Here is a 72,089-nt window from a genome sequence, read left to right as displayed (position 1 = left end):
TCTCATGGAAGAGCAACAAAGATTATTTTCCCTTTTACCTCAGACCTCACCCTTACAAACTCCTCCTCTCTCTTTCTCCCTTTTAGAAACTACAGCTTTTACAACAGTCAGTAGTTCCACTGCTCCACAAAAGGAGACAGGTGAGAATTGGAGTGTGGGAGTGGGTGTGTGAGAGAGAGAGAGAGAGAGACAGGTAGACAGACAGACAGACAGAGAGACAGCGAGACACAGAGAGACACAGATAGATAGACAGACAGACAGACAGACAGACAGACAGGCAGGCAGGCAGACAGACAGAGACAGAGACAGACAAAGGAGCACCACATGTGAACATAACATATTCAGGTGTATGTATCTTTACATATCTCTCTCTATCTATCCATCTATATCTATCTATCTATCTATCTTTCCTCCAAAATTTAAATTTTGAGTACATTTCAGCATTTTATCTGATCTTCCACTGCCTAACTCTCAGCAGAGATACTGGAACAACAGGAAAGCTAACAGTTGAGCATTGGGAAAAAGTTCTCAACAAATTCCAGCAGAAGTATCTCAACTTGTGAACATTGTCATTTTACGCTGGTTATGAGATGTTGAAAGCAGGAAGCATGCATCTAATTCACCACATGGTCTGGCCATGAGATTTTAGTTACTGTGAATAAACAAATGTAGGAATGCAAGTCTGCATTTTAGATTCAGGTCCTCCTCTGGCTTCCTGAGTTGCTATGACAGCCTAGCTTCTTTGTGCTGCAGGTCCCACTGAGGTCAGCAGTGGCACAACAGTTGGCCCTGCAAGTGTGAGCACAGGTGAGTTCACAGCTGGCCACACACTGTGCTGAGCCCATCCTGCAGTGCACTTCCCTTGTGCTGCTTCCAAGCAGACTCACCACAGTTGGGCTCTGAGCTCTGTGATTCATTTTCTGTGATCTCTCCCTTCTCAGCAGCCACAACTTCCTCTGGAGTCAGTGGGACCAGTGGAGCTGGAAGCCCTGCAGGTAAACACTGACAGCCCCTCCTACCTCTACACACACAGCTGTGCAGTGAGAGCTCCTATTGGTCCTCTGGGGGAACACATTCTCAACAGAAATACCTGATACCCAGGATTTGATCTATCAACTTAGGGTCAGGCACTGAAACCCTCTTCCTTCCCTGTCTTTTGCTTTAAGAAGATTTCACCTTGGAACTAGAACTGAGCATGTGTTACATTGTTGGAAATATTTTTTGAATATTGTCACTATAAGGGAGGTTATTATACTCTTAAACTCATGGGTCTTGGATATTTTACAGTGTAGAAATGGTGTATTAAATCTTGGTTCTAGAAACCACTGAAAGAGCTTGTTGGTAAATTGAAAAAACTCATCTATGAGAAGCAGTTTCTGTAAATTATGGTGAAAATGTTGATATATTTGTTCTTTTTACTCTCTAATTTCAAGTTCCAGTATCATCTGGACTGTAAAACTCTTTACACTTAAATCAAGAAATAAGGATGCTAATAATCCATATCTCTATTACTTATTATTTCCATACCATACATGTGTATGTAGTAGTAGTAGGAGGAGGAGGAGGAGGAGGAAGAGGAGGAGGAGGAGGAGGAATAGGAATCCTGGAGATTGAACACAGGCCCAGGAGCAGTCCCTACGTTTTTCCTTCAAAACTAGTGTTCCACTATTTGAGCTCTATTTCTAGCTTTTTTGGGGTGTGGTTAATTGGAGATAAGAATCTTACTGATTTTTTTTTCCTGCTTAGGCTGGCTTCAAACTGAGATCATCAGAGTTCAGCCTCCTGAGTAGCTAGGATTATAAGCATGAACCACCAGTAGCCTGCTCTATATGCTTTCTTATTGAGGTGCTTACCACTTTTATTCCAAGCAAAGATTTCCCAAGGCTCAGCTGAGAAACATATGAGTTGTATGGAATATAGTAAAGAAAAGTCTCACAGATTTTGCTGCCAAGGCTGGCTTTGAACCTCAATGCTCAGATCTTTACATCCTGAGTAGCTTAAGATTACACACTTGAGCCACAAGTGCCAGGCATAAAATGTCCTATTTTTCACGTAAATCATCTACATATAATTTTCACTTCTCATTTTTCATTAGGAACCACCACTAAAGCGGCAGAGAGACCAACAGGTAAACGTGGGAAATGCTTTGAGATGGTTCAAACACTGAATAAACAAATTATGCAGACAGCAATGTTTGTTCCTACATTGTGCTTGCAAAAAGCACATGTGTCATTTATACTAACAGGAAATGCACAGTAACCAAACCAGAAGTATCATTGGCTCCTTGGAAGTTGCTGATAAGGATGCTCTTGGCTACTTTCTCTTCTAGTCTGCAAAAATGATGCTGTTGGCTACTTTCTTCTCTAGTCTGCCTCTGTGCCTGAAAGATTGTAGTAAAAGTTTGGCATTTTTGTCAGCTTACTGTTCTCTTTTTTCCTGCCAGGCACGGCTAGAGCCTACCCAACTCCAACAGCTGCACGTACGAGCTCCAGCTCTGGTAAAACACTAACACTGGGGAAGAACTACTTCTCAGAAGGGTTCTGGAATAATTAGATCCCCTCTTCTCAGAACATTCACATTTTGCCCTTTCTTTTCATTTCCCCCCTTTCAGAAGCCAGAACTTTCTCTGAAGTCACGGAAGCAGTAACAGTAACAGGTAATAAATAGTAGGGGTAATGAGCGACTTCTAGCACTTTGATTCACTTGAAATAAATTCACAATGGATTTGATCAATGATACTTCGGAGTTACCAAGTTTTAGAATACCTTTACTTTCCCCCCGCAATTTTTCCATTGATATACAAAAGAATGTTCTCTATTATTTTTAGGGGCCAAGACTACTGCTCCAGGAAGCCAAGTCTCTGACAGGCAAACAGGTAATTATGAGAGAGCATCAACCTATTCCTGATATGTTCCATCATTCAGAGGAAGGAGATGTCTGACAGTTCAGTCTTTCTGGTTTTCCCCCATTGGAGAAAAGAAAGAACCTCAAAAAACATGCAAATGAGCCCTAGAATAGACCTCGATTGACTTGTGTTGGATGCTCTCCTTCATTTAAAGTGACGACTTATAGATCTCTCCTGCCCCTAATTGCAGGTACCAGTGGAGGCATCTCCCGCATCACTTCTGAATCTGGAAGGTCCATTCCAAGTAAGTGAATTCTCTTAGAGGCACTCACCCCTGTTGAATTGCAAGGAAAAATGCTTTCACAAACCTGCCCTCACTTTCCCAAAGTTCTCCAATACTTGCATGGAAACCAATAGGACTATGTGGAGGAAATCTGAAAATGAGAGGCTGCAGCTGTTAGCACTGCCGCTGAGGACCATCTAGAGCCAAACTCTATGCCTGAATGACTGTAGTATAAGAATGACATTGGGAGGGGGGCGGGGCCTGGGAAGGTGGCTCAGTGGTAGAGCGCTTGCCTTGCATGCATGAGGCCCTGGGTTCAATTCCTTTGCACCACATAAGCAGAAAAAGCTGGAAGTGGCGCTGTGGCTCAAGTGGTAGAGTGCTAGCCTTGAGCTGAAGAGCTGAGAGACAGCACCCAGGCCCAGAGTTCAGGCCCCACGACCGACAAAAAAGAAAAAGAAAGAAAAAAGAATGACATTTGGTTCTGTCTGCATACCTGAACAGCCAGGCTGCTGACACTTACTCTAGGATGGTTTCCTGGCCTTGTGTAGGTGTCTGTGGTGGATAGGAACAGGAATTCCCTAGACAATAAGCCCATTAGAAATTGTTGCCAGTAAAAGCAGGAGTCAACACTGACCAAGAAGGTTTAGTCTCAGGTGAAAACAGGAATCGAATGAAGCCAGAATTTTTTTTTAACTCATTGACTTTTTTTACTTGGCTGCACATATGAAGCTACCCAGGGGTTGCCTCAGTGATGACTTAAAGATCAAAGTAGACTTGAATGGTTTTCTTGCTTGCAATAGTAAAGAACCACCTCGGAGGCTTTGGATAGATAGGACACTGAATATAAAAAAAATTATGTTCACCTCCATTGGGAAATTTTTATTCTGTTTGCAAAGCATGCCTACTACAGATAGCACAGGCTTCCTGTGAAAGTATACTTTTATTATGTTCATTGACTCATAGTGTACAACAGAGTTAAGTATTTATTGGATGAAATAGATAGTTGATACATAGAATACATGATTGACTCAATCGAGGAGCAAAGACCAATAAAAACATGTAGAAACACCAACCACATACTGTTTACCTAGACAATAAACAGTATCTCACCGAGCTCCCCGGGGCACACTCTCTGAATGGTGTAGCCCAGGAGACATTCTTTGGTTTATACCTGGAATGCTTCAATTGCTGATGACTTTTCTCATTTCAGGCACTACTGGTGTGGCCAGAAGGACAACTGTTGCCCCTGGAAGTTCCAGCACAGGTGAGCTACAAGCTTGGAAGAAAATGCCTATTCTGGAAATAAGGTGCTAGAGATTATTCTTCTCATGGAAGAATGTTATTCTTCTCATGGAATAACCACAGAGTATTTTCCTTTTTTCCTAAGACCTCACCCTGACAAACTCTCTCTCTCTTTCTCCCTTTCAGAAACTACAGCTTTTACACCAATCAATAGTACCACTGCAGCAAGGAGGGAAGCAGGTGAGACTTGTGGGGGCGGGGGGGGGTTGGTGGATGGGGGAAAGAGAGACAGAGACACACAGACACAGAGAGACAGACACAGAGAGAGAAAGAATCACCTCCTTGGACCATAGCATAGTCAGATATATGTTTCTTTGCATGCATGTACATGCGTACATACATACATATATATGTGTGTGTTTCCTCCAAAATTTAATTTTTGAGCACATTTAAGCACTGTGTCCATGTCTTACACCTGCTATCTCTAAGCAGAGATTACTGGAACAACATGAAACTTAACAGAGCTGAGCATTGGGGAAAAATTCTCATCAAATTCCAGCAGAAGTCTCTACTTGTGAACATTGTCATTTTAATTGGATTATGATATGTTAAAGGCAGGAAAATGCATCTAATTCATCCTGTGCTGTGGCCATGAGAATTTTGTTACTTTGAAAACACAAATGAAGGAATGCATGGATGCATTTTAGATTCGGGTCCTCCTCTGGTTTCCTGAGTTGCTATGACAGCCTAGCTTCTTTGTGCTGCAGGTCCCACTGAGGTCAGCACTGGCACAACAGTTGCCCCTGCAAGTGTGAGCACAGGTGAGTTCACAGCTGGCCACACACTGTGCTGAGCCCATCCTGCAGTGCACTTCCCTTGTGCTGCTTCTAAGCAGACTCACCACAGTTGGGCTCTGAGCTCTGTAATTCATTTTCTGTGATCTCTCCCCTCTCAGCAGCCACAACTTCCTCTGGAGTCAGTGGGACCAGTGGAGCTGGAAGCCCTGCAGGTAAACACTGACAGCCCCTCCTACCTCCACACACACAGCTGTGCAATGAGAGTTCCTATTGGTCCTCTGGGAAGAACACATTCTCAACAGAAATACCTGAAACCCAGGATTTGATCTATCACCTGAGGGTCAGGCACTGAAACCTTCTTCTTTCCCTTTCTTCTGCTTCAAGAAGGCTGCACCTTGGAACAAGAACTGAGCATGTGTTATGTTATTGGAAGAGAAACTTAAGTTTTTGCCTCTAACTAAACAAAGTCATTGTGCCCTTGAACCATTGGTCATTGGACATTTTACAGGGTCGAAATGGTGTATGAAATCTAGTGCTATACACCACTGAAAGTGCTGTTGGGATACTGAAAAACAATATATGAGAAAGCATTTGCTTTCATACAATATTTAACTATGGTTAAATATCGGACCTCTTTGTTCTCTAATGTTAAGTTCACTTACCATGTGGAGTGCAAAACTCTAAAGTTTAAATCAACACATAAGAATACTAATAATATCTCTATTATATTTGAGTTCATATGCCTTTGTATGTGTGTGGAGGGGATATATGCCAGTCCTGGGGCTTGAGTTTAGGGCCTGGTAGCTGTCTCAAGAGGTTTTTTGTTCAAAGGTTGTGATCTACCCCTTGACCCATTGCTCTAGTTCCAGCTTTTTTTGTGTAGTTAACTGGAGATAAAATCTCAGGCATTACCTGCCTGGGCTGTCTTCAAACAGAGATCATCAGATCTGAACTTTCTGAGTAGCTATGATTGCAAGCGTGAGCCACCAGCAGCCTACTCCATATGTTCTTTTATTGAGATGCTTATCAATCTTATTCCAAGCAAGAATTCCATAAGGCCCACCTGAGAAACACCTGAGTTGTAGGGAATAGAGTAAAATCTGATAGACTTTGCTGCCAAGGGTGGCTTTGAACTTCACTCCTCAGTTAAGATCACAAACTTACCCTCCGGGTACCAGGCATAAATGTCCAATTTTTCACACAAATCATGCACACATAATTTTCATTTCTCTTTCTTTTTCCCTTAGGAACTACCATCAAAGCAGCAGAGAGACCAACAGGTAATTCAGAAGAAGCCGATGTCTGAGAGTTCTATATTTCTGTTTTATTCTCCCATTGGGGAAAAGAAAGAATCTCAAAAAAACATGCGAATGAACCCTATGACAGACCTCCCATGACTTGTGTTCTATGTTTTCCTTCCTTTAAAATGATGGCATATAATAGATCTCTCCTCCCTGTGATTGCAGGTACCAGTGGAGGCACTTCCAGCCTTAATAGAAGCTCCATTCCAAGTAAGTATATTCTCTCAGAGGTACCCATCCTTGTTCAGTTTCACAGGGGAAGATGCTTTCCCAAACTAGCCCTCCACTTTTCCAAAATTCCCAATACTTGCTTAGAAACCATCAAAACCATGTGGAGGAAATCGGTGGAAATGAGAGGTTGCAGCTGTTAGGACTGCCGCCGAGGACCAACTCAAGCCAAACTCTATGTCTGCAAAAGTGTAGTTTAAGAATGGCCTTTGGTCCTGTCTACACACCAGAACAGCAAGGCTGCTCACTCTTACACTTGAATGGTTTCTCTTCTGAATATTGGCCTTTTGGTGTGGATTTCTGGTGAACCAGATAGAAATTGGAATTTCCCAGACAGTTAACCCATGGGAGATTGTTGCTATCATAAGCAAGTGTCAACACTGACCAAGAAGGTTTGATCTCAGGTAAAAACAGTGCTAGAATGAACTCAGAATCTTTGAAAATCTCACTGACTTTTTGTCTTGGCTGAAAATATTAAGTTACCCAGGGGTTGCCTCAGAGATGGTTTAAAGATCAAAGCAGACTTAAATAATTTTCCTACTTGCAATAGTCACGAACTACCTCTGGAGTCTTGGATAAATAAGTCACTGGATATTAAAAAAAAAACTTATGCTTGCTTCCATTGGGAAATTTTATATTCTATTTGCTACGTATGACTATTGTATATAGCACAGGTGCCCTGTGAATAGTATTCTTTTATTAAATTCACTGATCACTAGTGTTGAATAAGATTAAATATTTGTTGTATGATCTAGATAGCTGACAATAGAAAAAAATAATTGATTCAAATTAGGAAGAGAAAGACCAATAAAAACAGTTCAAACACCACCCACATACATGATGAAGTATCTTCCTGAGCTGCCCAGGGCACACTCTCTGAGTGATGTAGCCCAGGTGACATTCTTTGTTTTATACATGGAATGCTTCAATTGCTGATGACTTTCCTTGTTTCAGGCACCACTGGTGTGGCCAGAAGCACAACCGTTGCCCCTGGAAGTTCCAGCTCAGGTGAGTTATGGGCTTGGAAGAAAATGCCCATGCTGGAAATAAGGTGCTAGAGATGACCCTCATGTTGTTTTCATGGAAGAATGGCACAGAGTGTTTTCCCTTTTACCTAAGAACTCACCTCCAACCACTTCTTTCTCCTCTCTTTCTCCCTCTCAGAAACCATAGCTTTTACAACAGTCAGTACCACTGCTGGAAGAAGGGATACAGGTGAGAATTATTGTGTGTGTGTGTGTGTGATAGAGAGAGAGAGACAGACAGACAGACAGACAGACCAAGACAGACACAGATATTGACAGATGAACAGATAGACAGACAGACAGAGAGACAGAGACAGAGAAACAAGCACTTCATAGGACTATAAAATATATATGTATATGTATTGTTACATATATACATACATATATACATATACATATATATCTCTTTTCCTCCAAAATTTAAATTTTGAGTACTTTTAAGCCTATTATCCACTCCCCCACCCATGGCTATTTCTCAGCAGAGATACTGTAAAAACAGGAAACCAAGCAGTTTTGCACTGAGGAAAAGCATTCATAAGATCACAGCAGAAGTATCAAACTAGTGAACACTGTCATTGTACTTTGGTTATAATATCTGGAAAGTAGGAGAATGTCTATACTTTATCATGTGCCGGGGCCATGATACTTTTGTTACTGCAACTAAACAAATGTACAAAGGCATGCAGGTTACATGTGTAGGTACTCTTCCTGTCAGATTCAGGTCCTCCTCTGGCTTCCTGAGTTGCTATGACAGCCTAGCTTCTTTGTGCTGCAGGTCGCACTGAGGTCAGCACTGGCACAACAGTTGGCCCTGCAGGTGTGAGCACAGGTGAGTTCACAGCTGGCCACACACTGTGCTGAGCCCACCCTGCAGTGCTCTTCCCTTGTGCTGCTTCCAAGCAGACTCATCGCAGTTGGGCTCTGAGCTCTGTGATTCATTTTCTGTGATCTCTCCCCTCTCAGCAGCCACAACTTCCTCTGGAGTCAGTGGGACCAGTGGAGCTGGAAGCCCTGCAGGTAAACACTGACAGCCCCTCCTACCTCCACACACACAGCTGTGCAATGAGAGCTCCTATTGGTCCTCTGGGAAGAACACATTCTCAAGAGAAATAGCAAATCCTGGATGTGATCTATCACTTGAGGGTCAGGCACTGAAACCTTCTTCTTTCCTTTTCTTCTGCTCCAAGAAGACTTCACCTTGGAACAAGAACTGAGCATGTGTTATGTTATTGGAAGAGAAACTTAAGTTTTTGCCTCTAACTAAACAAAGTCATTGTGCCCTTGAACCATTGGTCATTGGACATTTTACAGGGTGGAAATGGTGTATGAATTCTAGAGCTACATACCACTGAAACACTGTTGGGATACTGAAAAACAACATATGAGAAAGCATTTGCTTGTAACTATGGTTAAATATTGGGCCTCTTCGCTCTCTAATGTTAAGTTCACTTACCATGTGGAGTGCAAATCTCTAAAGTTTAAATCAACACATAAGAATACTAATAATATCTCTATTATTTTTGAGTTCTTAAGCCTTTGTATGTGTGTGGAGGGGATATATACCAGTCCTGAGGCTTGAGTTTAGGGCCTAGTAGCTTTCTCAAGAGTTTTTTTTTGTACAAAGGTTGTGATCTACCCCTTGACCCATTGCTCTAGTTCCAGCTTTTTTTGTGTAGTTAACTGGAGATAAAATCTCAGGCATTACCTGCCTGGGCTGTCTTCAAACAGGGATCATCAGATCTGAACTTTCTGAGTAGCTATGGTTGCAAGCGTGAGCCACCAGCAGCCTACTCCATATGTGCTTTTAATGAGATGCTTATCAATCTTATTCCAAGCAAGAATTCCATAAGGCCCACCTGAGAAACACCTGAGTTGTAAGGAATAGAGTAAAATCTGATAGACTTTGCTGCCAAGGGTGGCTTTGAACTTCACTCCTCAGTTAAAATTACACACTGACGCCCCAGGTACCAGGCATAAATGTCCAATTTTTCACACAAATCATGCACACATAATTTTCATTTCTCTTTCTTTTTCCCTTAGGAACTACAATCAAAGCAGCAGAGAGACCAACAGGTAATTCAGAAGAAGCCGATGTCTGAGAGTTCTATATTTCTGTTTTATTCTCCCATTGGGGAAAAGAAAGAATCTCAAAAAAACATGCGAATGAACCCTATGACAGACCTCCCATGACTTGTGTTCTATGTTTTCCTTCCTTTAAAATGATGGCATATAATAGATCTCTGCTCCCTGTGATTGCAGGTACCAGTGGAGGCACTTCCAGCCTTACTAGAAGCTCCATTCCAAGTAAGTGTACTCTCTCAGAGATACCCATCCTTGTTCAGTTTCACAGGGGAAGATGCTTTCCAAAACTAGCCCTCCACTTTTCCAAAATTCCCAATACTTGCTTAGAGACCATCAAAACCACGTGGAGGAAATCGGTGGAAATGAGAGGTTGCAGCTGTTAGGACTGCCGCCGAGGACCAACTCAAACCAAACTCTGTGTCTGCAAAAGTGTAGTTTAAGAATGGCCTTTGGTCCTGTCTACACACCAGAAAAGCAAGGCTGCTCACTCTTACCCTTGAATGGTTTCTCTTCTGAATACTGGCCTTTTGGTGTGGATTTCTGGTGAACCGGATACAAATTGGAATTTCCCAGACAGTTAACCCATGGGAGATTGTTGCCATCATAAGCAAGTGTCAACACTGACCAAGAAGGATTGATCTCAGGTAAAAACAGTGCTAGAATGAACTCAGAATCTTTGAAACTCTCACTGACTTTTTGTCTTGGCTGAAAATATTAAGTTACCCAGGGGTTGCTTCAGAGATGGCTTAAAGATCAAAGCAGACTTGAATAATTTTCCTACTTGCAATAGTCACGAACTACCTCTGGAGTCTTGGATAAATAAGTCACTGGATATTAAAAAAAAACTTATGCTTGCTTCCATTGGGAAATTTTATATTCTATATGCTCCGTATGCCTATTGTATATAGTACAGGTGTCCTGTGAATAATATTCTTTTATTATATTCACTGATCACTAGTGTTGAATAAGATTAAATATTTGTTGTATGATCTAGATAGCTGACATATGGAAAAAAATAATTGACTCAAATTAGGAAGAGAAAGACCAATAAAAACAGTTCAAACACCAACCACATACATGATGAAGTATCTTCCTGAGCTGCCAAGGGCACACTCTCTGAGTGATGTAGCCCAGGTGACATTCTTTTTTTATACATGGAATGCTTCAATTGCTGATGACTTTCCTTGTTTCAGGCACCACTGGTGTGGCCAGAAGCACAACCGTTGCCCCTGGAAGTTCCAGCTCAGGTGAGCTATGGGCTTGGAAGCAAATGCCCATTCTGGAAATAAGGTGCTAGAGATGACCCTCATGTTGTTTTCATGGAAGAATGGCACAGAGTGTTTTCCCTTTTACCTAAGAACTCACCTCCAACCACTTCTTTCTCCTCTCTTTCTCCCTCTCAGAAACCATAGCTTTTACAACAGTCAGTACCACTGCTGGAAGAAGGGATACAGGTGAGAATTTTTGTGTGTGTGTGTGTGTGTGTGATAGAGAGAGAGAGACAGACAGACAGACCAAGACAGACACAGATATTGACAGATGAACAGATAGACAGACAGAGAGACAGAGACAGAGAAACAAGCACTTCATAGGACTATAAAATATTTAGGTATATGTATTGTTCCATATATACATACATATATACATATACATATATATCTCTTTTCCTCCAAAATTTTAATTTTGAGCACTTTTAAGCCTATTTTCCACTCCCCCACCCAAGGCTATTTCTCAGCAGAGATACTGGAACAACAGGAAACCAAGCAGTTTTGCACTGAGGAAAAGCACTCATCAGATCACAGCAGAAGTATCTCACTAGTGAACACTGTCATTGTACTTTGATTATAATATCTGGAAAGTAGGAGAATGTCTATAATTTATCATGTGCCGGGGCCATGATACTTTTGTTACTGCAAGTAAACAAATGTACAAAGGCATGCAGGTTACATGCGTAGGTACTCTTCCTGTTAGATTCAGGTCCTCCTCTGGCTTCCTGAGTTGCTATGACAGCCTAGCTTCTTTGTGCTGCAGGTCCCACTGAGGTCAGCATTGGCACAACAGTTGCCCCTGCAGGTGTGAGCACAGGTGAGTTCACAGCTGGCCACACACTGTGCTGAGCCCATCCTGCAGTGCACTTCCCTTGTGCTGCTTCCAAGCAGACTCACCACAGTTGGGCTCTGAGTTCTGTGATTCATTTTCTGTGATCTCTCCCCTCTCAGCAGCCACAACTTCCTCTGGAGTCAGTGGGACCAGTGGAGCTGGAAGCCCTGCAGGTAAACACTGACAGCCCCTCCTACCTCCACACACACAGCTGTGCAATGAGAGCTCCTATTGGTCCTCTGGGAAGAACACATTCTCAAGAGAAATACCTGAAACCCAGGATGTGATCTATCAACTTAGGGTCAGGCACTGAAACGTTCTTCTTTCCCTTTCTTCTGCTTCAAGAAGGCTTCACCTTGGAACAAGAACTGAGCATGTGTTATGTTATTGGAAGAGAAACTTAAGTTTTTGCCTCTAATGAATCAAAGTCATTGTGCCCTTGAACCATTGGTCATTGGACATTTTAGAGGGTCGAAATGGTGTATTAATTCTAGTGCTATACACCACTGAAAGTATTGCTGGGATGCTGAAAAACAACATGAAAAAGCATTTGCTTTAAACTATGGTTAAATATTGGACCTCTTCGCTCTCTAACTTTAAGTTCACTTGCCATGTGGAATGCAAAACTCTAAAGTTTAAATCAACACATAAGACTGCTATTAATCCATATCTCTATTATTTTTGAGTTCTTAAGCCTTTGTATGTGTGTGGAGGGGATATATGCCAGTCCTGGGGCTTGAGTTTAGGGCCTGGTAGCTGTCTCAAGAGCTTTTTTGTTCAAAGGTTGTGATCTACCCCTTGACCCATTGCTCTAGTTCCAGCATTTTTTGTGTAGTCAACTGGAGATAACATCTCAGGCATTACCTGCCTGGGCTGTCTTCAAACAGAGATCATCAGATCTGAGCTTTCTGAGTAGCTATGATTGCAAGCGTGAGCCACCAGCAGCCTACTCCATATGTTCTTTTATTGAGATGCTTATCAATCTTATTCCAAGCAAGAATTCCATAAGGCCCACCTGAGAAACGCCTGAGTTGTAGGGAATAGAGTAAAATCTGATAGACTTTGCTGCCCAGGGTGGCTTTGAACTTCACTCCTCAGTTAAGATTACACACTTACGCCCCAGGTACCAGGCATAAATGTCCTATTTTTCACACAAATCATGCACACATAATTTTCATTTCTCTTTCTTTTTCCCTTAGGAACTACCATCAAAGCAGCAGAGAGACCAACAGGTAATTCAGAAGAAGGCGATGTCTGAGAGTTCTATATTTCTGTTTTATTCTCCCATTGGGGAAAAGAAAGAATCTCAAAAAAACATGCGAATGAACCCTATGACAGACCTCCCATGACTTGTGTTCTATGTTTTCTTTACTTTAAATTGATGGCATATAATAGATCTCTGCTCCCTGTGATTGCAGGTACCAGTGGAGGCACTTCCAGGCTTACTAGAAGCTCCATTCCAAGTAAGTGTATTCTCTCAGAGGTACCCATCCTTGTTCAGTTTCACAGGGGAAGATGCTTTCCCAAACTAGCCCTCCACTTTTCCAAAATTCCCAATACTTGCTTAGAGACCATCAAAACCACGTGGAGGAAATCGGTGGAAATGAGAGGTTGCAGCTGTTAGGACTGCCACCGAGGACCAACTCAAACCAAACTCTGTGTCTGCAAAAGTGTAGTTTAAGAATGGCCTTTGGTCCTGTCTACACACCAGAACAGCAAGGCTGCTCACTCTTACCCTTGAATGGTTTCTCTTCTGAATACTGGCCTTTTGGTGTGGATTTCTGGTGAACCGGATACAAATTGGAATTTCCCAGACAGTTAACCCATGGGAGATTGTTGCCATCATAAGCAAGTGTCAACACTGACCAAGAAGGTTTGATCTCAGGTAAAAACAGTGCTAGAATGAACTCAGAATCTTTGAAACTCTCACTGACTTTTTGTCTTGGCTGAAAATATTAAGTTACCCAGGGGTTGCTTCAGAGATGGCTTAAAGATCAAAGCAGACTTGAATAATTTTCCTACTTGCAATAGTCACGAACTACCTCTGGAGTCTTGGATAAATAAGTCACTGGATATTAAAAAAAAACTTATGCTTGCTTCCATTGGGAAATTTTATATTCTATTTGCTACGTATGCCTATTGTATATAACACAGGTGTCCTGTGAATAGTATTCTTTTATTAAATTCACTGATCACTAGTGTTGAATAAGATTAAATATTTGTTGTATGATCTAGATAGCTGACATCTAGAAAAAAAATAATTGACTCAAATTAGGAAGAGAAAGACCAATAAAAACAGTTCAAACACCAACCCCATACATGATGAAGTATCTTCCTGAGCTGCCCAGGGCACACTCTCTGAGTGATGTAGCCCAGGTGACATTCTTTTTTTATACATGGAATGCAATTGCTGATGACTTTCCTTGTTTTAGGCACCACTGGTGTGGCCAGAAGCACAACCGTTGCCCCTGGAAGTTCCAGCACAGGTGAGCTATGGGCTTGGAAGAAAATGCCCATTCTGGAAATAAGGTGCTAGAGATGACCCTCATGTTGTTTTCATGGAAGAATAGCACAGAGTGTTTTCCCTTTTACCTAAGAACTCACCTCCAACCACTTCTTTCTCCTCTCTTTCTCCCTCTCAGAAACCATAGCTTTTACAACAGTCAGTACCACTGCTGGAAGAAGGGATACAGGTGAGAATTTGTGTGTGTGTGTGTGTGTGTGTGTGTGTGTGTGTGTGTGTGTATGTGTGTGTGTGTATGAGAGAAAGGGAGAGAGAGAGAGACAGAGAGACAGACAGACAGACAGACAGTCAGATAGACAGACAGACAGACAGAGACCGAGACATGGACAAATACTGACAGATTGATAGAGACAAAGACAGAGAAACAAGCACTTCATAGGACTATAAAATATTCAGGTATATGTATTGTTACATATATACATACATATATACATATACATATATCTCTTTTCCTCCAAAATTTAAATTTTGAGCACTTTTAAGCCTATTATCCACTCCCCCACCCATGGCTATTTCTCAGCAGAGATACTGGAACAACAGGAAACCAAGCACATTTGCACTGAGGAAAAGCACTCATCAGATCACAGCAGAAGTATCTAACTAGGGAACACTGTCATTGTACTTTGGTTATAATATCTGGAAAGTAGGAGAATGTCTATAATTTATCATGTGCCCGGGCCATGATACTTTTGTTACTGCAACTAAACAAATGTACAAAGGCATGCAGGTTACATGTGTAGGTACTCTTCCTGTCAGATTCAGGTCCTCCTCTGGCTTCCTGAGTTGCTATGACAGCCTAGCTTCTTTGTGCTGCAGGTCCCACTGAGGTCAGCACTGGCACAACAGTTGGCCCTGCAGGTGTGAGCACAGGTGAGTTCACAGCTGGCCACACACTGTGCTGAGCCCATCCTGCAGTGCTCTTCCCTTGTGCTGCTTCCAAGCAGACTCATCGCAGTTGGGCTCTGAGCTCTGTGATTCATTTTCTGTGATCTCTCCCCTCTCAGCAGCCACAACTTCCTCTGGAGTCAGTGGGACCAGTGGAGCTGGAAGCCCTGCAGGTAAACACTGACAGCCCCTCCAACCTCCACACACACAGCTGTGCAATGAGAGCTCCTATTGGTCCTCTGGGAAGAACACATTCTCAAGAGAAATAGCAAATCCTGGATGTGATCTATCACTTGAGGGTCAGGCACTGAAACCTTCTTCTTTCCTTTTCTTCTGCTCCAAGAAGACTTCACCTTGGAACAAGAACTGAGCATGTGTTATGTTATTGGAAGAGAAACTTAAGTTTTTGCCTCTAACTAAACAAAGTCATTGTGCCCTTGAACCATTGGTCATTGGACATTTTACAGGGTGGAAATGGTGTATGAATTCTAGTGCTACATACCACTGAAACACTGTTGGGATACTGATAAACAACATATGAGAAAGCATATGCTTGTAACTATGGTTAAATATTGGACCTCTTTGTTCTCTAATGTTAAGTTCACTTACCATGTGGAGTGCAAATCTCTAAAGTTTAAATCAACACATAAGAATACTAATAATATCTCTATTATATTTGAGTTCATATGCCTTTGTATGTGTGTGGAGGGGATATATGCCAGTCCTGGGGCTTGAGTTTAGGGCCTGGTAGCTGTCTCAAGAGCTTTTTTGTTCAAAGGTTGTGATCTACCCCTTGACCCATTGCTCTAGTTCCAGCTTTTTTTGTGTAGTCAACTGGAGATAAAATCTCAGGCATTACCTGCCTGGGCTGTCTTCAAACAGAGATCATCAGATCTGAACTTTCTGAGTAGCTATGGTTGCAAGCATGAGCCACCAGCAGCCTACTCCATATGTTCTTTTATTGAGATGCTTATCAATCTTATTCCAAGCTAGAATTCCATAAGGCCCACCTGAGAAACACCTGAGTTGTATGGAATAGAGTAAAATCTGATAGACTTTGCTGCCCAGGGTGGCTTTGAACTTCACTCCTCAGTTAAAATTACACACTTACGCCCCAGGTACCAGGCATAAATGTCCTATTTTTCACACAAATCATGCACACATAATTTTCATTTCTCTTTCATTTTCCCTTAGGAACTACCATCAAAGCAGCAGAGAGACCAACAGGTAATTCAGAAGAAGGCGATGTCTGAGAGTTCTATATTTCTGTGTCATTCTCCCATTGGGGAACAGAAAGAATCTCAAAAAAACATGAGAATGAACCCTATGACTGACCTCCCATGACTTGTGTTCTATGTTTTCCTTCCTTTAAAATGATGGCATATAATGGATCTCTCCTCCCTGTGATTGCAGGTACCAGTGGAGGCACTTCCAGCCTTAGTAGAAGCTCCATTCCAAGTAAGTGTATTCTCTCAGAGATACCCATCCTTGTTCAGTTTCACAGGGGAAGATGCTTTCCCAAACTTGCCCTCCACTTTTCCAAAGTTCCCAATACTTGCTCAGAAACCATCAAAACCACTTGGAGGAAATCGGTGGAAATGAGAGGTTGCAGCTGTTAGGACTGCCGCCGAGGACCAACTCAAGCCAAACTCTATGTCTGCAAAAGTGTAGTTTAAGAATGGCCTTTGGTCCTGTCTACACACGAGAACAGCAAGGCTGCTCACTCTTACCCTTGAATGGTTTTTCTTGTGAATACTGGCCTTTTGGCGTGGATTTCTGGTGAACCAGATAGAAATTGGAATTTCCCAGACAGTTAACCCATGGGAGATTGTTGCCATCATAAGCAAGTATCAACACTGACCAAGAAGGTTTGATCTCAGGTAAAAACAGTGCTAGAATGAACTCAGAATCTTTGAAACTCTCACTGACTTTTTGTCTTGGCTTAAAATATTAAGTTACCCAGGGGTTGCCTCAGAGATGGCTTAAAGATCAAAGCAGACTTGAACAATTTTCCTACTTGCAATAGTCACGAACTACCTCTGGAGTCTTGGATAAATAAGTCACTGGATATTAAAAAAAAACTTATGCTTGCTTCCATTGGGAAATTTTATATTCTATTTGCTATGTATGCCTATTGTATATAACACAGGTGTCCTGTGAATAGTATTCTTTTATTAAATTCACTGATCACTAGTGTTGAATAAGATTAAATATTTGTTGTATGATCTAGATAGCTGACATCTAGAAAAAAAATAATTGACTCAAATTAGGAAGAGAAAGACCAATAAAAACAGTTCAAACACCAACCCCATACATGATGAAGTATCTTCCTGACCTGCCCAGGGCACACTCTCTGAGTGATGTAGCCCAGGTGACATTCTTTTTTTATACATGGAATGCTTCAATTGCTGATGACTTTCCTTGTTTTAGGCACCACTGGTGTGGCCAGAAGCACAACCATTGTCCCTGGAAGTTCCAGCTCAGGTAAGCTATGGGCTTGGAAGAAAATGCCCATTCTGGAAATAAGGTGCTAGAGATGACCCTCATGTTGTTTTCATGGAAGAATGGCACAGAGTGTTTTCCCTTTTACCTAAGAACTCACCTCCAACCACTTCTTTCTCCTCTCTTTCTCCCTCTCAGAAACCATAGCTTTTACAACAGTCAGTACCACTGCTGGAAGAAGGGATACAGGTGAGAATTTGTGTGTATGTGATAGAGAGAGAGAGAGAGACAGACAGACAGACAGACCAAGACAGACACAGATATTGACAGATGAACAGATAGACAGACACAGAGACAGAGACAGAGAAACAAGCACTTCATAGGACTATAAAATATTTAGGTATATGTATTGTTCCATATATACATACATATATACATATACATATATATCTCTTTTCCTCCAAAATTTTAATTTTGAGATCTTTTAAGCCTATTTTCCACTCCCCCACCCAAGGCTATTTCTCAGCAGAGATACTGGAACAACAGGAAACCAAGCAGTTTTGCACTGAGGAAAAGCACTCATCAGATCACAGCAGAAGTATGTCACTAGTGAACACTGTCATTGTACTTTGGTTATAATATCTGGAAAGTAGGAGAATGTCTATAATTTATCATGTGCCGTGACCATGATACTTTTGTTACTGCAACTAAACAAATGTACAAAGGCATGCAGGTTACATGTGTAGGTACTCTTCCTGTCAGATTCAGGTCCTCCTCTGGCTTCCTGAGTTGCTATGACAGCCTAGCTTCTTTGTGCTGCAGGTCCCACTGAGGTCAGCACTGGCACAACAGTTGGCCCTGCAGGTGTGAGCACAGGTGAGTTCACAGCTGGCCACACACTGTGCTGAGCCCATCCTGCAGTGCACTTACCTTGTGCTGCTTCCAAGCAGACTCACCACAGTTGGGCTCTGAGCTCTGTGATTCATTTTCTGTGATCTCTCCCCTCTCAGCAGCCACAACTTCCTCTGGAGTCAGTGGGACCAGTGGAGCTGGAAGCCCTGCAGGTAAACACTGACAGCCCCTCCTACCTCCACACACACAGCTGTGCAATGAGAGTTCCTATTGGTCCTCTGGGAAGAACACATTCTCAACAGAAATACCTGAAACCCAGGATTTGATCTATCACCTGAGGGTCAGGCACTGAAACCTTCTTCTTTCCCTTTCTTCTGCTTCAAGAAGGCTTCACCTTGGAACAAGAACTGAGCATGTGTTATGTTATTGGAAGAGAAACTTAAGTTTTTGCCTCTAACTAAACAAAGTCATTGAGCCCTTGAACCATTGGTCATTGGACATTTTAGAGGGTCGAAATGGTGTATGAAATCTAGTGCTATACACCACTGAAAGTGCTGTTGGGATACTGAAAAACAATATATGAGAAAGCATTTGCTTGAAACTATGGTTAAATATTGGACCTCTTTGTTCTCTAATGTTAAGTTCACTTACCATGTGGAGTGCAAAACTCTAAAGTTTAAATCAACACATAAGAATACTAATAATATCTCTATTATATTTGAGTTCTTATGCCTTTGTATGTGTGTGGAGGGGATATATGCCAGTCCTGGGGCTTGAGTTTAGGGCCTGGTAGCTGTCTCAAGAGCTTTTTTGTTCAAAGGTTGTGATCTACCCCTTGACCCATTGCTCTAGTTCCAGCTTTTTTTGTGTAGTTAACTGGAGATAAAATCTCAGGCATTACCTGCCTGGGCTGTCTTCAAACAGAGATCATCAGATCTGAACTTTCTGAGTAGCTATGATTGCAAGCGTGAGCCACCAGCAGCCTACTCCATATGTTCTTTTATTGAGATGCTTATCAATCTTATTCCAAGCAAGAATTCCATAAGGCCCACCTGAGAAACACCTGAGTTGTATGGAATAGAGTAAAATCTGATAGACTTTGCTGCCAAGGGTGGCTTTGAACTTCACTCCTCAGTTAAAATTACACACTTACGCCCCAGGTACCAGGCATAAATGTCCTATTTTTCACACAAATCATGCACACATAATTTTCATTTCTCTTTCTTTTTCCCTTAGGAACTACCATCAAAGCAGCAGAGAGACCAACAGGTAATTCAGAAGAAGGCGATGTCTGAGAGTTCTACATTTCTGTTTTATTCTCCCATTGGGGAACAGAAAGAATCTCAAAAACACATGAGAATGAACCCTATGACTGACCTCCCATGACTTGTGTTCTATGTTTTCCTTCCTTTAAAATGATGGCATATAATAGATCTCTCCTCTCTGTGATTGCAGGTACCAGTGGAGGCACTTCCAGGCTTACTAGAAGCTCCATTCCAAGTAAGTGTATTCTCTCAGAGGTACCCATCCTTGTTCAGTTTCACAGGAGAAGATGCTTTCCCAAACTAGCCCTCCACTTTTCCAAAATTCCCAATACTTGCTTAGAAACCATCAAAACCAAGTGGAGGAAATCGGTGGAAATGAGAGGTTGCAGCTGTTAGGACTACCGCCGAGGACCAACTCAAGCCAAACTCTGTGTCTGCAAAAGTGTAGTTTAAGAATGGCCTTTGTCCTGTCTACACACCAGAACAGCAAGGCTGCTCACTCTTACCCTTGAATGGTTTCTCTTCTGAATACTGGCCTTTTGGTGTGGATTTCTGGTGAACCAGATAGAAATTGGAGTTTCCCAGACAGTTAACCCATGGGAGATTGTTGCCATTATAAGCAAGTGTCAACACTGACCAAGAAGGTTTGGTCTCAGGTAAAAACAGTGCTAGAATGAACTCAGAATCTTTTAGACTCTCACTGACTTTTTGTCTTGGCTGAAAATATTAAGTTACCCATGGGTTGCCTCAGAGATGGCTTAAAGATCAAAGCAGACTTGAATAATTTTCCTACTTGCAATAGTCACGAACTACCTCTGGAGTCTTGGATAAATAAGTCACTGGGTATTAAAAAAAACTTATGCTCGCTTCCATTGAGAAATTTTGTATTCTATTTGCTAATTATGCCTATTGTATATAACACAGGTGTCCTGTGAATAGTATTCTTTTATTAAATTCACTGATCACTAGTGTTGAATAAGATTAAATATTTGTTGTATGATCTAGATAGCTGACATATAGAAAAAAATAATTGACTCAAATTAGGAAGAGAAAGACCAATAAAAACAGTTCAAACACCACCCACATACATGATGAAGTATCTTCCTGAGCTGCCCAGGGCACACTCTCTGAGTGATGTAGCCCAGGTGACATTCTTTTTTTATACATGGAATGCTTCAATTGCTGATGACTTTCCTTGTTTTAGGCACCACTGGTGTGGCCAGAAGCACAACCGTTGCGCCTGGAAGTTCCAGCTCAGGTGAGCTATGGGCTTGGAAGGAAATGCCCATTCTGGAAATAAGGTGCTAGTGATGACCCTCATGTTGTTTTCATGGAAGAATGGCACAGAGTGTTTTCCCTTTTACCTAAGAACTCACCTCCAACCACTTCTTTCTCCTCTCTTTTCTCCCTCTCAGAAACCATAGCTTTTACAACAGTCAGTACCACTGCTGGAAGAAGGGATACAGGTGAGAATTTGTGTGTGTGTGTGTGTGTGTGTGTGTGTGTGAGAGAGAGAGAGAGAGAGAGAGAGACAGACAGACAGACAGACAGACAGACAGACAGACAGAGACAGATATTGACAGATGAACAGATAGACAGACAGACAGAGACAGAGACAGATACTGACAGATGGACAGATAGACAGACAGACAGAGATAGAGAAACAAGCACTTCAGAGGACTATAAAATATTCAGGTATATGTATTGTTACATATAGACATACATATATATACATATACATATATCTTGTTTCCTCCAAAATTTAAATTTTGAGCACTTTTAAGCCTATTATCCACTCCCCGCACCCCAGGCTATTTCTCAGCAGAGATACTGGAACAACAGGAAACAAGCCGCTTTGCACTGAGGAAAAGCACTCATCAGATCACAGCAGAAGTATCTCACTAGTGAACACTGTCATTGTACTTTGGTTATAATATCTGGAAAGTAAGAGAATGTCTATAATTTATTATGTGCCATGGCCATGATACTTTTGTTACTGCAAGTAAACAAATGTACAAAGGCATGCAAGTTACATGCGTAGGTACTCTTCCTGTTAGATTCAGGTCCTCCTCTGGCTTCCTGAGTTGCTATGACAGCCTAGCTTCTTTGTGCTGCAGGTCCCACTGAGGTCAGCATTGGCACAACAGTTGCCCCTGCAAGTGTGAGCACAGGTGAGTTCACAGCTGGCCACACACTGTGCTGAGCCCACCCTGCAGTGCACTTCCCTTGTGCTGCTTCTAAGCAGACTCACCACAGTTGGGCTCTGAGCTCTGTGATTCATTTTCTGTGATCTCTCCCCTCTCAGCAGCCACAACTTCCTCTGGAGTCAGTGGGACCAGTGGAGCTGGAAGCCCTGCAGGTAAACACTGACAGCCCCTCCTACCTCCACACACACAGCTGTGCAATGAGAGCTCCTATTGGTCCTCTGGGAAGAACGCATTCTCAGGAGAAATAGCAAATCCTGGATGTGATCTATCACTTGAGGGTCAGGCACTGGAACCTTCTTCTTTCCCTTTATTCTGCTTCAAGAAAACTTCACCTTGGAACAATAACTAAGCATGTGTTATGTTATTGGAAGAGAAACTTTTTAATTTTTTTTACTCTAAATAAAGGCATTCATTCATTGTGCTCTTGAAACCATCAGCTTTTTAGATAATTGGCAGAATAGAAATGGTGTACTAAATCTGAGTTCGATAGAGCACTAAATGTGCTTGTTGGGACATTGGAAAAAACTGTATCAAAAGGCATTGGCTTTATGTTATGTGAAATATTGGTCCATTTTCGTCTCTAAGTTCAAGTTCACCTATCATAGGGAGTGCAAATGTCTAACGTTTAAGTCAACAAATAAGGATGCTAATAACTCATCTCTCTATTACTTTTGAGTTCCTTACCATATGCCTTTGTGTGTGTTTGGAGGGGGAATTTACCAGTCCTGGTTCTTGAACTCAGCACCTGGGAGCTGTCTCAAAGCTTTTTCATTCAAAGGTTGTGATCTACCCCTTGACCCATAGTTCTAGTTCTAGCTTTTTGTGTGTAGTTAACTGGAGGTAGAATCTCACAGTCTTTTCCTGTCTGGGCTGGCTTCAAACAGATATCACCAGAAGTCAGCCTCCTCAGTAGTCAAGATTGCATGCATAAGCCACCAGCAGCCTACTCCATATGCTCTTTTATTGAGATGCTTACCAATCTTATTCCTAGCAAGGATTCCCTAACGCCCACCTGACAAGCATATGAGTTGTATGGAATAAAGTCTCATAGACTTTCCTGCCAAGCCTGGCTTTGAACCTCACTCCTCAGATCTTGGGCTCCTGAATAGCTAAGAAGAGTACACATTTGAGCCACAGGTGACAGGCACAAAATATCCTATTTTTCACATGAATCATCCACACATAATTTTCACTTCTCATTTTTTTTCCTTAGGAACCACCACCAAAGCAGCAGAAAGACCAACAGGTAAACAGGGGAAATGGCTTTGAGATGACCTACAATCTTTGAATAAAGAAATTATCCAAACAGGAAAGTTTGTTCCTATTTGTGCTAAGCACATGGTAGACATGGAAGATGTCTCCCCTGTGAACTATAGCAACAGGAAATGCACAATCACTCGACAGGAAGTGTCCTTGGCCCCCTGGAAGTCCCTGATAAGGATGCTGTTGGCTACTTTCTCCTCCAGGCTGCAAAAATGTCACCTTGTTCTTCTCTTTTTCCTACACAGGCACTGCTAGAGCATACAGGACTCCAACAGCTGCACATGGGAGCTCCAGCTCTGGTAAAACACCAAACTGGGGAAGAACTACTTCTCAGAAAAGATCTGCAATAATCAGTTCCCCTAGTGATCCCTCCACCCCCTCTCAGAGCATTCATATTTTGCCTTCTCTTTTCATTCTCCCCCTTTCAGAGGCCAGAACTTTCTCTGCAGTCACTGAAGCAGTAACAATAACAGGTAATAAATAAACAAATAAATAAATAGGGGTAGTGAGTGACTTCCAGCACTTTTAATCAGTTAAAATAAATCCACGAAGAATTTTACCAATAACACTTTGTCTGAGTTACCAAGTTTTAGGATGCCTATACTTTAATCCAAATACTTACATTGCTGCACAAAAGTATGTTCTCTATTATCTTTAGAGGCCAAGACTACAGCTCCAGGAAGCCCAGTCTCTGGGTAATAATGAGAGAGCATCAACTTATCCCTGATAATTTCCATAATTCAGAAGAAGGAGATGTCTGAGAGTTCAGTTTTTCTGTTTATTCCTCGATTGGGGACAAGAAAGAACCTCAAAAAAACATGCAAATGAGCCCTACAATAGCCCTCCCATGACTTATGTTCAGTGTTTTCCTTCATTTAAAGTGATGACTTACAGATCTCTATTCCCTGTGATTGCAGGTACCAGCGGAAGCATCTCCAGCATCACTTCTGCATCTGGAATCTCCATTCCAAGTAAGTGAATTCTTTCACAGGTACTTGTCCTGGTTCAATTGTACGCAAAAGATGCTTTCCCAACCAGCCCTCCACTTCCCCAATCTTCCCAGTACTTGCTTAGAAACCAACAGAACCACTGAAGAAGAAATCAGTGAAAATGAGAGGTTGCAGTTCTTAGCACTGCTGCTGAGGACCAGTTCACCAAACTCTATGCCTGAAAGATTGTAATAAAAGAAATGCCTTTGGTGATGCCTACAAACCAGAACAGCCAGGCTGCTGACACTTACTCTTGGATGGTTTCTCTTCTGAATCCTGGCCTTTGTGGTAGAGGTTTCTGGTTTGGGGTATATAGGAACAGGTAATCCCTAGATTTTTAACGCAATGGATATTGGTGTCAATGGATATTGGGAGTCAATACTGGCTAAGAAAATTTAGTGTCAGGTAAAAATAGGACTAGAATGAAGTCAGAAATTTATTAACCTCCTTGACTCCATGTCTTGGCTACAAATATTATGTCACCCAGTGTTAGCCTCAGTGATGGCTTAAAGATCAAATGAGTAGTTTTCCTACTTACACTGGTTGAGAACCACCTCTGAGCCTTTGGATAAATAGGTCACTGTATCTTAAAAAAATTATACTTGCTTCCTTTGTGACCTTTTTGTATTCTATTTTCTAAGCATGCCTAGTGTCTGTAACACAGGCTTCCTATGGGAGGTAATCTTTCATTATTTTCACTGATCTCTAATGTTGAACAGAGTTAAATAAATATTTATTGGATGAGATAGATAGTTGGTAAATAGAAAAAATAATTGACTCAGTCTAGGAGCAAAGACCAATAAAAACATGTTCAAACACCAACCACATATACGACAAATTCTATGTAAACAGTATCTCCACAAGCTGCCCAGGTATACTCGCTGAATGATGTGGCCCAGGTGACATTCATTGGATTTATACATGGAATGCTTCCATTGCTGGTGATTTTTCTTGTTTCAGGCACCACAGGTGTGGTCAGAAGCACAACTGTTGCCCCTGGAAGTTCCAGCACAGGTGAGCTACAAGCTTGGAAGAAAATACCCATTCTGGAAATAAGGTGCTAGAGATGACTCTCATGCTGTTCTTCTCATAGAACAGTGACACAGAATATTTTCCCTTGTTCCTAAGATCTTACCCTTAATCACCTTCTTCTTCTTCTCTGTCTCTCTCCCTTCCAGAAACCACGGCTTTTACAAGAGTCAGTAGTACCACTGCAGCAACAAGGGAGGCAGGTGAGAATTTGTGTGTCTGAGAGAGAAAGAAAGACAGACAGAGAAAGAGATAGAAGGACTTCACTGCACCATATCTTATTCAAGTATATCTATGTTTACAGATATACATATACATATATATATATATATATATATACATATGTAGGTAATACATATCCATGTGTTTCATCTATTTAATTTTTGAGCACATTATTTTTAAATTTTATTTTATTGTAAAGATGCTGTACAGAGGGGTTACAGTTACATGAGTAAGGTAATGAGTACATTTATTATCAAGAATTGTTACTCCCTCCTTTGTTGTTCTCCACTATCCTTCCCTCCCCCTCCTTTCTTACTCCTCCCCCACCTCCTGAAATTGTAAAGTTCATTTCCAATATACCGTCTTGTGGGTGTCATTGTTGCAATGGGTCACCCTGTGTCCTTGTTTCAGTATTTTGTTATTCCCCTTCCCCTCCCCAAATTGGACAAATGTATGTACAAGATGCAGGACACCAATATCAAGTCCAGTGGCAACATAGGGGGAAGAACATACAAAGGAAACAAAACAATCTCATAGTACATTAAGAACAGCAACAACAACAAAGAAGAAACGCTTGTGTCCATATCTTGGGGTTTGTTTCACTTAGCATCATCTTATATGGTCATATGTACATAGTTTTTGAGTTTTTCTGCTCATCTGATAAAATTATCCTACATATATACTAATTATTGCAAATGGGGGAAAACAATAGAGGAAAAGAATGAACTGTATAAAGGATCTAATGAAAGCCTCTTTTTTCTGAAAGTTGGAGTTCAGTTAATATGCTTTGTTACATATAGTCCTTGGCACTAAGCATTTCTAGTTCTTACAGATGAGGGAGATCATGTGACCTGCTTTTCTTTAGGTCTGGCTTACTTCACTTAATATCATTTTTCCAAGTCTTCCATTTCCTTCTGAATTGAACAATGTCATTCTTTCTGATGGAAACATAGAATTCCATTGTGTCTATGTGCCACATTTTCTTGATCCATTTACCTACAGAGGCATTTGGGTTGGTTTCATGTCTTGGCTATGGTAAATAATGCTGCGATGAACTTCGTCGTACTGGTGCCTTTAGTGTGGCCTTGTTTGTGGACATTTGGGTAGATTCCCAGAAATGGGATTGCTGGGTCATAGGGGAGCTCTATGTGTAGTTTTTTGAGGAACCTCCAAACTACTTTCCAGAGTGGTTGAACAAGTTTACTCTCCCACCGACAGTGTAGTAGCATTCCCCTTTGGTCACATCCCCACCAGCATCTGTTGTTAGATTTCTTGATTATAGCCATTCTAACTGGGGCGATGTGGAATCTCAATGTTATTTTGATTTGCATTTCTTTTATAGCCAGAGATGTTGAGCAATTCATGTGTCTCTTGGCCATTTGTATTTTGTCTTCAGAGAGGTCTCTCTTAAGGTTTTTAGCCCACTTTTTAATGGGGTGGTAATGTTTCTTTGGGGGTTTGTTTTGGGGAAGTTTAATTTCTTGAGCTGTTGGTATATCGTAGATATGAGACCCTTGTCTGTTGTATGGCTAGTGAAGATCTCCCAATCTGTCTTGCTAGCTATGTCCTTTGCCGTGCAGAAGCTCTGCAATTTAATGCAGTCCCATTTGTCCAGTCTTTCTTTGATTTGTTGTGTTTCTGGATCTTTATTAAGAAAGTTTCGGCCTATGCCAAGGAGCCCCAATGTTTCTCCTATTTCTTCTTGTAATATTTTCAAGGTATCTGCTTTTACCTCAAAGTCATTGACCCATTTAGAGTTCATTCTAGTGCAGGGTGATATATAGGGATCTAACTTTAGTTTTCTACACGTGTGTAGCCAATTCTGCCAGCACCATTTATTGAAGAGGCTGTCTTTCCATCCTATTTTTTTGGCTCCCTTTTCAAAGATTAGGTGGCCATAGGACTGAGGGTTCATTTCTGAGTCTTCAACTCTATTCCATTGGTCCTCAGGCCTGTTCTTGTGCCAGTATCAAGCTGTTTTGAGTACTATGGCTTTGTAATAGAGTTTGAGGTTTGGTATTGAAATTCCTCCAGTATTGTTCTTCCTGCTAATAATTGTTTTTGCTATTCGGGGTCTTTTGTTGTTCCATATGAATTTTTGGATTGCTTCTTCTATTTTATTGAAGAAAGAAGTTGGGATATTGATGGGTATTGCATTGAATTTGTATATAGCCTTTGGCAATATTGCCATTTTCACAATGTTAATCCTCCCAAGCCAGGAACGTGGAAGGTTATTCTATTTCCTGAGGTCTGCTTTAATTTCCTTTATCAGATTTTTGAGGTTTTCATTGTAAAGTTCTTTTACTTCTTTGGTTAAGTTGACTCTTAGGTATTTTAATTTTTTAGGATATTTTTAGGTATTTTAATTTTTTAGGGTATTGCAAATGGAGTTGTTTTCCTAATTTCAGCCTCTCTTCTCTCATTCTTGGAGTAGAGGAACGCTACTGATTTTTGTGGATTAATTTTATGCCCTGCTACTTTGCCAAAGTTTTGGATCAGCTCAAGTAACTTAGGAGTAAAGTCTATGAGGTTCTAGCATTGTATCCATTTCCTACACCTGCTATCTCTAAGCAGAGATAGTGGAACAACAGGAAACCTGGCAGGTGAGCATTGGGGAAAAGCTCTCATCAGATCCTAGTAGAAGTATCTCAACTTGTGAATAGTTATTTTACGTTGGTTATGAGATGTTGAAAGCAGGAAGCGTGCATCTAATTCACCACATGGTCTGGCAGTGAGATTTTAGTTACTGTGAATAAACAGATGTAAGAATGTAAGTCTGCATTTTAGATTCAGGTCCTCCTCTGGCTTCCTGAGTTGCTATGATAGCCTAGCTTCTTTGTGCTGCAGGTCCCACTGAGGTCAGCACTGGCACAACAGTTGGCCCTGCAGGTGTGAGCACAGGTGAGTTCACAGCTGGCCACACACTGTGCTGAGCCCATCCTGCAGTGCACTTCCCTTGTGCTGCTTCCAAGCAGACTCATCGCAGTTGGGCTCTGGGCTCTGTGATTCATTTTCTGTGATCTCTCCCCTCTTAGCAGCCACAACTTCCTCTGGAGTCAGTGGGACCAGTGGAGCTGGAAGCCCTGCAGGTAAACACTGACAGCTGCTCCTACCTCCACACACACAGCTGTGCAATGAGAGCTCCTATTGGTCCTCTGGGAAGAACCCATTCTGAACAACAATAACTGAAACCCAGGGTTTAATCTATTAAGACTCAGGCACTCAAACTATTCCTTTATTCTGCTTCAAGAAAATTTCATGATGGAACTAAGCCACAGGCTACCTTTTAGTTTTCAGGAAGAGAAATGTCTTTCATTTTCTCGCTGATACCTAAAAGAATATCATTGTGCTATTGATCCAGTTGCTCTTTAAAAAAAAATTCAATAGAAATACATTAACTCTTAGCTCTTGAAAGCACTGATAGACCTTGCTGGGTACATTGTAAACCAGAATTCCTTAATCCTGAAGTAATTTTCTTTTTATTATGGGTGAAAATTTTACATATTGATCCTTCTCTTTCTCTAGCTTCCAATTCCTGTTTGATAGATAATGGCAAATCCTGCCATTTAAAGCAACAACACATACAGATATTAATACTCAGTATCTCTTTCATTTATAAGTATATACCATATGCTAGTTGTATGTGTGTGTGCCAGTCATAGGGCTTGAGCTCAGGGTAGGTGCTGTCTCTGAGCTTTGGTGCTCAAAGCTAATGCTCTACCACTTAATCCACAGCTCCACTTTTAGCTTTTTTTGTAGTTAATTGGAGGCCAGAGTCTCATGGACTGTCCTGCCTGGGATTGGTTATGAGCCATGATCCTTGGATCTCAGCCTCCTGTGTAGCAAGTGTTACAGTCATGAGCAACCAGCATTTGGCTATATGCTTTCTTATTGCGAACTTTTACTATCTCATTCCAAACAAAGACTGCCTAAGGTCTACTTATGAGACATATGACATATGCAGCCTGGTGGCATTGACAACCACTTGGAAGGTAGACATCAGGGAATAATTGCACAAGCGAGGGCAAATTGTTACCAACATCCTATTTCAATAATAAGCCAAGAGTAGTATTTCATACCTTAAATCCCAGCTACAGTAGAGGACACAAGTAGGTGGATTGTAGGCCCAGGATGGCCCTGGGGGCTGGTGAGGAGAGGGTGGAAAGCAAGACCTTATCAAAGAAAAAAAAAAAGGAGTATGAAAAAGGGCTGGTAGTTCTTGCCCATCATGTGTGAGGACCTCAGTTGTAAGCCCAGACTGACAAAATAAATCTGTTAAAAAAAATATGGATATACAATTTTGAGCTGACAAGAAATGTGATATTGTGCGTGCTGTACAGTGGCTTCACCTTTGCCCCTCCTCCTTCTTGAACATACAGTCCACTTTGGTTCTTTTCCCTTTCCTCAGAGATCACCACTGTGCTTGGGAATGTATTTCTGATGACTTGGGTAGTGGCATGATTCATGTTAGATGGATAGAGTTGTTAGAGAAAACTGACTTTAAAGAAAAATACATTTTATATTGGAAAACTTCAGATTGGAAAAAAATTTTACATTATAGATTAACTCCCCCCCTGCCTCCCCCTTAAAGGTTTTGAATTTGCGTTTGAGGTTATATTATTTCAGAGGAACCAGGGCTTGCTTTAGAATTTGAAACCACTTGGGCCTCGAGTTCCAAAGGCCTTCATGTCCTAGGGACATCAGGAATCAAAGTCTCTGGAGAGATTAATGGCAATAGTACAGGCTCTGAAACAGTTTCCTCTTTGAAAACTCTTTTTTTTTTTCTTCTGGATAGCATTGCTAAACTCAATTCAGCATAGAAACCATGAGAATAAAATAAAATTCAACAGATACGTTTTATTTCACACTTTCTTTTGATTAGAAGCTACCGTGGTGCCTCAGAAAACCAGATAGGTAAACACAGGAAATGTTCTGACATGACCTTCAAAGGTGGAAGATGAGCTGACATCTCTCTACACAGAGTCTACAAACTGCTTTAAAATAATCATTGCATGCATGTTAGTGGGACACATTGCCCTTAGTCTTGCAAAAGCCTATGGGCAACAGGGAAGATGTCTGTCCATTACAGGAACAGGAAGTACATTGACTACACAGGAAGTGTCATTAGCGCCTTGGAAGTCACAGATCAGCGTGTTGTTGGCTACTTTTTCCTACAGGATACAAAGGTGTCACCGTGTTGTTCTCTTTCCCTACATAGGCAGTGCTAAAATGTCTCTCTACAACTGTTGCCAGTACAAGCTCTAGCTCTAGTAAAACACCAAATTGGGAAGGACTAGTTCTAGGGAAAAGGATTTGCAATCATCAGATTCCCTCAGTGATCCTTCTTTCCTCTTCTCAGATCATTTCAAATTTTGCCTTCTCTTTTTACTTTCCTCCCTCTTTCAGACACTACAGTGTTCTCTGCAATCACTGAAGCAGTAGCTATAACAGGAAGAAAGAAAGAAAGAAAGAAAGAAAGAAAGAAAGAAAGAAAGAAAGAAAGAAAGGAAGAAAGAAAGAAAGAAAGAAAGAAAGAAAGAAAGAAAGAAAGAAAGAAAGAAAGAAAGGAAGAAAGAAAGAAAGAAAGAAAGAAAGAAAGAAAGAAAGAAAGAAAGAAGGAAGGAAGGAAGGAGAAAGAAAGAAAGAAAGAAAGAGAAAAAGAGGGAGCAGGGGAGCCAGTGACTCTTCCGGCAATGTGGATCAGTTAAAATGAATTTAAGTTAATTTCTGCCAATCAAAACCTTTGTCTAAATACCTCTATTTTACCCAAATCCTTACACTGATATACAAAAGAATGTTCTTGGTTTTTCTTTAGGAACTGAGACCACTGCACCAGGGAGCAATGTCTCTGGCAGTCACAGGGATAAGAATGAAAAATTACAATCCTCTCTCTGATACTTACAAAAATTAAGAACCAGGTGGTCTATGGTGGGAGTTTGGCCTTTTAATTTTTGTTCCCCTTTGGAAGATAAAGTACTTTCAGAAAAATCACATGCAGAACCCTAGGAGAGGCCTCTTATGATTTTCAATGAGGAAAAATAGATTGATAAATGACATTGACAGATGACATATCCATCCTTCCTCCTTGTGATTGAAGGTACCAGTAGGGGCATCTCCAGAATCATGTCTACACCTGGAATCTCCATTACAGGTAAGTGAATCCTCTGAGGTACTCATAGTTGTTCATTTTCATGGGGGAGAAGAGGGGAAGATGCTTTCCCAAACATGCTTTTCACTTTCCAAGTTTCCTGTTCATAAGGCTAAAGTTTGCTTAGAAAGCAGCAGAGCTACTGTGAGGAAATCAGGGGAAACTAGAGGCCCCAGCTGTTGGGACTACCACAGAAGACAACCTCCAGTTTGCCTCTAGGAAGAGCAAATGATCCATCCTCTAACACACAACAATCAAGCTGCTGACACTCAACCCTAAGATGATTTTCTTTTCTGAATCCTGGCTTTGTGGTATAGATTTCTTGTGAGCAGTATGAGAACAGGAATTCCCTGCACCATTAACCTCTTAGCTATTACTACAGGCTCCCATGGTTTCCTCTCAGGTATAAAGATGACTAGAATAAAGTCAGAACATTTTTGACTCCTATTGACTTTTTGTCGTAAGCTATCATATTAGACTTCCTCAATAGTTGGATTGAAGTTCAAAGCCAGCTCCCATAGTTTTTCTACTTTTCGTCATCAGGAATGCCCCCACTGGGGCCTCAGACAAATAGGTCACTGGAATTAAAATTTTATTTTCTTTTCCATTGGGGGAGTTTATATTCTATTTGCTAAGCAAGCCTACTAGGCTTCTGGAGAAAAAAATGTTCATTGAGGCCAGGTGTTGATGGCTCATGCCTGTAATTCTAGCTATCAGGAGGCTGAAATCTGAGGATTGAGGTTCAAAGCCAGCCTAGGCAGGAAATTCCATGAGACTCTGATCTCCAATAAACCACCAGAAAACTGGAAGTGGCGCTGTGGCTCAAGTGGTAGAGAGCTAGCCTTGAGCTGAAGAGCTGAGGGACAGGGCCCAGACCCAGAGTTCAAGCCTCACGACCAACAACAACAACAACAAAAAGTTCATTTATTTTGTTCACTGATCCCTCCCTAGTTATAAAACAGGATTCAACAAATGCTATTGAATGAGCTAGATATTTAAAACATGGGGAAAAAAAGAGCAGAAAGACTAATAAAATGATGTGCTCAAAAAAATCCCACCATGTAGCTGAAGTAGTCCATGTAAATGGCATCTCCCTGAGCTGCCCAGGGCACAAAAGCTGAATAATGTGGCCCAGGTGACATTCATTGAACTTATCAATGGGGTGACTCATTTTATGTGGTTCCATTTTATGTTGATTCCATGGCCTTCTTATTTTAGGCACCACTGGTATGGCCAAAAGTACAACTGCTGCCCCTGGAATTTCCAGTACAGGTAGGCTAGCAAGCTGAGAAGAGAGTACCATTCAGGATTATAAGATCATAAAGATGACTCACATTGCTCTCCTCATGTAAACACATCATATTTAATTGTTCCTTCTATGTCCTTATCCTTAATCTTCTCCTGCTCCTCCTCTCTCCATTTCAGAAGCCACAACTTCCACAAGCACCAGAACAACTGCAGCAAGAAAGGAAACAGGTGAGAACTTGGAAGAGAAAGAGACAGACTGAATGACTTTTGGGTGATGATAAATTACAATTACACATTGATTCTCAGTAGGACGGTTTTATGGTGGGGTTCTTAGGAACTCTTATCTAAGATCAACATTATTTTCTTTAGTCATTGATTTTGAGTCCATTTAGGCAGACATTTTTTAAAAATCTTTCCAGAAATGGCTCAACCTCACGTGTTGATCTCTGCAAATGCGAGAAAGGAAAATTGGCGTCTCCTTTCTCCAATCGCCATTTCCTCCAGTACCCATTGGAGGAAAGATGGGCTCAGGGAATATTACTTCATGTAAACAGAAGGCAAACATGCACACAGAAATTTCTTGTTCTTCTAATACTTCTCAATGAAGTGCCTTTCTTCCTTGAGCAGAGAAGTGATTGCAATATGCAATAGTTGTCCCAATTGCGCCCATCTCTCCACCTCAAAAGTTTTTCTACATTCCACTTTTCAGGAGCAACCCCTGGAGCATCAGTAAACCAAGAAACCAGAAGCACAATAGGTAAATATCACAAACAGAGGGAAGAGATGCTTGTCTTACTGACATTGAATTCCAGAAGAGGGAGTGGTCCTCATTTGCGTCTTGGTTTTAAAAATGTCCAACTTTCCCATGAGAGTGATACCTATCCCTTCCCTCCTTGCAGGTACCACCAGGATGGCTTCTGGCAGTACACTTGAACCTGGGAGTTCAAACACAGGTGAGCCAATCAACTGCCGAGCATTGCCCACAGAATGACCTCTAGCAGTCTAAGAGCTCTCAAAGGATGCACATCTTCAACTTGGCCTGCGTGCTGTTATTTCCTGGCATGTCACACTTTCTGACCTCTCTTCTCAGAAGCTACATCATCCTTGGAAGGCAGCCATACCACCAGAAGCAGAATGAACATGGGTGATCATTCACATTTCCTAACCTTGCCAACTTCCTACTCACATAGTAACTAACATTCATAATAACTAACACTTTCTAGCAAAGCATGTGCTAGGCATGATTCTACAGCCACCTTCTGCTTTCTATCCAAACTGCAAAAGAAGTCTTCCTGTTTTGTCCAGTTTTTTAGGTGAGCAAACGTCTGGCTCCAGAGATGTTAAGTAAATCGGCCAAGGTCACCCAGCAAGTGAATAGCAGATTTCAACTCTGGATCCCAGGGGCTGTCTTCCAAACCATGACACTACTGTCCACTAGACTCATGTCACATGTCTAAACTTTTCTAGAACACGAATATTTCTATTACATCAATTTACTCCCATAAATATTCAGTAGGTAGCTGTGCACCTGTGGCTCACACCTATTATAATCTGAGCTACTCAGAAAACTGAGATCTGAGGACTGAGGTTCAAAGCCAGCCCAAACCTTCATGATCACCAAAAGGCTGAAAGTGGGACTGTGACTAGTAGGGCATACTAGCCTTGTCCAGCCCCTGAGTTCAAGCTCATGTGTGCACATGTATACACACACACACACACACACACACACACACACACACACACACGTGTGCAACACATCAACAGGTAATCAATATGTTTTGTTTCTTCTCAGCCATCTGGTAAGGAAGTCAAGGACATTAAACCAGATGAATAAAAACATTCCCTGGCATTGAGCTCAGAAAAAGGGACATTGTCACTGGAGCTATCCATCCTGTGTGCAACAAAATATTGTATATTCCTGGACATGATCTTGTCCTATACTCAACACCTCTGTCGATGCCCTCCCCCATTCCGGGACAGGTTTTTCTTAGGAATGAAACTGATCTGACCACATTCTTCCATTTTGCTTTCAGGTACAGCTGGCATTGTTGTTGGGAGCAGCAGCATTCCTGGAAGGCTCCACACAGGTGAGTCAAACAGAACTAGGTATGATGATTACTTTTGTGGGGCTGCCACTGGAGGAAAATCACTTTATTATCTTTTACGACTTTTAGTTTTCAGCATTTTACTCCTGTTCATTCTCTGTAGCCATAACTGCTACAGAAGGAAGCCTTACCAATGAAAGTTGATGTGGCAACTTTTTTTTTTTTTTTGTCAGTCATGAGGCCTGAACTCTGGGCCTGAGCGTTGTCCCTCAGCACTTCAGCTCAAGACTCTACCACTTGAGCCACAGCGCCACTTTCAGCTTTTTCTGCTATTGTAGTGCTGAGGAATTGAACCCAGGGCCTCATGCATGCAAGGCAAGCACTCTACCACTGAGCCAAATTCCCAGCCCAATGTGGCAACTTTTGTGTGTGCATTGTGGGGGTACTGGGGCTTGAATTTGGGGCCTCACACAGTTGCTTGGATTTTTCTGCTCAAGTCTGGCTCTCTATCACTTGAGCTACAGCACCATTTCCAGCTTTTTGCTGGTTCATTGAAGATAAAAATCTCACAGACTTTGCTTCCTAGGTTTGGCTTCAAACCATGACCTTCCTACCTCAGCCTCCTGAGTAGCTAAGAAGTATAGGCATGAGCCACCAGTGCCCAGCTTAGAGTTCGCAAGTTTTTGGTTCCTTCTGACTTACCTTTTATCTTTGTCTTAGCATAGAGACATTTGTTCTATATAGCACATATTTATGAAAACCATGACATCCATTTTGGGAGCAAACCTTACACTAAGAGGCTCAAGATCCAGAATTTTTTTTTCTTTTGACAAGCTGTGACCCCAGTATGATAGGGTGGTGATAAATATCCATTTAGTGCTACTTCGAAGAGCAGAGATAACAGAAGTAACTCTGGAGGTTGAGCTCTATCGCATGTCAGAATATAGATGTTATCATTTTCTTCCAGGAATACAGTTGAATGCAACTAACATAGATATCATGTGTCTTTTCTTATCATTAGGAGCCACCACTGGCACTGCTGGGAGTCCAAGCTCTGGAAGAGAAACAGGTAAACATAAGAAAGGCATCCAAGCTGGGTGCCAGTGGCTCATGCCTGTAATCCTAGCTTCTCAGGAAGCTGAGATCTGAGAATCAGGTTTCAAAGCAGCCCGGGCAGGAAAGTCCATGAGACTTATCTCCAATAAACCACTAGAAAACTGGAAGTGGCCTTGTGGCTCAGGCGGTAGTGTGCTCACTTTGAGCTGAAGAGCTGAGGGATAGCGCCCAAGCCCAGAGTTCAAGCCCCACGACCGACAAAAAAAAAAAAAAGAAAGAAAGAAAGAAAAACAAAAAAAGAAAAGAAAGGCACCCAAGACCTCTGGTATCTAACATCAGAGAAGTAAGCAGTCGAGGCTGGACCATGTGCTATTTTGCCTTTGAATTCAAAATGGAAAGTGTATGTTATCATGACTGGCTATCCCAAGGAAGGTCTTCTGCTGCTTTCTAGTCACAAACTTTGTTGGCTCTTTTCCTAGGATGGTAAATACATCGTTCCTCTCCCTCCCCTCTTCTTTAGGCACCACTGGTTCCATCTCTGGCACAACGATGAAACCTGAGAGGTCCAGCACAGGTAAATCCAAGACCTAACAGGGAAGAGAAGTGTCAGTAATGAGCCATTATCCCCTCCTACATTCTCTCCTCTCATATAGGTATATTTCTACTTAGAGATACTACCAAATTTTCCTCAGTGATGGCTTTGAATTTAATTCACTGCTTTACTCCTTTCACTTGAAGCCACAACTTCTCTAAGAGGTAGTGGGACCACAGGGACTGAAGTTAAAATAGAAGAGCATTAGCAGTCATTTTATTATCTACATCTTAAATTATAGCCAGATGCTGGTGGCTCATGCCTGTATAATCCTGGCTACTCAGGAGGCTGAGATCTGAGGATCACAGTTTGAAGCCAGACAAATCCTTAAGACTTATCTCCAATTGGCCAACAAAAAGCCAGAAGTGGAGCTGTGGCTCAAGTGGTAGAGTACCAGCATTGAGCAGAAGAAAAAAAACCAGGCAAAAATGCTCAAGATCCTGAGTTCAAGCCCCAGGATTAACCACAATGAATTTAACAGAAATTTTACGCAATTTCTCTTTGAATATATGACTGGACATCAACACATGATTCCAGGAACTTGTCCTTTCTATATTCACAAGAGCATAATATTTTCTGGAAATCCAATGTTAGTTTGAGTTAAAGAGAATTCATAAATTAATTCCTGTTATTGTACTTTCAGCTACCAGGATTACTAGTGGTACAACCATTGCTCCTGGGCGCTCCAGTGTAGGTGAGTGATGGAATGGAAGGATCTTCTTCTGTGAACTTCAGAGGCCCTCATCTCTTCCATAGTGATTGTACAGAGAAACGGCATTGTTCTGCAGTTTTTCTAAGTGCCCCATTCCATACCACTTTCTCTTGTTTCTTCTCAGAAACCACAACTTCTACAGCAATCAGGGTGACCACTACCATGAGAATAACAACTGGTGAGTGATGTGTTCACCTTCTCAGCTATCTCCTGGGATCATGACAGGTGATGCATGGGAGAGAGGTGGGTCAAAATAGGTTTTCATATTTCATTTGAAGAGATAAAATGTCAAGAAGATCCTTGCTTTTAAGACTGGTTTTCTCTATACACCGAACATTTAGATGTGATTTGATGAAGGTAGGAATGATGTGTTACTGTCAATTTTTAACCGTCTTGTGTATGTGTGTGTGTGTGTGTATGTGTGTGTGTGTGTGTGTGTGTGTGTGTGTGTGTGTGTGTGTTGGTTTGGCTTGAACTCAGGGTGTGGGCACTATCATTGAGTTTTTCTGGCTCATAGATAGTGTTCTGCTACTTGAGCCACTAATCTACTTCTGTGGAGTTTTTTGGTGGTTAATTAGAAATCTGTCTCATGGACTTTTCTGCCCAAGCTGGCTTTGAATCATAATCCTCAGCTCCCAGCCTCCTGAGTACTAGGATTACAGATATGAGCTACCAATACCTGGCAGCCATCTTAGTTTTGTTGATACTATTTCCGGTTTATCTGGAATTTCCAGGCATTCAGGACATTCTAATCCTGATGAGTAAAGATTATTCCCCCATTTAGACTTCTCAAGAATAAAAATCCATGAATAAACTCCAAGCAAATTTAAATTCTAAAATAATTTAAATTTAAATAAATTTAAATTATAAATTCCTATCCACTTACCCAAGGAGTCCTCACCAAAGCACCAAAGATTAGGTCACAAGAAGTAAGTCAGGTGACCTGAAACAAAGTGCTTCCTCCCAAAGTGTTATAATATCCTAGCCAAGACTTCCAATGAGAGTCTTGCCAATAATCATAGGGCTTTAAATCAAAAGCTCTTTTACTGCTATTAAGAAATGTTGATTTGCCAGGCACCAGTGGCTCATACCTGTAAGCTTAGCTACAGTGCAGAGCCAGTCTGGGCAGGAAATTCTATGAGATTTTTATCTCCTATTAACCACCAGAAAACTACAAGTGGTGCTGTAGCTCAAAGTAGTAGAGCGCTAGCCTTGAGTAAAAATGCTCAGGGACAGTGCCCAGGCCCCAAGTTCAAGCCCCATGACCAATAACAACAAAAAGAAGAGTAGATGTGTTCAAATTTATCTTATTCTTTGAGCAAAATCATTTCTCTTACTTCTCAATTTCTGGATTCCTATCCATCTCTCATTCTTATTTCCATTTTAAATCCACCCTGGAGTAATTGCTATCATATCAGTTTCTAAAATTCTAATGCAGATTAAGGGTTATTGAAGAAAGCTCTTTATCAGTTTCTCTGTCAAAATGCTATCTTCTTAAAGAATTACAAAATGTTATCCAGATTTCACACCTATTTAAAATCATTTTTAAAGTTTTTCTTGTTTATTCCCAGGTGCGTCCACTTCAGGACTAAGCAAGAACCCCACTGGAAGCAGAGTGCAAACAGGTCAGCCACTGCTTTGGTATTGGGGGAGTTTTATTGATTACTAGTGGGATTTTGCTACTGATGGGATATAAAACGTGGGACAGTCAATTGGAGAAATTGGAAGGCAAATGAGGTTGGTTGTTTGAATGCTCTGGAATTTCCTGAAGACTTCATTAGCCACATCTTTAAGTTATAACTTCCTAAACAAAATTATCTTGATAGAGAAAGGATTCTGTTTATTTTGTGCTCTTACTGGGGCTTTAAACTGAGGGCCTCAGGCTCTCCCTTGTCTTTTTCTCTCAACCCAGAATATGGTTAGATAAAGTATTTCCATACTGTCTTGGCAGATACTACTCTTATCCCAACCAAAGTTACGAGTCACCAAGAAGTTTCTAAACTAGGTAATTCTTTTTAAAATTAATGTAAGATTCCCCCCCCCCCACCAATACTCACAGGTTTTAGCAAGGCTTTTTAAATTATTCAAGAAAAAGATTGTTTTCATTATTTTATTTAAAAGCTTGGGGACAGGCCACTAATAGCGTATGCTTGTTAGCCATTCAGAAAGCTGAGATCTAAGGATCTCAGTGTGAAGTCAGCTTAGGAAAACAGATCTGTAAGACTCTTATCTCCAATTAAACAGCAAAAAGGCAGGAACTGGAGGCATGGCTCAAGTGTAAGTGCACCAACCATGAACAATGATAGCCCAAAGAGAACCCAAGGCCTTGAGTTCAAGCCCTAAGACCAACACATTAAAAGAAGAAAAAAGAGTTCCAGAAGTTGCCTTCTAGGATAGCATGCTGATTGATGTGTGGCCTTTGTAAGATTCCACCATGGCATACCGTGGCCAGGGCCAAAGGTATAGAAGGTGATGGTCCAGCCCATCAACCTTATCTTCAGATATTTACAAACAGATCTCGGATTCAGGTGTGTCTCTATGAGCAAGTGACTATGTGGATAGAGGGCAGTATCATCGGTTTCGATGTAGAAAGAATTCATTCTAAAAGTCAAGAAAACAACTGGGTCGGATCATGCTGAAAGGAGATAATATTACTCTACTACAAAGTGTCTCCAACTAGAAATGATCAGTGGAGTGAGAAATTATTAAGAATCTTATATAGTTGTTTTTGTTTTGTTTTTTGGTTGGTTTTTTGTATGTGTGTTCTTTGCTGTGAATCTAAGAAAACATTTGTTCCTATAAGTTGATGAGCCCCATTGTTAGTGTGCACGGTTCTGATGACCTTGTGTTATCATTAGGTGACAACAAATGCCTTGAGATTGTTTTTGTAAAAAATAATAAAATAAAATAATATAAATAGAATAAGAAAAAATGATAGTGTTTGGAGAGCCTAGATTCATGGCTACAAATCATTGAAAGTAGAAAAGGTAATTACTTTTAAAGAATTAAAATGTAAATATTCTCAGTCCTTTGTATTTTTAAACATCACAAGTTACCAACATGACTGTAGAATCAAGACTACAGAGTTAAGCCAAGTTGGAATAGGAAACTGAAGGTGAGACTAGGAAAGACCTCCTTGTTACGACACTTTAAAAAATCTCAGGGATTGGAGGCATGGCTCAGTTGGTAGAGCACCAGCCAATGAGCAAAAGCAGCAGGTACTGAAGTCCTGAGTTCTGACCAAAAACTGAAAATAAATCTCAGGAATGCAGTTGATAGCAAGGAATAGCATAGAAAAGAAAAATGTCATTTTAGCTCTTGAGACCAAGAATCCTGGAGGAGTATGTTGTTTTTACAGAGACACATAAATGAATCCTAAATTACAGCATCTGCCCAAGAAAGCAAACCTCCTTCCCGCCCACCCCACTTTCTTTCCTCTTCTATTCTAGGTTCCCCTGGGACAAGCCCTGGGACTACAGCCTCACCCACGAGTATCCAAACAGGCAAGTATTAAACGCAACGTTCCTTCAAATGCCTGTAGCAGCAATATCACTCTACCACACCATTCTCATGTGGAAAAATATCTCCATCCTTGGTGACTCACACTTGTAAACCTAGCTATTCAAAAGGGCTGAGTGTGGTCTGAGGACTGAGGTTCGAAGCCAGCCCAAGCAGGAAAGTCCATGACACTCATATCTTCAATAGGCCAGCAAAAGGCTGGAAGTGGAGCTGTAGCTCAAGTGGTGGAGCTCCAGCATTGATTATTAAAGCTAAAGGATTGCCTAAGGCCCTAAAGTCATGCTTGTATAGAGGCACATATACACACACAAGAAGGTATATGAAAAGAAGAAAGAAAAAGAAAGAAAGAAAGAAAGAGAAAGAGAGAGAAAGAAAGAAAAGAAAGAAAGAAAGAGAAAAACTAGCCAGGAACTGGTGGCTCACACCTGTAATTCTAGCTACTCAGGAGGCTGAGATCTGAGGATAGTGGTTCAAAGCCAGGTCAGGCACATACACACTTGAGACTATTATATCCAGTGAACCAGATGTGCCTCATGGTCGAATGCCAGGCTTGAGTGAAAAAGCCAAGGGAAAGCATGTGAGGCCCTGAGTTCAAAACCCAGAAGGGGTACATCCACATTCACACAAAAGTATACATTTACAAAAAATGAAGAAAAACGTCCCATTTTCTCTGTTTGTTCTCACAGAGGCCACAAGTATTAAAGAAGTTGAGGGAAGCACAAAAGCAGTCATTTCATCAGGTAAATCTTGCCAGATTTTGGATTATCAAAAATGTTCCCATTAGTGTGTACTACCTGTGAACATATGTGTAGGTGAGAAGTAATTGTTGCTCCTTTAGTACTGGTCCTAACCCTAATGCGATTAATGAGTTCCTCAGCTGATTAGGTAACTTCCCAGAGGATACATAAAGGATATGGTTCTCTAGATTGAGGCTGTCTTGCCTCCTCAGCCATTTCTCCAGGACCAGTGTCCGTAATACAAGGCAATGTTGCAAATAAAGGCCTTAAGATACCTAACCCCATTCAAGACACTGAGATCACAGGATCACAGTTAGAAGTCAGCCTGGTACATGAATGCTGGAGACTCTTACTTCAAATTAAAAATCCAGAACTAGAAGAGTGGCTCAAGTGGTAGAGCATCAGCCTTGAAGCAAGAGCACAACATTCTTAGTACACACACACACACACACACACACACACACACACACACACACACACACACACACAGGGGCCTAACCCTGGATCCTAAGTTTAGACCTATTCTTTTTCTGTCCTCTGAGCTGGAGTAGCATGGTAAGTTCCTGAAAGTAAAGTATATACATCTAAGGAAAAGTCATTTAGTAATCAGAATTTTTAAGATTCTAGTTCTGGAGAAATGAGAATGCTGTAGCCATTATGACTTCTCCCTCACCTCCTATTCCTTTGATCCTGCCTTCCTGAGGCAGAGTATTGGAAACCCCACCAGGTTTCACAAATAGCTCATGTGAGAACATTTGTTACTTTTCTATTGCTTGAGAGAAACTGGACCTATTGATGCTACCTTGCTCATTTTAGGCTGAGAAAGACTGAGACTCATTCTTTCTCTTATTACAGGTACCCCTGGGACACCCTCTGGCACAATAATTATCTCTACAAGTTCTAACATAGGTAATTAAATAATTGAAAAGTAGCCCTAAGTATCTCAGCTGAGAAAAAGAAATCTCTTCTCTGGCATTAAGTACTATAGTATTAACACAGTAGTATCTAACTCATACAACTCATACTAGCTTTTGGATTTACTTTAGTGAGTGTCTATCAATGGTTTAAATCTGTTGGCTTCTCATTAGTGACTTCTAAGCCTTTGCTTCAACAGAGGGGAAATATTGAAGATAAAGGCTCAGGAACTAGAGTGGAATCTAATTTGGGTATTTCCTTTTTTTTCAATCATTTAATATTCTCATTCTGGGTTTCTGGAGCTCAGACTAGAGTCCCAGAAAGATAGTGAATGTTTCCAGGGCACATTGTAAGAGTAGAGTAGAAGCTGCCATCTGACCACCATTTCCTGAGATAGAAATCCATGAGACTCCATATTCTCAGAAGCCATTATTTTATTTCTTTATTCAGGTCATAAATTCTCAGGTTCTACTTTAGTGGGCTAGCTGGAACATTGGCTCAGATTTCATCTTTGACTTCTATTGTATGCGTATGTTCTGGTATGGAGGCTTGAACCCAGAGCCATATCCCCTTGTTTAGCTTTTGTACTCAAGACTGGTTCTCTACCACTTGAGCCACATCTCTACTTCTAGCTTTTTGCTGGTTAAATTGGACATAAGTACCTCACCTATTTGTCTACTCAAGCAAGCTTCAAATGGTGAGCCTCAGATCTCAGCTTTATGGGTAGCTAAGGATTACAGGCATGAGCAGTGGCATCAGGCTGACTACTCTTTCTGACCTTGTCCTCTGAAGCAAAGCCTTAGTGTTTGTCTAATAGGAAACAGCCCGTGTCTATCTGTGCAGGAACCACAGTGGTATCACAGCCAGTTCTAACCCAGGATATAGAAATGGTGAAGTTTATAGGCTCTCCCTACTTCCCTGAAAAGGGAGGACAGCCAGGAAGGATACTGTGGCAAGGCTCCGTCAAGCTGAAGGCCACATTAACTCACTCAACACAGATCTTTTCTCATTGCCTCAGTTATAACTTGTTTCTTTGCCCAACTAGTACAGGAGAACCACAAAAACCAAGACACACAAGTAGAAGAGCTAATGTGAGAAACTTCTCACTACTTAAAAGAGGTGATTTAGAAGTGACAAACTCACGTGGGGTCATCAGCACGCATTCAATTCACACCAGTGATCAGGGACTTCAGGCACGCCAGGAGCTGTGTGCAGGGGACTTTAGAGACCAGAAAGGGTACAGTGATCTTCCTCTGCTCATTTTAGGTACCTCCAAGGAAGCACATAAAACAACCAGGGCAACCAAAAGTACCAGCACAGGTAGGTCACTCAGATATAGGGCTGATAGCTCAGGGGTCAGGATGGCCAGGAAGAAGGATATTCCATCATTTGTAGAGAACTGAATCATCCTAGAGAAACTTAAGTAAAGTCAGGCCCCCAGGGACAAAGGATGTATGATTTCTCTCTTTTGTGGTAGTTAGAGCTAATTTATAAATATGTATTCAAATATATACAGGTCATATGCATAAGTACACAAACATATTAAAAATGTAGAGTATATGCAAGGAAGAATGCCAATGGTGTAACTCCTTTGAATAACTTACAGTCTAATAACATAAACACCAGGAAGCTGGAACTGGAGGTTTGAGAGGTGATGAAGGATGAGGCCAAGGGGAGGGGAATGGAGACAGGAAGTGCGGGTGAATAGAGCTATGATATTCAATGTGTGTGTGTGTGTGTGTGTGTGTGTGTGTGTGTGTGTGTGTGTGTGTGTGTGTGTGTGTGTGTGAAAATGGAAATGGGAAGGTTGAGGTGATGGGGAAAATGATGGAAGGGGTAAAAACTTTGATCAAGATGCATTATTCTCCTAGACTGACATATTGCGTTGAAACCTCTTTTTACAACAACTTAAAGATAAGCCATCCTATTTTTTAAAAAAATCTCTCTAGTCCTGGGGCTTGAACTCAGGGCCTGGGCACTGTCACTGAGCTTCTTCTGCTCAAGGCTAGCAGCACTCTACCTCTTGAGCTACAGCTCCACTTCTGGCTTATTCTGTTTATGTGGTACTGAGGAATTGAACCCAGGGCTTCATGCCAAATAGGCAAGCACTCTACAACTAAGCCACATTCCCAGCCTGCCAGCCTATCTTGTATTAATATCTGAAATTCCCCTATTTTTCTCACCATGTTTATTCCTTTATTGGCAGGCTCTACTTCTGCTAGGGTAGAAGAAACCTCAGGAAGTCGAGCACAAACAGGTGAATGCTGGCAATACAAACCTCTTCAGTGCAGCCTCTGGCATTGTTTGAACAACAGATAAGCTTAGAGGAAGGGGTGGCTGGAAAGAGGAAAGGAAAAAAAACTAAGAGGAAGGCAGGAAGCTGGGATATAGCTCCTTTTGAAACAATCCTGAGTTAAACTAGAACTAAACTACTTCAACTAGAATGGCTTGTGATCCTCCTATAATCATCTTTCGCCAGGACTTCTTCTGTCAAGGACTTATTCCTGTAGTTCGGGATTTCCCAGGAGGAGGTTAGGAGGGATGTTACTCCTGAAATTGTGTTTGTTTCCTTCGCCAGGTGCTACTTTAGGGACAGCCACAACAGGCCCCCAAGTATCCCAGCCACGTAAAAGGAAGAGACTCAAATAAAGTAGAATGAATTATCTGTTCCACATGAGGGACCCCGTGGCACCATTTAGCCCTGTACACACAATGTATTTGTTTTGAATTTTGTGTATGTTATATGTGCTAGACCTGGGGCTTGAATTGAAGGCCTGAACACTGTCCCTCAGCTTTTGTACTCCAGGCTAGTGTCCTATCACTTGAGCTACAGCTCTGCTTCTGGCTTTTTGTGGTTCATTGGAGATAAAAGTCTCATGGACTTTCCTGCCCAGGCCAGCTTGGAACCAAGATGTTCAGATCTCAGCCTTTTGAGTGGCTAGGATTACAGGCGTGAGCCACTGGCACCCGGTTCGATATATGTTCTTCTTATTTTGATTTAAAAATCCCAGGATGGGCACTCATGGCTTACACCTGTAATCCTAGCTACTCAAGAGGCTAAGCTTTGAGGATTTCAATTCAAAGCAAACCCATGCAGAAGTGTCCCTGAGATTCTTATCTCTAATAACCAGAACAGGCTGTAAATTGAGAGATGGCTCAAGAGGTAGAGCACCAGCTTTGAGCAGAAAAGTGTCAATCGGTGTGAAGCCCCAGTTCTACCTCACACAAAAAATAATTACAATGGCTTCTTTTTACTCTCCCCTCAGAATCCACTGTAGTATCAACAAGGAATGTGGAAGCTGAAAATGTAACAGGTTAGTATGGGCACAACTCTTATTACTCATTCAGTTAGCATTTCTCTAATATTAATTACTCATTCCGTTAGCAGTTTAATATCAGTGTTACGCTGCAGCATATATTAAGAGCAAAACCATCAGGAAGATACAATGCTTGGATTTAATAATTTTTGAGGCTGTGTGAGATTATGGATACAGATATATAATAACCTAAACAACAATGGTAATGTTGAGAAGAGTGGGGTGTTCATTTCTGTTTAAGTTGGTAGTTTTGTGTGAAAGCAGTAGAAAATAATAACTGAGGTTAATATTGACTGAAAGACCTGTCACCCACCCATGGGGGTGAGTTCAGGAATCACCAGATGTTAGTTGCCCATGTCTATATAAAGTTTAAGGAGGAAAGGAGATTGGCAAGTAGAGAAGGTTTTATGGTGGGTTTTAGTTCCAAACTTAAGGCTTTATCCCTATAGGAATGAGATCCCATCTGCTAACAATTTGTAATTAAAAGCTACCTTGCTGTGTATCTCAAATGAGAGAGTGGCTGCCTAGCAAATGTGAAACCCTGGGTTCCAGTCTCATTATAAAAATATTATTCTGGCATAGTCAAATTTAATCATGCACAAATACAGATGTGTTTTTAAGTATTCTCTTACTGCTACCCATCTTTTTTTTTTAAGTAAGCAGAATCAAAATAGTAATTTGACTTTTTAGCAGCTTTTAAATAGAAAAACCATGTTGGTACCAGTCTGGGGCTTGAAATCGGGGCCTGGGTGCTGTGCCTGAGCTATTTTCACTCAAGATGAGTGCTCTACCACATGAGCTGCACCCCCACATCCAGCTTTTTTTTAGGTGGTTAATTGGAGATAGTAAGAGTCTCATGGACTTTCCTGCCCTGGCTGGCTTTGAGCCAAGATTTTCAGATCTCAGCCTTGTGAGTACCTAGGATTTCAGGTGCGAGCCACTAAGGCCTGGCTTTAAATAGAACATTTTTAAAAACTGCAAATGTTAGGGTTAAACTCAGGATCTCTTATTTGCTCAGCAGGTACCAAACCATTTTCACCACACAGCCAGCTCTACTTTTGCTTTATTTTCCAGATAGATCTTAGGTTTTGCATTTGAGCCTGGAGCCAGCTACATCCCCCACACTCCTCTCCTTCATAGCTGGGATTAGGCACAAATCATACTCAGTTCTGTTTGTTGAAATGGAAGTCTTAGTCTCTATTTACCTGTTCTCGTCTTGAAGAATAATCCTCCCAACCATCATCTCTCAAGTAGCAGGGATTGTAGGCATGTTCCACCACACCCAGCCCCTGAATTTGAGATTTGTGAGTGGACGATTAGGTTGACCCAGATCTGTCATGGATGGATTCTCAGAAGGATACGTTTTTTGTGTGAGCAGTTTGAAAGGCATTTGAATGATTGAGACAGACCAAGAAGACAGTAGGCCAAATGTAGTGATGCGTGCCTGTAAAGTCAGCACTCAAATGGTAGCATCAGAAAGATAAAGAATCAAGGCAAGCAAAGTTAGAGCCAGCCTATTTGGCAGTAGGAGAATGAACGAGGTCACTACACTTTCCCCAACCCCTTACATTATTCCAGTAACATTTGAAACTAACACACTTTTTATTCACACAGGGTGTCCAGCCACTCTTCCACCAGCCCCAGGTAAGAATATCTCCATTCTAGAATCACTCCGTAGTAATGCTTCTTCTCATAAGTCACATTTCAGAGGTCAATCCCACAAAAGTCATCTGCCCTTGAACTTTATCCATCTAGCTGTCATTCACCAAATAGTTTTTCTCACAATAAATATAGTCAAATAAAATACACCTTGTTTTTTTAGAAGGAAAAAAGAAAACATATCTGCTAGTTCTTCCTTGTATTTGTGTATTTTGTGTAAGTGGGTGCACTCATTACTCTGGGCACTGTCCCTGAGCTTTTTTGTTGAGGGGGGGGTGTTTAAGGCTGGCACTCTACCACTTGAGCCACAGCTCCACTACTGGTGGCTCATACCTGTAATATTGGCCACTCAGGAGGCTGAGATCTGGGATTGTGGTTCAAAGCCAGCCTGAAAAGGAAAGTTTTTGAGACTCTCATCTGCAGTTAAGCACCAAAAAAGCCAGAAGTGGAGCTAAAGTGATAGGGCATGAGCCTTGAGTACAAAAGCTCAGGGACAGCACCCAGGCCCTGAGTTTAAGCCCTAGAACCAATCAAACACTAAGGAAGGGCCTTTGAGTGTTATACCTTTATTGCCTTAATGATTCTTACTACTTTATTAACTTTGATTTCTGACTCTATGATCCTGTCAGTTAGACAGTTGCTAAAATATTTTATTGACCACTTTCAGGAGAAATTAAGAATTATCTTTTCCTGGTCATTATAAAAATAACAAGCTTCTTAGGGACCGTCTGCTTAAAGTAGGTGGATGCAATTTATTCACCTTAAGGCACCGTAAAATCCTTCATAATTCTATAACGCTAGAATCCTTGTGCCAATTACAGTTTTGGCCATCTGCCTGTTATCTATAAATAACAGATGGCTGTAGTTTGCCAAATTTAATTAGCATTTATCGTTTCATGTGAACAGTTTGTCATGGACCACTGGGAGAAGAAAAATCGGTAAGTACACAGTTCTATTCCACTTGAATCCAAATTGGCTTTGGTTCCTGTGTTTGAAGAAAAGTCTAAACATGGTTTGTACCTGTAGCCTGGAGACACCTGGACTGCTAATTGTCACCAATGCACCTGCACGGATGCACAGGCCTTAGACTGCAAACCAAAAGAGTGTCCTTCCCCACCCACCTGCAGGACCGGAGAGAAGCTCATCCTGCTTAAATCAAATGATTCCTGTTGTGAACTTGGACACTGCGGTATGGACTCATAATGTGTTGTTTGAATTGAAGTGATCCATTATGCATTCACATGCAAGAGAGGCTTCTGAGCCACCGTGTATCATATGCAAAAATAAGTTCTCACAAAAATCGACAATTCGTATTCTTAAAACTTACCAACTACGGGAGGAGGGGAACCCAGAATCAACCATTATGAATAGAATCAGAAGTTTAAAAGGAGATTGTGGTATTCGAAAACAGGATTGTTTTAGAAGTCTGAGCTCATCATTTGGATCAGTGAAAATATACATGATTTTAAATTAAAATAATGCATTTATTTTTCAGAACCAAGGACATGTTTATTTAACAATACTGACTATGAGGTAAGGTTTTTTCCTCAAGTATTGATATACTTATGTAAAAAAATACAATACTGAGCTACACACCAAGGGTCTTTCAGCCTGTATAATATGAAAAAAATCCCACTGGTAATGATGGAATGGAATAAGTTGCCCCCCCACCCCACATTCATTTCTAAAGGAATATCAATTGCAGCACTCACTACAGTTCTTTCCAAAGGAGAAGAACATGTTGATTGCCGGCAGGGGAGCCTCTGAACAGGATTTCCTGGGGTCTTGCCAGACGAAGCTTCTGTAAGATTCAAGTCAATGAACAGAGTGAACTGTAATTATAATCCAAAAGATCAGACAGCCAAGCTGTCAGAGATCAAATAAGAAAACCCAAAAGGCCAGGCACCCCATGGCTTATGCCTATAATCCTAGCTACTCAGGAGGCTGAGATTGCAGGATCATGGTTTGAAGCTAGTTGGGGCAGGAAAGTCTGTGAGACTCTTGTCTCCAATGATCCATATAAAGCTGGAAGTGGCACTGTGGCTCAAATGGCAGAGTACCAGCCTTGAGCAAAAAAAGTTCAGGGACGGTGCCCAGGCCCTGAGTTTAAGTCCCAGTATAAAAAAAAAACAACAACAAATAAAACTCAAAGGACTGAAATCCACTCTGTATGAATATAAACACAATTTACACAGGGCTGAGTCTGACAGATAACTTCACATTTCGGTCAGTAATGTAATTTCCAAGATGCCGTAAAAGCCACAAAATTCTCAAGTTATGAATATGCTTTATTAGTCTGGTGATATTAAATATTTTAAAATATATGGGATATGTTACTATAAAGACATAGAAGCCACTCAGGAGAATTTTACTTTTCATAAGATGTGTTCTATAATCAGTTTCCCATCTAGGCTTCTAAATTTTTAGTTTCCAAAGTTGATGAAAGCTAAGACCCTATGATAGATTTCAAATACAAAGCAGGATGATGTCTAAAGCATAACACACAAATGTCACAACCAGCGTATGTTATATGCAGATGATTGCAATAACTAGTGTCTGTGATATGCAGAGGATTGCAATGTTGTAGCTCCTTTGAACAACTAACTTGCAGTTGGACAAAATGAATACCAAGAAGCTAGAACTTGAAGTCTGGGGTGGGGGAGGTTACAGGGAGGTGGGTAGACAAATGAAAAGAAGCAGGATGGAAGAATGTTGTTTTAATATTCAATGTAAAATAGGGACTGGGAATGTAACTTAGTGGTAGAGTGCTTGCAGCATGCATGAAGCCCTAGGTTTGATTCCTCAGTACCACATATACAGATAAAACCAGAAGTGGCACTGTGGCTCAAGTGGTAGAGTGCTAGCCTTGAGCAAAAGAAGCTCAGTGACAGTGCCCAGGCCCTGAGTGCAAGCCCCAGAACTAGGAAAAAAATATGAAAATAGGACTAGAAAACTTGAGGGGATGTGTGGAATTGGGAGAGATGGGGGAGAATAATGGAAGGGGTAATAGTGATCAAGATGCGTTAAACTCATCAACTACGTGTTGAATTGAAACCCCTTTGTACACCTACTTAACAATAAAATTAGAAAACTATTAAAATATAAAAGGAACAAGTTTTCCAGTAATGAGCCAGATGCCAGTGGCTCATATGTGTAATCCTAGCTACTCAGGAGGCTGAGATCTGAGGATGGTGATTCAAAGTGAGCTTGGGCATCTTATCTCCAATGAATCACCAGAAAACTGGAAGTAGAGCTTTTCCTCGAATGGTAGAGTGTTAGCCTTGAGCAAAAGAGCTTCGGGACAACACCTATGTCCCAAGTTCAAGCTCCATGACCAAAAAAAAAAGTGAAATAGTAAAAAAAAAAAATCAAGTTTGTCAGAAAGTTTAAATTCAGTTTCTCAATCTGTGGACTGTAAGTTCATTATTGTGGAGTATAAGTTAATTCCAGCCCTGGAGAGGAGAGCTGGAAATGTATAAGAGCAGAAGCAAAGGAAAAGTCATTTGGAAAGACTTATTCTTTGTTGCAATTTGTTTTCCTTTAAATACGAAGCTTAATTATTAGTGAAGTTTCTTGCTTACTATACTCAATCCTTTGAAAAGTTCCAACTATAAGAAAATAACTGTCGGTAAGTTTTAATTTGCAGATGATATATGGAATACTATCAAATTACCTTTTCATATTAAGTGTGAATCTAGTAGCTGATAATAAATCTTAACCTAATGCTTTAAAAGGCCGACTAAACAGCCTGAACTCAAAAGAAAAAAAAGTTCAATGTCGATTTCAAGTAGAAATCAAGGCAAGTCATTTTTCTTCCTGCCCTTGCCTTCCAGATCGGTGCTTCATTTGCTGATCTCAGCAATCCATGTGTCTCCTACTTGTGCAGCCACAGGGGCATAGAGGCAGTAGTCCAAGACTGCCCCAAGCAGAGCTGGTGTGCAGAGGTGAGCTGGCTTTCCATCCCTGATCAGCAGGAGTGCACCATGTGTCAAACACAAATCCTTTTCTCATTTGGAAAGGTTGACCTTTAGCCAAAAGACACCAGTCTTGTTGCTCTTTACAGTTTATTGCAGAGACAGATGAGTCTACACATGTCTACCCTTTATTTTCCATATACAAGTTTCGTTCTCTTATTGTTCAGGCTCTATAAAATTTAGTGACACTATGTAAAAGACATCCTGGGTTTCTTTTTATGACATTGGGAATTGATCTCAATATCTCCTACTTGTTAGGCCAAGTATTCTACCACATGAATCATTCTCACATTCTTCTTGTTTATAAGTTTTTCAGATAGGATTTTGTACTTTTTCTGAGCTAGCTTAGGACCTTCATCCTCCTACTTTTGCCCTCTAAGAAGTGGAGAATACATTGAGCACCTCATACTTCACTTGTTTTTGAGATATGGTCTCACACCCTAATCCTCTTATCCTGCCTTCCCAGTGCCTAGCATTATAGACAAATACCACAATACTGGGCTCATTGTGCTATTTGAAAGGGGAAAAAAAAGCACCTTTGATTAACCTGAATCTATGAGCTTCTGCAAAAAACATTTCCTAGTTTTCCAAAATCACATATGTATTCTATTCATTATCTATTTTTGTGCCACAATCTTGTTCATATCCAAAATGTTGGATTTTTTACATTTGTTGAATACTTACTTTTAAACTATATTTTAAATTAAAATTTGAGGAAAATGATAGTTTTAGAGCATTAACAGTGGATTAAAAAATATTTTATTGGGCAATTTTTTGAGACCTTGGTATGTCTGAAATTATAACAAAGCATAAGGTATAAAACTTGACCGTAAGAAGCTTATAAAGTCTGGATATCATTCAAGTATTACTTAAAATAATTTAGAATTTAAATATTGAGTTTCTCTTTCTCATCTTGAGTGATTTCAGTCCACACAGTTTCATTTTTACTACTAAACTCTATCAGCCTGTTAACCCACGTCTCCATCTTTCAATAAATTAAGAAACATTAGGGCTGGGGGCATAGCTCAAGTAGTAGAGTGTCTACCTAGCAAGCTTAAGGCCCTGAGTTCAGACCTCAATATAAAGAAGAAAAAGTGTGTTATACTGCTTAAAAGTTTTCCTTTTCTATGTTTACAATGAGATTTTGCTTATCCATTAGAAAGAAGGGTTTTACCATTGTTAACGCAATGGAAAGTCTTAGGAAAATTATGTTAGGTGACGTGAGTCAGGCTCAGAGACTATGGAATATGTGGAAGCTAGATTTAGCTTATAGACTTCAATATATTAGATGGTATCCAAATTGTATTAAAATATATTAACTACAATATGGTAGATTCAGGAGATCTCAAATAGTGTTATTCCTTAGAAAGCCAAAAATCAAAGTTCAACACAATAAAATACTTGGGGTGAAGTGGGGCCAAGGGGAGAAGGGTAGACAACTGAAGAGAAGAGAGAGAGAATGCAGTCAAGAATGCAATGTATATCCTGAGAAGAGTGAGGGAAGGGGTGGGTGAGAATGTTGAAAGGATCAAACATTGATCAAGATGCATTGTATCCATAAAAGCTTTGTTAAATGGCAAATCCTTTGTACAACTTAAAAATAATTTAAAAAAACAAGACCAAAAAATGAAAAAAAAAAGTTTCCTGTTCTAATTCCTTTTTTCCTTCTTTTATCCCTATAGGAAAATAGAATCTATGATTCCAACAAATGTTGCTATAAATGTAAGTAACCCTCTCTGTGTTAAGAAAATATAAGCTGCTGAAGCATTTAAAACAAAATGGCAGAATAGTCAAATATTAACACAACAGTTAAATCTAACCTGTATATGAATTACCAATTGATATTTATTCATAACATATAGGTAGTGAGTAGGGTTACATTTCTCACTGTAAAACCTCTTTATGGACTACAAGGAGAAAAATACATTTTCATGGGCCATTGCTATTATCCATTGGTGTTATTAGAGCCATAGCATGATCAGCCAGGAGGTAAAGGAGAAACATTAAGATATCATTTATGATTATTAACCAGGTTCCTTGATGATAGAGACTGAGATATTTATTCCCCTTCATAACACTGTGAGGTTATTGTTAATTACACTGCTGAGCTTATTGTTCCCTATCATCAAATATCATCCTTTGTTCACAGGTAAGAATGACTGCAGACCTACTCCTGTGAATGTGACTATCAAGTACAATGGCTGCAGGAAGAAGATTGAAATGGCAAGATGCATAGGGGAATGCAAAAAGACTGTCAAGTGAGTATTGGTTGGAGTGGTTACTGTACATTCACTTTGTAACCTTGTGGAGGGAGGAGACAGAGAGAGGGAGAGAGAGTGAGAATGTAGAGCCTGGGTGCTGTCCCCGAGTTTTTTTGCTCAAGGCTAGCACCCCTGTCTCTTTTGGTAGTTAAGAGTCTCATGGGCTTTCTTTTCCTGGCTGCCTTTAAACCACAATCATCAGATCTCAGCCTTCTGAATAGCTAGGATTTCAGCTGTAACCCACTGGTGCCCAGCTGGAAATATTTTTATATATGAATGTTACACTGTTTGGTTATCAGAACACAATGAGACATATCTGAGATAGTAAGACTTACAAACTTAAAAGAACCATTTGTTAATAGTGATAGATCACTTTGAGGTGCACTTGTGACAAATGTTTTCACACACATCATGACTAAAACAGGAAGTGCATTTCTTAAATTGTTTCTAAGCTTGAGTTTGAGATCTAAATAGCATTAGGTATTTTTCTTTATGTACAATTTTTTTTTTGCCAGTCCAAGGGCTTGAACTCAGGGCCTGGGTACTGTCAGCTGCTGTTATTCAAGGCTAGCACTCTACCACTTGAGCCACTCCCAACGTTTTCAGTTTATGTGGTACTGAGGAATCAAACCCAGGGCCTCATGTGTGCGAGGCAAGCACTCTACCACTCAGCCATATTCCCAGCCCTTATGTACAATTCTGACATATAGATTAAGGATAAGAACAATTTGGTATTCTATAGAAAATTTAAAAATCTGTTCTTGTGGTGTAATTATTCTAATTAATTATCAGATTCCCTCGTGTGTTTCTTATTTTGATCTCCTATACTAATTATCACTGATTTATGTCATGTTTACAGTAGAAGGGATGGGGAGGAAATGGAAGGTTTAGGGAAAGAAGCACATTTTGTTTGGAAGGCATGTTAGTTACATCACCTAGCTAATTTGAATTTGAGCATTTATTCCAAAATAATGGTTGCTGATTACTGTTCTCTCAGGTATAATTATGAACAGTTTCAACTGGAAAATTCCTGCCTTTGCTGCCGAGAAGAGAACTACGAGTTCAGAGATGCTGTACTGGACTGTGCCAATGACAGGACACTACCTTACAGATACCGGCACATCACAAGCTGCTCCTGTTTGGACCTGTGTGCAGAGTCCCAGTCCTCCAGCTCCAGCTACTCCTCTGGCTCCTCTAGATCCAGTGGGTCTGCCAGCTAGTTCCAATACTACCTTTCCAGTTGTATTTATTTCATAAGTGGATTTTTATCTTATTCAAAAAGAAAAAAAGAGTGAATCCTCATAAGGAATTCTCTTGTCCACTAGGTCTAAAAAATAAATGCGGCTGTGCAAACACTTTGCCCCAGTCCTTGTGTCATGTAATAAGCATTCTGCAAGTCAAGAAGAAATGGAGACATATATCATGATTCGCCAATGTGCATCTGCCCTTTGTCCTTTCTTAGGCCAGGGTGTGGTGTCTGTCCATCTTTCCTCTCACTGCTTGGTGGAAGTGCAGTCCCAAAACACTGTGACCTCATTATTCTCTCTAGTTTATCTCCACTCCCCCCATTTTTGAGCATTTCTTCTTTTCACAGGAACACTCCCACATTCATGCACAGCCTTCAAGTTCTGCCATCCCTTTGCGTTTGAATTTTGCAGTTGCATTCCATTCCTCTTCTCATTTTTACACAGGCCTTTGATAAATTTCATTGACACAGGTATATACACATATACATATATGTATGTGTATAGATATATGCATGTATATATACATTTATGTTTCAAAGCAGTGGATGAAGTATGCAATGAGCCCATAACATTGCTGTGCTTGCTGAGGCATACTGGACATAAAAAAAGAAAGCAATCAGCTGGGTGCTGATGGCTCACAACTGTAATCCTTGCTACCCAGGAAGCTGAGATCTGAGAGGATCTGTTTCCAAGCCATCCCAAGGAGGAAAGTCTATGAGAGTCTTTAATGAACCAACCAAAAATGCAGAAATAGAGCTGTGACTCAAGTGGTAGAACACTGGCCTTGAGCACAAAAGCTCAGGGACAGCTCTAGGCCCTGAGTTAAAGCCTCCACAATGGATGGACAGATGAACAGACGGACAAATGAACAAAAGAAAAGCTGGGTGCTGGTGGCTCATACATGTAATCCTAGCTACTGAGGAGGCTGAGATCTGAGGATCACGGTTCAAGCCAGCCCAGGCAGGAAAAACTGTGAGACTCTTATCTCCAGTTTACCACCAGAAATCCAGAAGTGGCACTGTGGCTCAAGTGGTAGAGAGCTAGCCTTGAGCTGAAGAGCTGAGGGACAGCGCCCAGGCCCCGAGTTCAGGCCCCATGACCAACAAAAAAATGAAAAAGATAGAAAGAGAAAGAAAGGAAGGAAGGAAGGAAGGAAGGAAGGAAAAAAAGTAAAGGGAGAGAAGGAGGGAAGGGAGGGAGTGAAGGAAGGAAGGAGAAAGGAATAAAGAAAACAAGCAATTAAGTGGTTAGCTCAGAGAAAAATACTTGCCTTTCTTCACCAGAAAAGGATCAAAGTTGTCTACTTGTTACCAGCTGACTGGCTAGCATTCCAAAACAATAGCAAACTGGAATTCACCCTATTGTTGACATAATGGTACTCAAAGTGGTGAGTGGAGGAATTTTGAGCTGCTGAAACCATGTGTGGCCTTCATCCCTGTCTCAGTTGCCACCTTATATATTATTCTCATATAAAAACTACTAGGCAGGACCAGGAAGATGGCTTACTGGTGATGGAAAACTGTAATAACCGAAATTAACTATCACAAATCCCTGGTTGGGAAACTTGTAAGCATCTACTTACGTATGTTCAAGCTGACATCTATCTACTCTAGACTTCCTGTACAACTTCCCTAAACCATCTTGGCATCCTCTTCCTGAAATCTTCCTCCTTTCCCTCCTTAGCTAGTTATACAAATTAATTACTAGTTCCCAGGATGCAGGCCAACCTTAACTACACACCAGCCTCTGCCAAGCACAAGAGCCATAAAGAACTTTAGAGTTGGTTTTATGTCCCCCTCTCCCTGAGATGGGATGTAATCCTATCTAGCTTGTTTTTCACTAATACTGGGGCCAGAAGTAATCAAGATATGGATCTTTTCCTCCTGTGTCCAATAGACATAAGCAATTGCTCCTTGTCTTTGTCTTTTTTTTTTTAGTACTGCTCTAACAAAATCCCTGATGAAGAAGTAAGTTTCCAAGCTGGAAACTTGGGTCTCATACCTGTAATTTTAGCTATTCAGGAGACCAAGATTTAAGGATTATGGTTCAAAGCCAGTCCAGGCAAGAAAGTCCCTGATACTTTTTATCTCCAATTAACCACCAAAAGTTCAGAAGTGGAGGTATGGTTCAAGTGGTAGAACACTAGCCTTGAGCAAAAAATTCAGGGACAGCACCCAGGCCCTGAGTTCAAGCCACTGGACAGGCACCAAAGCAACAAACACAAAACAGAGTGAGGGGGAGGAAAGAGAGAGAATGTGTGTGTGTGTGTGAGAGAGAGAGAGAGAGACAGAGAGACAGAGACAGAGACAGAGATTCTTTAGCCTATAGCTGTAGCTACAAGGAAGATCAAGATCCAGTGGCTGTGCCTGATGACAGCCTTACATTGTGTCATGTGACACAGAGCATCAAATGGTGGATGACTCACAAAGCAGCTTGATGCTTTCTAACAATCCACTCATACTGTAATTAACCCAGCCTGAGGAGAGTGAGAACATACTCCTATGAGACCACACTTGCTCCCACAAGTCACCATTCATCTGTTTGAGATGGTTCCATTATCCATTATCTCAATACCATTAACTCCAGCTTCCAACATTTCTGCACTGAGTATTGAAGCCCCAACTATGGGGCCACACTGTAGTTCAAACATAGCAACCCTTCCAAGAAAGATGCCTCCATCAGGGAGGAGACAGCATGTGACAAAACAATTCCCTTTGTTACAACGGTAACACTGAGAAAGAGGAGGAGGAGGTGGTGGTGTGGTGGAGGAGGAGCAGCTACTGCCACCATCTAATGGGTCTGCCTTGTCCTTGAGGTCTGAATGAGCCCAATCTTGAATCTATGGCTTCTGAGTTACGATTGGTTGCTGCTCCAAATATAACATTTTTATAGCTATATAACTTAATGTCCAGACCTGAACAAACTGCTTTGATTGATGGATTTCTGCTATTGCAGAATTGCCAAAACTAACATTTGCTGAAAAATAGAAGAGTTGCTCCAAAAGGGAATATTATCCTGCTCCAAAACCCCCAAAAGGTTTATTGCTAGTATAACTTGTCATTGGTTCCAGTTAGCTTTATTTATTTATTCTGAACTGTTGAATAAACATAGATGGTAAATTGAAAGTTGAGGTACCTTTTATTTGGATCTGGTTAATGTGAATAGTTGTAGCTTTACACAAAAGCTCCCTAGAGCTAAGTATTCAGTCAACTAGTGACTAGACCTAAGAAATGTATCTATTTATATTTATTTACACTTCACAAGTCCAAGGAGTTGATTTGCTGGCCTAAGTGAGCAGAGTATACAACAGTCTGGTCTTTGGAGGTAATGCACCATTATCTCTAATTTTTTTTCTTCTGGAACTAGGACTTGAAATCAGAGTCTGACTTTTTCTCAAAGGCTAGTGCTCTACCACCTGAGCCTTGCCTTCAAATGCAATCTCTGACTTTTTCTTCCCACACTAGGGATTGAACCCAGGGCACTGTATGTGCTAGGCAATTGCTCTACCACTTCAAGTGTGCTTTTGTTTTTATTTTGTTTTTGAGAGAGTATATGACTAACTTTGCCTAGGCTGGCCTCAAACCCATTGTTCTCTCATCTCCACCTCCTGAGCAGCTACAATTACAAAGTTATACCATCATACTGGGCTTATTTTCTCTTAAGATTTGTGCTGGTTACAAGAAACAAATTTATTTCTATTTTATATGCGTGACTGGTCACGTGATCTAGAATACCTATGGCTATTTAAGAAACTCAAATCAAATCAGATGAAAATGTAGATGTAATTGATACCACAGAAATATACAAAGGATCACTAGAGATCATGAACAAGTATATATATATATAGCAAACACATTTGATAACCTAGAGGCAATGGTCAAATTTCTGTATACTATTCCTTCCCCAAACTGAAATCAGAGAGCAAGAGCCAATTGACAATAGGATTAATTCAGAGTAATAATTTTTAAAATGTCTTCCCTCAAATGTACAGGACCAAATAGTTTCACTGCTGAGTCTTAGTCATCACTTTTTATTTTGCTAGTACAGGGGTTTAGCTCAGGGCTTCATACTTGCTTGGCTGGCAATCTACAACTTGAGCCATGACCAACCTTTTGCTGGCTAACTAGAGATGGAGTCTCAAGGGTTTTCCCAACTTGGCTGGTGAATTGCAATCTTCTTGAGTAGCAAAGACTACAACTGTGATTCTGGCTTGAGTTTTAGCCATCATTTAAAGAATTTTTGCCAGCTAATATCCAAAATATACAGAGAACTTGAAAATCTAAACCCTTAAAGAATCAACAACGCAATTAATAAACGAGTAAATGAGCTAAATTAGAGAGTTTTCAGCAGTCTCATAAGAAAAATGGCCAATAGACACATGAAGAAATGCTCAACCCTGCTGGCCATCAAGGAAATGCAAATCAAAAAACACTGAGATTTCCTCTCACTCCAGCTAGAATGGCCATCATCAAGCATATAAACAGCAACAGTTGCTGGCATGGATATGGATGAAAAGAAACCCTAGTACACTATTGGGAATGTAAATTTATTCAATCTCTCTGGAAAGAAGTGTGGAGATTCCTCAAAAAATGAAACCAGATGCTGGTGGCTCAAGCTGTAATCCTATCTATTCAGGAGGCTGAGATCTGAGAGGATCACCATTCCAAGCCAGCCCATGCAGGGAAGTCCCCATGACACTCCAATTAGCCTCTCAAAAACCAGAAGTAGTATTGTGGCTCAAAGTGGTAAAATACCAGCCTTGAGCAAAAGAGCTCAGGACAGTGCACAGGTCCTGAGCTAAAGCCCTACGACAGGAAAACTAAAACAAACAAACAAAAAGAACATAGAGCCTCCCTGAGACACAACAATATCACTCCTTGGCATTTATCCAAAAGATTACAAACTAAGATACAGAAAAGCCACCAGCACAACTATGTTCACTGCAGCACTATTCACCATAACCAAGGTAGGGAAACAGGCCTGATGCTCCTCAGTGGGTGAATGGATCAAGAAAATGTCATCTCCATATATACAATAGAATTTTACTCATCTATTAGAAAAAATATTACATCAGTTGCAAAAGAAATGGAAAGACCTAGAAAAAAATGCTAAGTGAAGCAAGTCAGGCGCAGAAAGACAAAGGAAGCATGTTTTCTCTCATATATGGAAGCTACAATTTATAAATGTATAAGGAAACACTTCAGGGTAGTATGCAAGTGTATATAAATGTATTAAACAAAATATGATAGAATAAGAAGAGAACTCAATTGGTGTAATCTCTTAGGAAAGCGAACTCACAGTTCAACAAATGAGGGAAGGGGTAACAAGTTTGACGAGAAATGTACTTATCACCTTACTTATGTAACTGTAACCCCTCTGTACATCACCTTGACAATAAAAAAAGCCCACCAGAATAGGTACTTGAAAGAGGTGGGGTGAGGTCAAGGGGAAGGGAATAGATAAATGAAGAGAGGAAGAGAGAATGTAGTCACAAAATTCAATGCATATCATACAATATTAAGAAAAGTGATAGAAGGGGTGGATTGAGAGTACTCACAATGATGTCGCTAATGATGAGACTAACATTGACCAAGATGCATTGTGTTCATAAACTGCTTTGTTGGATGCCAACTTCTTTGCACAGCTAAAGATAATAAAAATGTATTTTTAAAAAATTATATTACCCCCAAACCTGTAAAGTAATTCATCCAAACTCTTCCTACAATATTCTTAACATCAACACCAAAATCAGATAAGGTAATAACACAAACAGACTAATATTCTTGATGACCATATATGAAAAACCACTCAAAATACTACTAAAATTGATCTAATATTGAATGAGTAAAAGAGTTGGGACCCAGAGCTCCTGGATAGCATTTTGGCTTAGCAGGCTGAAACCAGAGGCAAAGAACACCTTGTTTCTGCCTCTCCCTAGCACCTCTTAGTTCCCACAACCCTTCCATGACCCAGGGAGAGGCTTTACAGAGGTGTCTCATCAGGAATTAACCAATCAGAATGTTGTGGGACTCAACAAAGAAAATGTTATCTTCTAAACACCTCAACATAATGGGGGAAACCAATTAGTAATATCAAAATGTAAATACCTCCAGTCAGAGCCACACTTGCAAGGACAGAGAGAAAGACAGAGATGGAGATGGGGAGGAGGGAAGGGAGATGGGAAGGGGGAGATGTGCAGAATAGGAGAGGCAAGAGCAGGAGAGGAAAAAGAGAGGGGAGAGGAGGGAGAGGAGAGGAAGAGGGGGAGATGAGAGGAAGAGGGAAGAAAGAGGGGAGGAGAAGAGAGGGAGGGAGGGGAAGAGGGGGAGAGGAGAAGAGGGAGAGAAGGAGAGAGGAGAGTAGGCAAGAGGGAGACAGAAGGAGAGAAATGTTGTCTGTCCATTTTATCATTAATGTGACAAAATACCTGGGAAAACAATTAGAAGGATGAAATATGTATTTTTAGCTCGGAACTTTGGGGGGTTTAGTGCATAGTCCTTCATTCCATGGATTACAGACCCATGGTGAAACAGATCACCATGGCTGAGGGGGACATCTGGAAGACATCTGGAAGATGTATCAGAACATCTAGAAGACAAGACTCAGAGGGCAGGAGGAAGGGAATGGAGGCCAGGCATAATCAAATAGATCCCATCACCTGAAGTATACAGAAGCACCAGCTGGGGACTAAGAAATCAACAATGAGCCTATATGGTGACATATCATATTTACACCGTATCATTCCATCCCTGGCCTATACAGGATTATGTCAATCAAGATGTATCAGAACATCTAGAAGACAAGACTCAGAGGGCAGGAGGAAGGGAATGGAGGCCAGGCATAATCAAATAGATCCCATCACCTGAAGTATACAGAAGCACCAGCTGGGGACTAAGAAATCAACAATGAGCCTATATGGTGACATATCATATTTACACCGTATCATTCCATCCCTGGCCTATACAGGATTATGTCAATCTCAGAATGCAAAAATTTGTGTAGTCAGTTTCAGACATTGTCCAAAAGCCCAAACTGAAAATCTCTTCTGAGACCCCCAACTCTTCAGTTCTTAGCCCCTTCAAAATCAAAACGAAAGTCACACACATGCTTTCAGGATGCAATGGTGGCTTAGAGTAAGCACCACTTCTGCTCCGAAAGGGAGGAGGGCTGGACCAAAGCAAGACCAAAGATCAGCAGTGCAAGACCTAAATCCTGTAGATTTATGTCTAGCATCTGGGTTGCACAGCCACTTGATATGAGCTTCAAAGGGGTTGGGTGACCTCCTACCCATATCACATGGCTGTTTGCAGCCCACATGGCCTCTTACTTGGGCCACTGATCACTGATAAAAAGCCTTCCTCTTCAAAAGTTCCCTCTTCCTGCCATCTCCAAAATCCTAGGTTCCTCATTGCTGCTGAGATGGTGCCCTCAGGGCTTCATGATTCACCCTTTCTAGCACTGCGTGCATTGCCTGGCATCCCTGACCTTCCTTTGGAATCTGGGAGGAAGTTTGAATGGACCCATACCTTACAATCTGCATGGCTGCTGAACCAGCTCCATGCAGATGATGCTAGCCTGACCAAAAAGTTCAAGAGACTCCAACAAAACACTATTAAAGCCAGGCACCAGTGGTTTGCACCTGTAATTCTAGCTACTCAGGAGGCTGAGCTCTGAGGTCTGAAATTCAAAGCCAGCTCAGACAGGAAAGTCTGTAAGACTCTTGTCTCCAATTAATCACCAAACACACACACACACACACACACACACACACACACACACACACGCACACACACACACACCCCAAAAACCAAACAAACAAAAAACAAAAGTAGAGCTGTGGCTCAAGTGGTAGTACACGAGCCTTGAGAAGAAAAAAAAAAAGCTGTGGGAAAACTCCCAGGAACAGAGTTCAAGCTCTAAGACCAGCACCAAACAGACACATAAACCTTACTAGAACCATAAGTTCAAGAGAGTTACAAGTTACCCATTTTATATCCATTTTATAAAATCCCTACTAAAACATCAGTTAGATTCTTCAAATAACTAGAAAAACAATCCTACAATCTATATTGAACCATAAAATAATCCAAATAGCGGGCTGGGAAGTTGGCTCAGTGGTAGAGCGCTTGCTTTGCATGCATGAGGCCCTGGGTTCGATTCCTCAGCACCACATAAGCAAAAAGAAAAAAGCCGGAAGTGCTGCTGTGGCTCAAGTGGTAGAGCGCTAGCCTTGAGCTGAAGAGCTGAGGGACAGCGCCCAGGCCCAGAGTTCAGGCCCTACGACCGGACCAAAAAAAAAAAAATAATAATAATCCAAATAGCAAAAAAATCTTAAGCTAAATGAACAAAACAAGAGGCACTATACTATTTAGCTTTCAAACATACTATGAAGATATAGCAATCAAAAGGCTGGAAGTGACATAAAAACACACAGAGACCAATGGAACAGATTAAAGCTCTAGATTCTATATCTAGAGCCATTGATTTCCCACAAATGTCCTAAGAACTCACATTGGAGAAATGATCAACTTTTCCATAAATGGTCATGAGAAATTTGGATGCACATATGTAGAAGAGTGAATTTGGATCTCTGCCTCTTTTTAATTATAAACATCCACTTAAAGATAACTTAAAGAGCCAAATGGAAGGCCTAAAGCCTTCCATTACTGGAAGAAGAAAAAATAGGGAAGAATGCTTCAAAGTATTGGAAAATATGGGATTACTTTTGAACAATACCCCCCAAAATCACAGAAAAGCAAAAATGATAAAGTATATGATTATATAACATGAAAAGCCACAACTCCCCAAATATAGAGAAATGATACAACAGAGTGAAAAATCAACATACAGAATGTGACAAAATGTTGCTAAGTGTGCATCTGAGCAGAGGTTGAGATGCAGAACATGCAAAGACACAACAGGTATATGAAAACACTGATAGGGAGGAAAATGCACATTTAAACTATTATAAGACACTACTCCACCCCAGAAGGATGTTTCTATAATAAAGACAAAAGAAAGCTAGGTGCTATGGATCATACCTGTCATCCCAGGTATTTAAGAGACTGAGGTTGAGGGTCAGATCATGCAGACAGATCCAAGAGATGTATCTCCAGTGAACAAAAAGTCAGAAGTGGAGCTGAGGCTCAATTGGTAGAGTACCAGCATTGAGCAAAAAGTTGAGAGAGAGTACCTAAGCCCTGAATTTAAGCCCAACTACTGACAAGAAGGAAAGGGAAGGGAAGGAAGAGAAAAGAAGGAAGGGAAGGAAAGAAGGGAAGGAAAGGAAGGAAGGAAGGAAGGGAGGGAGGGACGGAACATCAATTAGCACAACATTATGGAAAAAAGTATGGAGGTTTCTCCAAACTTTTTAATATAGAACAATCTTATAATCCAGAAATGAACGATGAGGTATATATGCAGAGAAAGCAAAGAAGACATGTATGTTGAAGACATTCATGCACTCCTGTGTTTTCTGCAGCATTGTTCACAATAAACAGAAATAAAAGGATCCAAAGTGTCTATCATGTGATAAATACCCAGAGAAGACATGGTGCATATACAACAATGGAATTCTACTAAGTATTGGAAAGAAGAAAATGTCCACACTGGTGGCAACAGTGGTGGAACTAGAGATCATGATGTTCTGTGAAGACAGACACAGAGAAAAAGACCACTGCACTTTATTCATCTGTGGAATGTAGAAAGGTGGTTCTCCTGGGACAGTGTTGTGTGTGGCATGAAAGGGTATTCAATATGTCCCAGGTTAGAGAAGGAGGGGAAAGTTTTGGTATACTATCACACACAATGATAACTATTATGGGCTTCCATCTCCACAGGTTAGAAGAGAGAATTTTGAATGTTTTTAACCCATAGAATTGAGATAGCCAGACACTGGTGGCTCTACCTATAATCCTAGCTACCCAACAGGCTGAGATCTGAGCATCACAGTTGGTAGCCATCCTAGACAGGAAAGTCTATGAGACTCTTTTTTTTTTAATTTTTATTTTTTGTGAACATACTGTACAGAGGGGTTACAATTCCATGGGCAAGATAATGAGTACATTTCTTATCAAGCATTGCAGCCTCCTCCTTTGTTTACCCTTCACATCCCTTTCCAGCCTCCCCCACCCCCCTAACCAATCCCCTCTCCCCCCCTCCCCCGCACCAAAGTTGTAAAGTTCGTTTTTGACATGACAACTTGTACTTCTCATAGTTGCAACGGGTCCACCTGTATCCTTAAACGACTTGTTTTTCCCCATCTCCTCCACAAATTATACCGACATCAAATACAGTTAAAGCAGGGGTTATACTGTGGGGGAGGGACATACAAAGCAACAAAGAAATAATCTTATAAATGAGTTAGAAACAAATGCATGAAAGAAAAAAAAACATTTAAATACATATCTAAGGGTTCATTTTCCTAACATCACATTATCTGACCTTTTCTGCTTAACTCATACATATACTAGATATTGCAAATAAGGGAAACCATGGGACCTATGTTTCTTTGGGCTTGGCTTACTTCACTTAATATAATTTTATCCAAGCCTTTCCATTTCCTAACAAATGGGGCATGTCATTCTTTCTGATGGAGGCATAGAATTCCATTGTGTATATATACCACATTTTCTTGATCCATTCATCTACTGAGGTGCATCTGGGTTGGTTCCATATCTTAGCTATAGTAAATAATGCTGCAATAAACATAGTTGTGCTGGTAGCTTTAGTGTGGTCTTGTTTGTAAACATTTGGCTAAATGCCCAAAAGTGGGATTGCTGGGTCATAGGGGAGCTCTATGTGAAGTCTTTTGAGGAACCTCCATATTGCTTTCCAAAGTGGTTGAACAAGTTTACACTCCCACCAACAATGAAGTAAGGTTCCCTTCTGTCCATATCCCCTCCAGCATCTGTTGTTGTTAGAGTTCTTGATTATAGCCATTCTAACTGGGGTGAGGTGGTATCTCAATGTTGTTTTGATTTGCATTTCTTTTATGGCTAGGGAGGTTGAGCATTTCTTTATGTGTCTATTGGCCATCCTTCTTTCTTCTTCAGAGAAGTTTCTCTTCAAGTCTTTAGCCCACTTATTTATTGGGCAGTTGTTTCTTTGAGGATTTGTTGTTGGGGGATTTAATTTTTTGAGTTCCAAGTATATTTTAGATATGAGACCCTTGTCCATTGTATGGCTAGTGAAGATCTTCTCTTAATCTGTGGGCTTTCTATTGATCTTGCTAGCTATGTCCTTTGCCATACAGAAGCTCTGCAACTTCATGCAATCCCATTTGTCCAAACTTTCTTTGATTTTTGTGTTTCTGGGTCTCTATTAAGAAAATTTCGGCCTGAGCCAAGGAGACCTAGGGTTTCTCCTATTCCATCCTGTAATGTTTTCAGAGTGTCTGCTTTGACTCTGAGGTCTTTGATCCATTTGGAGTTGATTTTGGTGCAGGGTGATAGATAAGGATCTAGCTTTAGTTTTCTACAAGTAGTTAACCAATTTTGCCAGCACCATTTACTGAAGAGGCTGTCTTTCTTCCATTCTATTATTTTAGCTCCTTTATCGAAGATTAGTTAGCTATAGGTCTGTAGGTTCATTTCTGGGTTTTCAATTCTATTCCATTGGTCCTGAGGTCTGTTCTTATGCCAGTACCAAGCTGTTTTGATTACTATAGCTTTATAGTCTATGAGACTCTTATTTCCACTTATCTAGCAAAAAGCTAGAAGTAAAGCTGTAGCACAAGTGGTAGAGCACGAGGCTTGAGCACAAAAACTGAGACACCACCCAAGTCCTGAGTTCAAGTCCCATGACTGAACAACAACAACAAAAAAGGATCAATATTAAAGTTAGGCACCAGTAGCTCACACCTGTAATTCTAGCCACTCAGGGGTCTTAACAATCAAAGAATCACAATTTGAAGCCAACCTGGGTAGAAAAATCCAAGAGACTTAATTTCCAAAATAATGAGTAAAAAGAAAGGCTGGAGGCATCACTGAAGTGGGAGAATGCCAGCCATGAGCAAGAAAGCCCAGTCAGTGGGAGAATGAAGTCCTGAATTCAAGCACTGGTATTAGCAATCCCCCTCCAAAGAAAAGAGTATTAGAAGAAATAGATGTTTTTTCTGATACAAATATTATGCATATACATGCATCAAGACATCAGATATTATTCTGTATATACTATAATTTTTTGGCTTTTTGTATCTATTAAAGTACTTAAAATAATAAAAGAAATATGTATCTATCTTATGTCTGGCATAGATAGATAGATAGATAGATGGATAGATACATAATGGCTGGCCATTTCATACTACCTCATTTGAAAGTATCATATTCATTATGATATAATTCACATACCATAAATTCACCCCTACAAACTATACAGCTCAATAGATTTTTACCTACTCAGAAAGCTATACAATAATCATCTCTAGAGCTCCATATTTTCAATTCTCCAAAAATAATTCCATGCTCACTGGAAGCCTGTTCCCATTCCTCCCATCTACCCCCCTTCTCTGGTGAGCACAGAATGGTGCTCTGATTTGCCAGTTCTAGACTGTTACTACGAAAAGTTCGGTATGTGGCCTTTTGTGTTTTGGTTCCTTCATCACAGCTGAATGATACACCATTGTTTGGGTGCAGTAGATAGGGATATTTATGGATATGATGGCTTTTTCATCAATAATGCTTCTATGAGCATTCACAGTGTCCAGGGTTCATGATGTCCATTTATGTGGACGTATGCTTTCATGTGGAATGGTTATGTCTAGTATTTAAACACTTTCACTTTCTTCAGTAGCTATACCATTTTGTATCCCTGAGATGATCATTTATCTGCATCCTGACCTTATTCTTGCCTGTCTTTTTGTTAGCCTCTTTAGTGGGTCATTTAACTTCTTTATGTTTATTTTTTATTCTCTTTCAGTAGTTGTACAAAGGGGTTTCAATTGGATATGTCAGTTTATGAGCACAATGCATCTTGACCTATGTCGCTCCCCCAATAGTTCTCCTCCATCTCTACCCACACTACACTTCCCCTCAAATTACCTAGTTTATTCATATTTAATTTCTTTTAAAACCTTACTTTTCCCCTTTGTAAAACAGAGGTAATAAAATATACCCACTGCCTACATTTCCTTGAGATGAAATGCACATCTGCTAACACACTGTCTAGCAATTTTTTTCCACCCTGTTACTATTCTACTTTTCAACATGGCGAAATAGTTTCACTAAAGGTTCTTGGGAGCTCATTTGCATACAGCTCACTTTTTCGCTTCCTAGAAACAAATCAACAAAACTGAAATGACATTCCTGGGTTTAGAGGCTATAATTCTTTCACGATAGTCAAGAGTAGCTAAGATTCTTTAGCTACCCTTAACAGGGGATTTATTATAATTAAGTTTGTCATAGATTTGGGAATGGAGATGCTGTAAGCAATATAGGTCAGACAAAAGTTCCACTGAGCTTTAACTATGACAATTATAAAATTATCATATTCAAATTATAATTATTTGTGGGGGTTTTTTTTGTCAGTCATGGGGCTTGAACCCTGGGCCTGAGCACTGTCCCTCAGCTCTTCAGCTCAAGGCTAGCACTCTACCACTTGAGCTAGAGTGCCACTTCCAGCTTTTTCTGCTTATGCAGTGCTGAGGAATTGAACCCAGTACCTCATGCATGCAAGGCAAGCATTCTACCACTGAGCCACCTTCCAAGCTCTATAATTATATATGAAGCAATGAGAGATATGTGTTATTGATATTTGCTTCCCATAAGAAGGACTATCTGTGGCCAGAATAACCAAGAAAAGCCACATACTTGAAGATAAGTAAGCAAAACATTACAGTGCTTGAATCAACTAGAGAAAAAAGTCCTAAAACAGGAGCGGAAAGACCATGGGAAAAATAATAGAGGACTATGTTAAGCCAGAAGCCTGGGCCTGATCGCACAGGACACAGAGTACTGGGTTTCATTGTGAATATAATTAGGAAGTGACAAAGGTATTCAGACTCAAGAGGGCCATGCTGCCAGGCACTGGTGGCACACACCTCTAATCCCAGCTACTCAGGAGGCCGGGATCTGAGGATCACAGTTCAAAGCCAGTAAAATTTGGGCAGTAAAATTTGGATGACTCATCTCCAATAAACTATCAAAAAAAGAGAAAGATTTGTTAGGAAATGGAAATACTTGGAAAAAATTATATTAAGTGAAGTAAGCCAGGTCCAAAGAAACATAAGTCCTATGGTTTCCCTTATTTGCAATAACTAGTATATGTTTGAAACAAGTAGAAAAAGTCAAAAGCTACATACATATGACCAGATAAGATGAAGTTAAGCGAAATGAACCCCAAGATAGGAACACAAGTGGTTTTTTCTTTCTTGCTATTGTTTCTAATGTATTTATAAGGTACCATGTGATTTTTTTTGTTGCTTTGTATGTTCCTCCCCCATAGTATAACCCCTGTTTTCACTGTATTTGATGTCAGTATAATTTGGGGAGGGGAAGGAAAAAAACAAAATATTTAAATAGGGATACAGATGGACCCATTGCAACAATGAGATGTACAAGATACTATGTTGAAAAACGAACTTTACAATTTAGGCAGGGGGGGAGGGGGGAGGGAGAAGTGGGGGGTGGGGGGCGGGTAGTTGTGGGTCAAGAGGGAAGGGATGGTAGGGGAAAAACAAAGGAGGACGCAACAATGCTTGATAGGAAATGTACTCATTACCTCGCCCATGTAACTGTAACCCCTCTATACAGTATTTTCACAATAAAGAAACGTGAAAGAAAGAAAGAAAGAAGGGAGGGAGGGAGGGAGGGAGGGAAGGAAGGAGGGAAGGAAGGAGGAAAGGAAGGAAAGAAGGAAGGAAGGAAGGAAGGAAGGAAGGAAGGAAGGAAGGAAGGAAGGAAGGAAGGAAGGAAGGAAAAGCTGGAAGTGCAACTGAGTTCAAGCCTGAAGAAAATAAAGTAAGAGTGACATGTTATTATTTTTAACTTTTAAAAATAGGCCAGATGCCAGTGGTTCACACCTGTAATTCTGGCTAGTCAGGATACTGTGATCCAGAAGATGGAGCATCAGAGCTAGCCTTGGCAAGAAAGTCTGTAAGATTCATCTCCAATTAACTGCCAAAAATAGGAAGTGGAGCTGTAGCTCAAGTGGTACAATGGCAGCCTTGAGTGAAACATAGCTAAGAATAAAAAGCTTGCTGGGTGCCAGTGGCTCACGCCTATAATCCTAGCTACTTAGGAGGCTGAGATCTGAGGATCATGGTTCAAAGCCAGCCCAGGCAGGAAAGACCATGAGACTCTTAGCTCCAATAAACCACCAGAAATCCAGAAGTGGTGCTGTGGCTCAAGTAGTAGAGCACTAGCCTTGAGCTGAAGAGCTGAGGGACAGTGCCCAGACCCAGAGCTCAAGCCCCATGACCGACCAAAAAAAATATTGGAGTAAATTTTCACTTCAATAGTGACTAAAAACATATGGATACATAGGTTAATGTTAATGCGAAGGCAAAAGTAGAAGCATAGTATCCACAAGTCAGGAACTGCTACTGCTGGGCTCTGAGTGGTGTGATATAGTATCAGAAAATGGCCCCAAGCTACTTCTGTCCCTCTATGGAAATCTTTGGCACGTGACTTCATAATTTCTCACTCTGTCCCCCATCTTCTATTCTCCTTTCTCTCTCCATTCCAATTTTCTCTCTTTATCTCTCTTCCTACCTCCCTTTCTCCCTCCCTCCCTTCCCCCCACACCTCTCCCTGGCCACCCCCATGATGGGAGATAGATACATAGATAATCTAAGTCTCATCTTTGAATCCAGGTTTGGATTGACATGCTCAGAGGTGGTTAACAAAAAGCTACCATGTTGGAACTTAAGTCATCCTGGAAATCATTTTATCACCACTATGTGAACAAATTGACACTGGAATCCATAATACTGAGCAACCACAGGAGAGGTGTCCCTGTCCCAGCCATCCCAAGAGTAGCTGCAAAAGGGTAACTGTGATGTTATTGAACCAGTCAGCCCCTGCCCCAGAACCATCAGCCTACAACCACACAACAGGAAGAAGTAGTAAATGCTTCCGTGTTTTAAACTATCGCATTTAAAGGTAGTTATTTTTGTTTTGTGGGTTTTTTATTTCTTTTGTGCCTGTCTTGAGGCTTGAACTCAGGCCCTGGACACTGCCCCTGAGCTTTCTTTTTGCTAAAGGCTAGGGCTCTACCACTTGAGCCACAGCTCCACTTTCAGCTTTTTGGTGGTTAATTGGAGGTAAAAGTCTCACAGAATTTCATACCCAGGATATCTTTGAACTATGATTCTAAAATGTCAAGTTTCCTGAATAGCAAGGATTACAGGCATGAGCCACAGGTACCAGGTGTCCTTTCTCTTTTTATAGAAAAGTTATGCTAGGTTCCCAATATGTCTGTGAGAAATATTTCCCCATTTCAATATTACAATGGCTATGGACACACTTGAAGGAATAAAACTCTTGATATGACATGAAATCAGTCCACTGGCATTGCCGTAAGTCTGTGCTTGCAATGTGAAGATGGCTCACAGTGTGAGTGGAGCTTTCAGAGAAATCATACCAAGGTCTCACAGTCCCTCAGCATCATGGGCTCTGCTTTACTGCCCCGATCACACCTTCCCACATAGTCACGAGTCAGAAGTTCTTGCATATTTCAATAAAAATGAGTTCTATTTTTGGTGTCAGCTTCAAAGTTTCACTGCCTGACATTACCATCATAATATTCATATTTAATTAATTTACATAGAGCAAAAATGACAGCCTGCCTATCTGGTCTGAAACTTATAGTGTGAACCTGAGAATCACACAACTGCACCTGTTGTAGGCATGCCCAATAATGGTTTATCACTCTCTCATATAAATATATATATATACATATATGTATATATATACATACATATATGAATATATAATATAAACTAAAATATAAATATATAACATTATATATTATATAATTACATATTTACACAAATATATCTATATAATTATATGGATAGTATTGGGGCTTGAACTCAGGGCCTGAGCTTTCATTGCTCAAGGCTGGTGCTCTACCAC

The 72,089-nt window shown here is 40.8% G+C and overlaps 1 pseudogene; it reads left to right on the top strand.

The window, feature by feature from the left end:
• Nucleotides 1–39,819: 39,819 nt before the first annotated feature.
• Nucleotides 39,820–40,179, top strand: LOC122106150 (annotated as a pseudogene).
• Nucleotides 40,180–72,089: the final 31,910 nt, after the last annotated feature.

The sequence above is a fragment of the Dipodomys spectabilis genome, unplaced genomic scaffold (genome assembly GCF_019054845.1).
Source record: "Dipodomys spectabilis isolate Male_0828 unplaced genomic scaffold, ASM1905484v1 ptg000039l, whole genome shotgun sequence".
In the NCBI taxonomy this organism is placed as follows: domain Eukaryota; kingdom Metazoa; phylum Chordata; class Mammalia; order Rodentia; family Heteromyidae; genus Dipodomys; species Dipodomys spectabilis.
Note: the sequence above shows the minus strand (reverse complement) of the source record. Positions and strands in the feature narration are given on the sequence as shown.